The sequence below is a fragment of the Papaver somniferum genome, unplaced genomic scaffold, assembly GCF_003573695.1.
Source record: "Papaver somniferum cultivar HN1 unplaced genomic scaffold, ASM357369v1 unplaced-scaffold_118, whole genome shotgun sequence".
NCBI classification, from domain to species: domain Eukaryota; kingdom Viridiplantae; phylum Streptophyta; class Magnoliopsida; order Ranunculales; family Papaveraceae; genus Papaver; species Papaver somniferum.
Window position 1 is genome coordinate 14,221,994 of NW_020620825.1, and position 72,089 is coordinate 14,294,082.

The window sequence follows — 72,089 nt, forward strand, 5'->3', positions numbered from 1 at the left end:
CGATCTCGGAGCCAGTATCTATCTCGAAGTTGACGAATTTGTGTGCGTTTATGGTTTCTGAGAATATTCTCATGGAATCTTGGATGGAAATTGCTAAAGATTCATCGTTCTTAAGAATTTCCAAACTTATAGCGGTCCGATCCTGGCCAGGTTCCGATCTCGGAGCCAATATCTATCTCGAAGTTGACGAATTTGTGTTCGTTTAGGGTTTCTGAGAATATTCCCATGGAATCTTGATCAGAAACTGCTAAAGATTCATCGTTCTTACGAATTTCCAGACTTATAGTGGTCCGATCCTGGCCAGGTTTCGATCTCGGAGCCAGTATCTATCTCGAAGTTGATGAATTTGTATGCGTTTAGGGTTTCTAAGAATATTCCAATGGAATATTGGCCTGAAACTGCTAAAGATTCATCATTCTGACAAATTTACAGACTTATAGTGGTCCGATCCTGGCCAGGTTTCGATCTCGGAGCCAGTATCTATCTCGAAGTTGACGAATTTGTGTGCGTTTAGGGTTTCTGAGAATATTCCCTTGGAATCTTAGCCGGAAACTGCTAAAGATTCATCGTTCTTACGAATTTCCAGACTTATAGTGGTCTGATCCTGGCCAGGTTTTGATCTCGGAGCCAGTATATATCTCGAAGTTGACGAATTCATGTGCGTTAAGGGTTTATGAGAATATTCCCATGGAATCTTGGCCGGAAACTGCTAAAGATTCATCGTTCTTACGAATTTCCGGACTTATAGTGGTCCGATCCTGGGCAGGTTTCGATCTCGGAGCCAGTATCTATCTCGAAGTTAACGAATTCGTGTGCGTTTAGGGTTTCCGTGAACATTCCCATAGAATCTAACCCGGAAACTGCTAAGGATTCATCGTTCTTACCAATTTCCAGACTTATAGTGGTCCGATCCTGGACAGGTTTCGATCTCGGAGCCAGTATCTGTCTCGAAGTTGACGAATTTGTGTGCGTTTATGGTTTCTGAGAATATTCTCATGGAATCTTGGATGGAAATTGCTAAAGATTCATCGTTCTTACGAATTTCCAAACTTATAGTGGTCCGATCCTGGCCAGGTTTCGATCTCGGAGCTTATATTTATCTCGAAGTTGACGAATTTGTGTTCGTTTAGGGTTTCTGAGAATATTCCCATGGAATCTTGACCAGAAACTGCTAAAGATTCATCGTTCTTACGAATTTCCAGACTTATAGTGGTCCGATCCTGGCCAGGTTTCGATCTCGGAGCCAGTATCTATCTCGAAGTTGATGAATTTGTATGCGTTTAGGGTTTCTAAGAATATTCCAATGGAATATTGGATTGAAACTGCTAAAGATTCATCGTTCTGACGAATTTCCAGACTTATAGTGGTCCGATCCTGGCCAGGTTTCAATCTCGGAGCCAATATCTATCTCGAAGTTGACGAATTCGTGTACGTTTAGGGTTTCCGTGAACATTCCCATGGAATCTATCCCGGAAACTGGTAAAGATTCATCGTTCTTACGAATTTCCAGACTTACAGTGGTCCGGTCCTGGCCAGGTTTCGATCTCGGAGCCATTATCTATCTCGAAGTTGACGAATTCGTGTGCGTTTAGGGTTTCTGAGAATATTCCCATGGAATCTTTGCAGGAAACTGCTAAAGATTCATCGTTCTTACGAATTTCCAGACTTACAGTGGTTCGATCCTGGCCAGGTTTCGATCTCGGAGCCAGTATCAGTCTTGAATTTAACGAATTCGTGTGCGTTTAGGGTTTCCGTGAACATTCCCATGGAATCTAGCCCGGAAACTGCTAAAGATTCATCGTTCTTACGAATTTCCAGACTTATAGTGGTCCGATCCTTGCCATGTTTCGATCTCGGAGCCAGTATCTATCTCGAAGTTGACGAATTCGTGTGCATTTAGGGTTTATATGAATATTCCCATGGAATCTTTGCCGGAAACTGCTAAAGATTCATCGTTCTGACGAATTTCCAGACTGATAGTGGTCCGATCCTGGCCAGGTTTCGATCTCGGAGCCAGTATCTATCTCAAAGTTGACGAATTCATGTGCGTTAACGGTTTCTGAGAATATTCCCATGGAATCTTGGCCGGAAACTACTAAAGATTCATCGTTCTTAAAAATTTCCAGACTTATAGTGGTCTGATCCTGTCCAGGTTTCGATCTCGGAGCCAGTATTTGTCTCGAAGTTAACGAATTCGTGTGCATTTAGGGTTTCCGTGAAATTCCCATTGAAACTAGACCGGAAACTGCTAAAGATTCATCGTTCTTACGAATTTCCAGACTTATAGTGGTCCGATCCTGGAAAGGTTTCGATCTCGGAGCCAGTATTTATCTCGATTTGACGAATTCGTGTGCGTTTAGGGTTTCTGAGAATATTCCCATGGAATCTAGGTGGGAAACTGCTAAAGATTCATCGTTCTTACGAATTTCCACACTTATAGTGGTCCGATCCTGGCCAGGTTTCGATCTCGGAGCCAGTATCTGTCTCGAAGTTAACGAATTCGTGTGCGTTTAGGGTTTCCGTGAACATTCCCATAGAATCTAACCCGGAAACTGCTAAGGATTCATCGTTCTTACCAATTTCCAGACTTATAGTGGTCCGATCCTGGACAGGTTTCGATCTCGGAGCCAGTATCTGTCTCGAAGTTGACGAATTTGTGTGCGTTTATGGTTTCTGAGAATATTCTCATGGAATCTTGGATGGAAATTGCTAAAGATTCATCGTTCTTACGAATTTCCAAACTTATAGTGGTCCGATCCTGGCCAGGTTTCGATCTCGGAGCCAGTATCTATCTCGAAGTTGACGAATTTGTGTGCGTTTAGGGTTTCTGAGAATATTCCCTTGGAATCTTAGCCGGAAACTGCTAAAGATTCATCGTTCTTACGAATTTCCGGACTTATAGTGGTCCGATCCTGGACAGGTTTCGATCTCGGAGCCAGTATCTATCTCGAAGTTAATGAATTCGTGTGCGTTTAGGGTTTCCGTGAACATTCTCATAGAATCTAACCTGGAAACTGCTAAGGATTTATCGTTCTTACCAATTTCCATACTTATAGTGGTCCGATCCTGGACAGGTTTCGATCTTGGAGCCAGTATCTGTCTCGAAGTTGACGAATTTGTGTGCATTTATGGTTTCTGAGAATATTCTCATGGAATCTTGGATGGAAATTGCTAAAGATTCATCGTTCTTACGAATTTCCAAACTTATAGTGGTCCGATCCTGGCCAGGTTCCGATCTCGGAGCCAATATCTATCTCGAAGTTGACGAATTTGTGTTCGTTTAGGGTTTCTGAGAATATTCCCATGGAATCTTGATCAGAAACTGCTAAAGATTCATCGTTCTTACGAATTTCCAGACTTATAGTGGTCCGATCCTGGCCAGGTTTCGATCTCGGAGCCAGTATCTATCTCGAAGTTGATGAACTTGTATGCGTTTAGGGTTTCTAAGAATATTCCAATGGAATATTGGCCCGAAACTGCTAAAGGTTCATCATTCTGACGAATTTACAGACTTATAGTGGTCCGATCCTGGCCAGGTTTCGATCTGGGAGCTAGTATCTATCCCGAAGTTGACGAATTTGTGTGCGTTTAGGGTTTCTGAGAATATTCCCTTGGAATCTTAGCCGGAAACTGCTAAAGATTCATCGTTCTTACGAATTTACAGACTTATAGTGGTCCGATCATGGCCAGGTTTCGATCTTGGAGCCAGTATATATCTTGAAGTTGACGAATTCGTGTGTGTTTAGGGCTTCCGTGAATACTCCCATGGAATCTATCCCGGAAACTGCTAAAAATTCATCGTTCTGACGAATTTCCAGACTTATAGTGGTCTCATCCAGACCAGGTTTCGATCTCGGAGCCAATATCTATCTCGAAGTTGACGAATTTGTGTGCGTTTAGGGTTTCCGTGAAATTCCCATTAAAACTAGCCCGGAACTGCTAAAAATTCATCATTCTTACGAATTTCCAGACTTATAGTGGTCCGATCCTGGAAAGGTTTCGATCTCGGAGCCAGTATCTATCTCGATTTGACGAATTCGTGTGCGTTTAGGGTTTCTGAGAATATTCCCATGGAATCTTGGTAGGAAACTGCTAAAGATTCATCGTTCTTACGAATTTCCACACTTATAGTGTGTTCCGATCCTGGACAGGTTTCGATCTCGGAGCCAGTATCTGTCTCGAAGTTAACGAATTCGTGTGCGTTTAGGGTTTCCGTGAACATTCCCATAGAATCTAACCCGGAAACTGCTAAGGATTCATCGTTCGATCTCTGAGCCAGTATCTGTCTCGAAGTTGACGAATTTGTGTGCGTTTATGGTTTCTGAGAATATTCTCATGAATCTTGGGTGGAAATTGCTAAAGATTCATCGTTCTTACGAATTTCCAAACTTATAGTGGTCCGATCCTGGCCAGGTTTCGATCTCGGAGCTAATATTTATCTCGAAGTTGACGAATTTGTGTTCGTTTAGAGTTTCTGAGAATATTCCCAAGAAATCTTGACCAGAAACTGCTAAAGATTCATCGTTCTTACGAATTTCCGGACTTATAGTGGTCCGATCCTGGCCAGGTTTCGATCTTGGAGCCAGTATCTATCTCGAAGTTGACAATTTCGTGTGCGTTTAGGGTTTGTGAGAATATTCCCATGGAATCTAGCGCGGAAACTGCTAAAGATTCATCGTTCTTACGAATTTCCAGACTTATAGTGGTCCGATCCTGGCCTTGTTTCGATCTCGGAGCCAGTATCTATCTCGAAGTTGACGAATTCGTGTGCGTTTAGGGTTTATATGAATATTCCCATGGAATCTTTGCCGGAAACTGCTAAAGATTCATCGTTCTGACGAATTTCCAGACTTATAGTGGTCTGATCCTGTCCAGGTTTCGATCTCGGAGCCAGTATTTGTCTCGAAGTTAACGAATTCGTGTGCGTTTAGGGTTTCCGTGAAATTCCCATTGAAACTAGCCCGGAAACTGCTAAAAATTCATCATTCTTACGAATTTCCAGACTTATAGTGGTCCGATCCTGGAAAGGTTTCGATCTCGGAGCCAGTATCTATCTCGATTTGACGAATTCGTGTGCGTTTAGGGTTTCTGAGAATATTCCCATGGAATCTTGGTAGGAAACTGCTAAAGATTCATCGTTCTTACGAATTTCCACACTTATAGTGGTCCGATCCTGGCCAGGTTTCGATCTCGGAGCCAGTATCTGTCTCGAAGTTAACGAATTCGTGTGCGTTTAGGGTTTCCGTGAACATTCCCATAGAATCTAACCCGGAAACTGCTAAGGATTCATCGTTCGATCTCGGAGCCAGTATCTGTCTCGAAGTTGACGAATTTGTGTGCGTTTATGGTTTCTGAGAATATTCTCATGGAATCTGGGATGGAAATTGCTAAAGATTCATCGTTCTTACGAATTTCCAAACTTATAGTGGTCCGATCCTGGCCAGGTTTCGATCTCGGAGCTAATATTTATCTCGAAGTTGACGAATTTGTGTTCGTTTAGGGTTTCTGAGAATATTCCCATGAAATCTTGACCAGAAACGGCTAAAGATTCATCGTTCTTACGAATTTCCAGACTTATAGTGGTCCGATCCTGGCCAGGTTTCGATCTCGGAGCCAGTATCTATCTCGAAGTTGATGAATTTGTATGCGTTTAGGGTTTCTAAGAATATTCCAATGGAATATTGGACTGAAACTGCTAAAGATTCATCGTTCTGACGAATTTCCAGACTTATAGTGGTCCGATCCGGGCCAGGTTTCAATCTCGGAGCCAGTATCTATCTCGAAGTTGACGAATTCGTGTACGTTTAGGGTTTCCGTGAACATTCCCATGGAATCTATCCCGGAAACTGGTAAAGATTCATCGTTCTTACGAATTTCCAGACTTACAGTGGTCCAGTCCTGGCCAGGTTTCGATCTCGGGGCCATTATCTTTCTCGAAGTTGACGAATTCGTGTGCGTTTAGGGTTTCTGAGAATATTCCCATGGAATCTTGGCAGGAAACTGCTAAAGATTCATCGTTCTTACGAATTTCCAGACTTACAGTGGTCCGATCCTGGCCAGGTTTCGATCTCGGAGCCAGTATCTATCTCGAAGTTGATGAATTTGTATGCGTTTAGGGTTTCTAAGAATATTCCAATGGAATATTGGCCTGAAACTGCTAAAGATTCATCATTCTGACGAATTTACAGACTTACAGTGGTCCGATCCTGGCCAGGTTTCAATCTCGGAGCCAGTATCTATCTCGAAGTTGACGAATTCGTGTACGTTTAGGGTTTCCGTGAACATTCCATGGAATCTAGCCCGGAAACTCCTAAAGATTCATCGTTCTTACGAATTTCCAGACTTATAGTGGTCTGATCCTGGCCAGGTTTTCGATCTCGGAGCCAGTATATATCTCGAAGTTGACGAATTCATGTGCGTTAAGGGTTTCTGAGAATATTCCCATGGAATCTTGGCCGGAAACTGCTAGAGATTCATCGTTCTTACGAATTTCCGGACTTATAGTGGTCCGATCCTGGACAGGTTTCGATCTCGGAGCAAGTATCTATCTCGAAGTTAACGAATTCGTGTGCGTTTAGGGTTTCCGTGAACATTCACATAGAATCTAACCCGGACACTGCTAAGGATTCATCGTTCTTACCAATTTCCAGACTTATAGTGGTCCGATCCTGGACAGGTTTCGATCTTGGAGCCAGTATCTGTCTCGAAGTTGACGAATTTGTGTGCGTTTATGGTTTCTGAGAATATTCTCATGGAATCTTGGATGGAAGTTGCTAAAGATTCATCGTTCTTACGAATTTCCAAACTTATAGTGGTCCGATCCTGGCCAGGTTCCGATCTCGGAGCCAATATCTATCTCGAAGTTGACGAATTTGTGTTCGTTTAGGGTTTCAGAGAATATTCCCATGGAATCTTGATCAGGAACTGCTAAAGATTCATCGTTCTTACGAATTTCCAGACTTATAGTGGTCCGATCCTGGCCAGGTTTCGATCTCGGAGCCAGTATCTATCTCGAAGTTGATGAACTTGTATGCGTTTAGGGTTTCTAAGAATATTCCAATGGAATATTGGCCCGAAACTGCTAAAGATTCATCATTCTGACGAATTTACAGACTTATAGTGGTCCGATCCTTGCCAGGTTTCGATCTCGGAGCCAGTATCTATCTCGAAGTTGACGAATTTGTGTGCGTTTAGGGTTTCTGAGAATATTCCCTTGGAATCTTAGCCGGAAACTACTAAAGATTCATCGTTCTTACGAATTTCCAGACTTATAGTGGTCTGATACTAGCCAGGTTTCGATCTCGGAGCCAGTATATATCTCGAAGTTGACAAATTCATGTGCGTTAAGGGTTTCTGAGAATATTCCCATGGAATCTTGGCCGGAAACTGCTAAAGATTCATCGTTCTTACGAATTTCCGGACTTATAGTGGTCCGATCCTGGGCAGGTTTCGATCTCGGAGCCAGTATCTATCTCGAAGTTAACGAATTCGTGTGCGTTTAGGGTTTCCGTGAACATTCCCATAGAATCTAACCCGGAAACTGCAAAGGATTCATCGTTCTTACCAATTTCCAGACTTATAGTGGTCTGATACTAGCCAGGTTTCGATCTCGGAGCCAGTATATATCTCGAAGTTGACAAATTCATGTGCGTTAAGGGTTTCTGAGAATATTCCCATGGAATCTTGGCCGGAAACTGCTAAAGGTTCATCGTTCTTACGAATTTACGGACTTATAGTTGTTCGATCCTGGACAGGTTTCGATCTCGGAGCCAGTATCTATCTCGAAGTTAACGAATTCGTGTGCGTTTAGGGTTTCCGTGAACATTCCCATAGAATCTAACCCGGAAACTGCTAAGGATTCATCGTTCTTACCAATTTCCATACTTATAGTGGTCCGATCCTGGACAGGTTTCGATCTCGGAGCCAGTATCTGTCTCGAAGTTGACGAATTTGTGTGCGTTTATGCTTTCTGAGAATATTCTCATGGAATCTTGGATGGAAATTGCTAAAGATTCATCGTTCTTACGAATTTTCAAACTTATAGTGGTCCGATCCTGGCCAGGTTTCGATCTCGGAGCCAATATCTATCTCGAAGTTGACGAATTCATGTGCGTTAAGGGTTTCTGAGAATATTCCCATGGAATCTTGTCCGGAAACTGCTAAAGATTCATCGTTCTTACGAATTTCCGGACTTATAGTGGTCCGATCCTGGACAGGTTTCGATCTCGGAGCCAGTATCTATCTCGAAGTTAACGAATTTGTGTGCGTTTAGGGTTTCCGTGAACATTCCCATAGAATCTAACCTGGAAACTGCTAAGGATTTATCGTTCTTACCAATTTCCGTACTTATAGTGGTCCGTTCCTGGACAGGTTTCGATCTTGGAGCCAGTATCTGTCTCGAAGTTGACGAATTTGTGTGCGTTTATGGTTTCTGAGAATATTCTCATGGAATCTTGGATGGAAATTGCTAAAGATTCATCGTTCTTACGAATTTCCAAACTTATAGTGGTCCGATCCTGGCCAGGTTCCGATCTCGGAGCCAATATCTATCTCGAAGTTGACGAATTTGTGTTCGTTTAGGGTTTCTGAGAATATTCCCATGGAATCTTGATCAGAAACTGCTAAAGATTCATCGTTCTTACGAATTTCCAGACTTATAGTGGTCCGATCCTGGCCAGGTTTCGATCTCGGAGCCAGTATCTATCTCGAAGTTGATGAATTTGTATGCGTTTAGGGTTTCTAAGAATATTCCAATGGAATATTGGCCTGAAAATGCTAAAAATTCATCATTCTGACGAATTTACAGACTTATAGTGGTCCGATCCTGGACAGGTTTCAATCTCGGAGCCATTATCTATCTCGAAGTTGACGAATTCGTGTACGTTTAGGGTTTCCGTGAACATTCCCATGGAATCTAGCCCGGAAACTGCTAAAGATTCATCGTTCTTACGAATTTCCAGACTTACAGTGGTCCGGTCCTGGCCAGGTTTCGATCTCGGAGCCATTATCTATCTCGAAGTTGACGAATTCGTGTGCGTTTAGGTTTTCTGAGAATATTCCCATGGAATCTTGACAGGAAACTGCTAAAGATTCATCGTTCTTACGAATTTCCAGACTTATAATGGTCCGATCCTGGGCAGGTTTCGATCTCGGAGCCAGCATCTATCTCGAAGTGGACGAATTTGTGTGCATTTAGGGTTTCTGATAATATTTTCATGCAATCTAGCCTGGAAACTGCTAAAGATTCATCGTTCTTACGAATTTCCAGATTATAGTGGTCCGATCATGGCCAGGTTTCGATTTTGGAGCCAATATATATCTTGAAGTTGACGAATTCGTGTGTGTTTAGGGTTTCCGTGAATACTCCCATGGAATCTATCCCGGAAACTGCTAAAAATTCATCGTTCTGACGAATTTCCAGACTTATAGTGGTCTGATCCAGGCCAGGTTTCGATCTCGGAGCCAGTATCTATCTCGAAGTTGACGAATTTGTGTGCGTTTAGGGTTTCTGAGAATATTCCCATGGAATCTAGCCCGTAAACTGCTAAAGATTCATCGTTCTTACAAATTTCTAGACTTATAGTGGTCTGATCTTGGCCAGGTTTCGATCTCGGAGCCAGTATCTATCTCGAAATTGACAAATTCGTGTGCGTTTAGGGTTTCTGAGAATATTCCCATGGAATCTTGGACAAAAACTGCTAAAGATTCATCGTTCTTACGAATTTCCAGACTTATAGTGTTATGATCCTGGCCAGGTTTCGATCTCAGAGCCAGTATCTATCTCGAAGTTGATGAATTTGTGTGTGATTAGGGTTTCTGAGAATATTCCAATGGAATCTTGGCCGGAAATTGCTAAAGATTCATCGTTCTTACGAATTTCCGGACTTATAGTGGTCCAATCCTAGCCAGGTTTTGATCTCGGAGCCAGTATCTATCTCGAAGTTGACAAATTCGTGTGCGTTTAGGGTTTGTGAGAATATTCCCATGGAATCTAGCACGGAAACTGCTAAAGATTCATCGTTCTTACGAATTTCCAGACTTATAGTGGTCCGATCCTAGCCTTGTTTCGATCTTGGAGCCAGTATCTATCTCGAAGTTGACGAATTCGTGTGCGTTTAGGGTTTATATGAATATTCCCATGGAATCTTTGCCGGAAACTGCTAAAGATTCATCGTTCTGACGAATTTCCAGACTGATAGTGGTCCGATCCTGGCCAGGTTTCGATCTCGGAGCCAGTATCTATCTCAAAGTTGACGAATTCATGTGCGTTAACGGTTTCTGAGAATATTCCCATGGAATCTTGGCCGGAAACTGCTAAAGATTCATCGTTCTTACGAATTTCCAGACTTATAGTGGTCTGATCCTGTCCAGGTTTCGATCTCGGAGCCAGTATTTGTCTCGAAGTTAACGAATTCGTGTGCGTTTAGGGTTTCCGTGAAATTCCCATTGAAACTAGCCCGGAAACTGCTAAAAATTCATCATTCTTACGAATTTCCAGACTTATAGTGGTCCGATCCTGGAAAGGTTTCGATCTCGGAGCCAGTATTTATCTCGATTTGACGAATTCGTGTGCGTTTAGGGTTTCTGAGAATATTCCCATGGAATCTTGGTAGGAAACTGCTAAAGATTCATCGTTCTTACGAATTTCCACACTTATAGTGGTCCGATCCTGGCCAGGTTTCGATCTCGGAGCCAGTATCTGTCTCGAAGTTAACGAATTCGTGTGCGTTTAGGGTTTCCGTGAACATTCCCATAGAATCTAACCCGGAAACTGCTAAGGATTCATCGTTCTTACCAATTTCCAGACTTATAGTGGTCCGATCCTGGACAGGTTTCGATCTCGGAGCCAGTATCTGTCTCGAAGTTGACGAATTTGTGTGCGTTTATGGTTTCTGAGAATATTCTCATGGAATCTTGGATGGAAATTGCTAAAGATTCATCGTTCTTACGAATTTCCAAACTTATAGTGGTCCGATCCTGGCCAGGTTTCGATCTCGGAGCTTATATTTATCTCGAAGTTGACGAATTTGTGTTCGTTTAGGGTTTCTGAGAATATTCCCATGGAATCTTGACCAGAAACTGCTAAAGATTCATCGTTCTTACGAATTTCCAGACTTATAGTGGTCCGATCCTGGCCAGGTTTCGATCTCGGAGCCAGTATCTATCTCGAAGTTGATGAATTTGTATGCGTTTAGGGTTTCTAAGAATATTCCAATGGAATATTGGATTGAAACTGCTAAAGATTCATCGTTCTGACGAATTTCCAGACTTATAGTGGTCCGATCCTGGCCAGGTTTCAATCTCGGAGCCAATATCTATCTCGAAGTTGACGAATTCGTGTACGTTTAGGGTTTCCGTGAACATTCCCATGGAATCTATCCCGGAAACTGGTAAAGATTCATCGTTCTTACGAATTTCCAGACTTACAGTGGTCCGGTCCTGGCCAGGTTTCGATCTCGGAGCCATTATCTATCTCGAAGTTGACGAATTCGTGTGCGTTTAGGGTTTCTGAGAATATTCCCATGGAATCTTTGCAGGAAACTGCTAAAGATTCATCGTTCTTACGAATTTCCAGACTTACAGTGGTTCGATCCTGGCCAGGTTTCGATCTCGGAGCCAGTATCAGTCTTGAATTTAACGAATTCGTGTGCGTTTAGGGTTTCCGTGAACATTCCCATGGAATCTAGCCCGGAAACTGCTAAAGATTCATCGTTCTTACGAATTTCCAGACTTATAGTGGTCCGATCCTTGCCATGTTTCGATCTCGGAGCCAGTATCTATCTCGAAGTTGACGAATTCGTGTGCATTTAGGGTTTATATGAATATTCCCATGGAATCTTTGCCGGAAACTGCTAAAGATTCATCGTTCTGACGAATTTCCAGACTGATAGTGGTCCGATCCTGGCCAGGTTTCGATCTCGGAGCCAGTATCTATCTCAAAGTTGACGAATTCATGTGCGTTAACGGTTTCTGAGAATATTCCCATGGAATCTTGGCCGGAAACTACTAAAGATTCATCGTTCTTAAAAATTTCCAGACTTATAGTGGTCTGATCCTGTCCAGGTTTCGATCTCGGAGCCAGTATTTGTCTCGAAGTTAACGAATTCGTGTGCATTTAGGGTTTCCGTGAAATTCCCATTGAAACTAGCCCGGAAACTGCTAAAGATTCATCGTTCTTACGAATTTCCAGACTTATAGTGGTCCGATCCTGGAAAGGTTTCGATCTCGGAGCCAGTATTTATCTCGATTTGACGAATTCGTGTGCGTTTAGGGTTTCTGAGAATATTCCCATGGAATCTAGGTGGGAAACTGCTAAAGATTCATCGTTCTTACGAATTTCCACACTTATAGTGGTCCGATCCTGGCCAGGTTTCGATCTCGGAGCCAGTATCTGTCTCGAAGTTAACGAATTCGTGTGCGTTTAGGGTTTCCGTGAACATTCCCATAGAATCTAACCCGGAAACTGCTAAGGATTCATCGTTCTTACCAATTTCCAGACTTATAGTGGTCCGATCCTGGCCAGGTTTCGATCTCGGAGCTAATATTTATCTCGAAGTTGACGAATTTGTGTTCGTTTAGGGTTTCTGAGAATATTCCCATGGAATCTTGACCAGAAACTGCTAAAGATTCATCGTTCTTACGAATTTCCAGACTTATAGTGGTCCGATCCTGGCCCGGTTTTGATCTCGGAGCCAGTATCTATCTCGAAGTTGATGAATTTGTATGCGTTTAGGGTTTCTAAGAATATTCCAATGGAATATTGGACTGAAAATGCTAAAGATTCATCGTTCTGACGAATTTCCAGACTTATAGTGGTCCGATCCTGGCCAGGTTTCAATCTCGGAGCCAATATCTATCTCGAAGTTGACGAATTCGTGTACGTTTAGGGTTTCCGTGAACATTCCCATGGAATCTATCCCGGAAACTGGTAAAGATTCATCGTTCTTACGAATTTCCAGACTTACAGTGGTCCGGTCCTGGCCAGGTTTCGATCTCGGAGCTATTATCTATCTCGAAGTTGACGAATTCGTGTGCGTTTAGGGTTTCTGAGAATATTCCCATGGAATATTTGCAGGAAACTTCTAAAGATTCATCGTTCTTACGAATTTCCAGACTTACAGTGGTTCGATCCTGGCCAGGTTTCGATCTCGGAGCCAGTATCTGTCTTGAATTTAACGAATTCGTGTGCGTTTAGGGTTTCCGAGAACATTCCCATGGAATCTAGCCCGGAAACTGCCAGAGATTCATCGTTCTTACGAATTTCCAGACTTATAGTGGTCCGATCCTGGGCAGGTTTCGAACTCGGAGCCAGCATCTATCTCGAAGTGGACGAATTTGTGTGCGTTTAGGGTTTCTGATAATATTCTCATGGAATCTAGCCTGGAAACTGCTAAAGATTCATCGTTCTTACGAATTTCCAGATTATAGTGGTCCAATCATGGCCAGGTTTCGATCTTGGAGCCAATATATATCTTGAAGTTGACGAATTCGTGTGTGTTTAGGGTTTCCGTGAATACTCCCATGGAATCTATCCCGGAAACTGCTAAAAATTCATCGTTCTGACGAATTTCCAGACTTATAGTAGTCTGATCCAGGCCAGGTTTCGATCTCGGGGCCAGTATCTATCTCGAAGTTGACGAATTTGTGTGCGTTTAGGGTTTCTGAGAATATTCCCATGGAATCTAGCCCGTAAACTGCTAAAGATTCATCGTTCTTACAAATTTCTAGACTTATAGTGGTCTGATCTTGGCCAGGTTTCGATCTCGGAGCCAGTATCTATCTCTAAGTTGACAAATTCGTGTGCATTTAAGGTTTCTGAAAATATTCCCATGGAATCTTGGACAAAAACTGCTAAAGATTCATCGTTCTTACGAATTTCCAGATTTATAGTGTTATGATCCTGTCCAGGTTTCGATCTCGAAGCCAGTATCTATTTCGAAGTTGACGAATTTGTGTGTGATTAGGGTTTCTGAGAATATTCCCATGGAATCTTGACCGGAAATTGCTAAAGATTCATCGTTCTTACGAATTTCCGGACTTATAGTGGTCCAATCCTAGCAGGTTTCGATCTCGGAGCCAGTATCTATCTCGAAGTTGACAAATTCGTGTGCGTTTAGGGTTTGTGAGAATATTCCCATGGAATCTAGCCCGGAAACTGCTAAAGATTCATCGTTCTTACGAATTTCCAGACTTATAGTGGTCCGATCCTTGCCATGTTTCGATCTCAAATCCAGTATCTATCTCGAAGTTGACGAATTCGTGTGCGTTTAGGGTTTATATGAATATTCCCATGGAATCTTTGCCGGAAACTGCTAAAGATTCATCGTTCTGACGAATTTCCAGACTTATAGTGGTCTGATCCTGTCGAGGTTTCGATCTCGGAGCCAGTATTTGTCTCGAAGTTAACGAATTCGTGTGCGTTTAGGGTTTCCGTGAAATTCCCATTGAAACTAGCCCGGAAACTGCTAAAAATTCATCATTCTTACGAATTTCCAGACTTATAGTGGTCCGATCCTGGAAAGGTTTCGATCTCGGAGCCAGTACCTATCTCGATTTGACGAATTCGTGTGCGTTTAGGGTTTCTGAGAATATTCCCATGGAATCTTGGTAGGAAACTGCTAAAGATTCATCGTTCTTACGAATTTCCGCACTTATAGTGGTCCGATCCTGGCCAGGTTTCGATCTCGGAGCCAATATCTGTCTCGAATTAACGAATTCGTGTGCGTTTAGGGTTTCCGTGAACATTCCCATAGAATCTAACCCGGAAACTTCTAAGGATTCATCGTTCGATGTCGGAGCCAGTATCTGTCTCGAAGTTGACGAATTTGTGTGCGTTTATGGTTTCTGAGAATATTTTCATGGAATCTTGGATGGAAATTGCTAAAGATTCATCGTTCTTACGAATTTCCAAACTTATAGTGGTCCGATCCTGGCCAGGTTTCGATCTCGGAGCTAATATTTATCTCGAAGTTGACGAATTTGTGTTCGTTTAGGGTTTCTGAGAATATTCCCATGAAATCTTGACCAGAAACTGCTAAAGATTCATCGTTCTTACGAATTTCCAGACTTATAGTGGTCCGATCCTGGCCAGGTTTCGATCTCGGAGCCAGTATCTATCTCGAAGTTGATGAATTTGTATACGTTTAGGGTTTCTAAGAATATTCCAATGGAATATTGGACTGAAACTGCTAAAGATTCATCGTTCTGACGAATTTACAAACTTACAGTGGTCCGATCCTGGCCAGGTTTCAATCTCGGAGCCAGTATCTATCTCGAAGTTGATGAATTCGTGTACGTTTAGGGTTTCCGTGAACATTCCCATGGAATCTTGCCCGGAAACTCCTAAAGATTCATCGTTCTGACGAATTTCCAGACTTATAGTGGTCCGATCCTGGCCAGGTTTCGATCTCGGAGCCAGTATCTATCTCGAAGTTGACGAATTTGTGTGCGTTTAGGGTTTCTGAGAATATTCCCTTGGAATCTTAGCCAGAAACAACTAAAGATTCATCGTTCTTACGAATTTCCAGACTTATAGTGGTCTGATCCTGGCCAGGTTTTCGATCTCGGAGCCAGTATATATCTCGAAGTTGACGAATTCATGTGCGTTAAGGGTTTCTGAGAATATTCCCATGGAATCTTGGCCGGAAACTGCTAGAGATTCATCGTTCTTACGAATTTCCGGACTTATAGTGGTCCGATCCTGGGCAGGTTTCGATCTCGGAGCCAGTATGTATCTCTAAGTTAACGAATTCGTGTGCGTTTAGGGTTTCCGTGAACATTCCCATAGAATCTAACCCGGAAACTGCTAAGGATTCATCGTTCTTACCAATTTCCAGACTTATAGTGGTCCGATCCTGGACAGGTTTCGATCTCGGAGCCAGTATCTGTCTCGAAGTTGACGAATTTGTGTGCGTTTATGGTTTCTGGGAATATTCTCATGGAATCTTGGATGGAAATTGCTAAAGATTCATCGTTCTTACGAATTTCCAAACTTATAGTGGTCCGATCCTGGCCAGGCTTCGATCTCGGAGCCAATATCTATCTCGAAGTTGACGAATTCATGTGCGTTAAGGGTTTCTGAGAATATTCCCATGGAATGTTGGCCAGAAACTGCTAAAGATTCATCGTTCTTACGAATTTCCGGACTTATAGTGGTCCGATCCTGGACAGGTTTCGATCTCGGAGCCAGTATATATCTCGAAGTTAACGAATTCGTGTGCGTTTAGGGTTTCCGTGAACATTCCCATAGAATCTAACCTGGAAACTGCTAAGGATTTATCGTTCTTACCAATTTCCATACTTATAGTGGTCCGATCCTGGACAGGTTTCGATCTTGGAGCCAGTATCTGTCTCGAAGTTGACGAATTTGTGTGCGTTTATGGTTTCTGAGAATATTCTCATGGAATCTTGGATGGAAATTGCTAAAGATTCATCGTTCTTACGAATTTCCAAACTTATAATGGTCCGATCCTGGCCAGGTTTCGATCTCGGAGCCAATATCTATCTCGAAGTTGACGAATTCATGTGCGTTAAGGGTTTCTGAGAATATTCCCATGGAATCTTGGCCGGAAACTGCTAAAGATTCATCGTTCTTACGAATTTCCGGACTTATAGTGGTCCGATCCTGGACAGGTTTCGATCTCGGAGCCAGTATCTATCTCGAAGTTAACGAATTCGTGTGCGTTTAGGGTTTCCGTGAACATTCCCATAGAATCTAACCTGGAAACTGCTAAGGATTTATCGTTCTTACCAATTTCCATACTTATAGTGGTCCGTTCCTGGACAGGTTTCGATCTTGGAGCCAGTATCTGTCTCGAAGTTGACGAATTTGTGTGCGTTTATGGTTTCTGAGAATATTCTCATGGAATCTTGGATGGAAATTGCTAAAGGTTCATCGTTCTTACGAATTTCCAAACTTATAGTGGTCCGATCCTGGCCAGGTTTCGATCTCGGAGCCAATATCTATCTCGAAGTTGACGAATTCATGTGCGTTAAGGGTTTCTGAGAATATTCCCATGGAATCTTGGCCGGAAACTGCTAAAGATTCATCGTTCTGACGAATTTCCGGACTTATAGTGGTCCGATCCTGGGCAGGTTTCGATCTCGGAGCCAGTATCTATCTCGAAGTTAACGAATTCGTGTGCGTTTAGGGTTTCCGTGAACATTCCCATAGAATCTAACCCGGAAACTGCTAAGGATTCATAGTTCTTACCAATTTCCAGACTTATAGTGGTCCGATCCTGGACAGGTTTCGATCTCGGAGCCAGTATCTGTCTCGAAGTTGACGAATTTGTGTGCGTTTATGGTTTCTGAGAATATTCTCATGGAATCTTGGATGGAAATTGCTAAAGATTCATCGTTCTTACGAATTTCCAAACTTATAGTGGTCCGATCCTTGCCAGGCTTCGATCTCGGAGCCAATATCTATCTCGAAGTTGACGAATTCATGTGCGTTAAGGGTTTCTGAGAATATTCCCATGGAATCTTGGACGGAAACTGCTAAAGATTCATCGTTCTTACAAATTTCCGGACTTATAGTGGTCCGATCCTGGACAGGTTTCGATCTCGGAGCCAGTATCTATCTCGAAGTTAACGAATTCGTGTGCGTTTAGGGTTTCCGTGAACATTCCCATAGAATCTAACCTGGAAACTGCTAAGGATTTATCGTTCTTACCAATTTCCATACTTATAGTGGTCCGATCCTGGACAGGTTTCGATCTTGGAGCCAGTATCTGTCTCGAAGTTGACGAATTTGTGTGCGTTTATGGTTTCTGAGAATATTCTCATGGAATCTTGGATGGAAATTGCTAAAGAATCATCGTTCTTACGAATTTCCAAACTTATAGTGGTCCGATCCTGGCCAGGTTCCGATCTCGGAGCCAATATCTATCTCGAAGTTGACGAATTTGTGTTCGTTTAGGGTTTCTGAGAATATTCCCATGGAATCTTGATCAGGAACTGCTAAAGATTCATCGTTCTTACGAATTTCCAGACTTATAGTGGTCCGATCCTGGCCAGGTTTCGATCTCGGAGCCAGTATCTATCTCGAAGTTGATGAACTTGTATGCGTTTAGGGTTTCTAAGAATATTCCAATGGAATATTGGCCCGAAACTGCTAAAGATTCATCATTCTGACGAATTTACAGACTTATAGTGGTCTGATCCTGGCCAGGTTTCGATCTCGGAGCCAGTATCTATCTCGAAGTTGACGAATTTGTGTGCGTTTAGGGTTTCTGAGAATATTCCCTTGGAATCTTAGCCGGAAACTGCTAAAGATTCATCGTTCTTACGAATTTCCAGACTTACAGTGGTCTGATCCTGGCCAGGTTTCGATCTCGGAGCCAGTATATATCTCGAAGTTGACGAATTCATGTGCGTTAAGGGTTTCTGAGAATATTCCCATGGAATCTTGGCCGGAAACTGCTAAAGATTCATCGTTCTTACGAATTTCCGGACTTATAGTGGTCCGATCCTGGGCAGGTTTCGATCTCGGAGCCAGTATCTATCTCGAAGTTAACGAATTCGTGTGCGTTTAGGGTTTCCGTGAACATTCCCATAGAATCTAACCCGGAAACTGCTAAGGATTCATAGTTCTTACCAATTTCCAGACTTATAGTGGTCCGATCCTGGACAGGTTTCGATCTCGGAGCCAGTATCTGTCTCGAAGTTGACGAATTTGTGTGCGTTTATGGTTTCTGAGAATATTCTCATGGAATCTTGGATGGAAATTGCTAAAGATTCATCGTTCTTACGAATTTCCAAACTTATAGTGGTCCGATCCTGGCCAGGTTTCGATCTCGGAGCCAGTATCTATCTCGAAGTTGACGAATTTGTGTGCGTTTAGGGTTTCTGAGAATATTCCCTTGGAATCTTAGCCGGAAACTGCTAAAGATTCATCGTTCTTACGAATTTCCAGACTTATAGTGGTCTGATCCTGGCCAGGTTTTGATCTCGGAGCCAGTATATATCTCGAAGTTGACGAATTCATGTGCGTTAAGGGTTTATGAGAATATTCCCATGGAATCTTGGCCGGAAACTGCTAAAGATTCATCGTTCTTACGAATTTCCGGACTTATAGTGGTCCGATCCTGGGCAGGTTTCGATCTCGGAGCCAGTATCTATCTCGAAGTTAACGAATTCGTGTGCGTTTAGGGTTTCCGTGAACATTCCCATAGAATCTAACCCGGAAACTGCTAAGGATTCATCGTTCTTACCAATTTCCAGACTTATAGTGGTCCGATCCTGGACAGGTTTCGATCTCGGAGCCAGTATCTGTCTCGAAGTTGACGAATTTGTGTGCGTTTATGGTTTCTGAGAATATTCTCATGGAATCTTGGATGGAAATTGCTAAAGATTCATCGTTCTTACGAATTTCCAAACTTATAGTGGTCCGATCCTGGCCAGGTTTCGATCTCGGAGCTTATATTTATCTCGAAGTTGACGAATTTGTGTTCGTTTAGGGTTTCTGAGAATATTCCCATGGAATCTTGACCAGAAACTGCTAAAGATTCATCGTTCTTACGAATTTCCAGACTTATAGTGGTCCGATCCTGGCCAGGTTTCGATCTCGGAGCCAGTATCTATCTCGAAGTTGATGAATTTGTATGCGTTTAGGGTTTCTAAGAATATTCCAATGGAATATTGGACTGAAACTGCTAAAGATTCATCGTTCTGACGAATTTCCAGACTTATAGTGGTCCGATCCTGGCCAGGTTTCAATCTCGGAGCCAGTATCTATCTCAAAGTTGACGAATTCGTGGACGTTTAGGGTTTCCGTGAACATTCCCATGGAATCTATCCCGGAAATTGGTAAAGATTCATCGTTCTTACGAATTTCCAGACTTACAGTGGTCCGGTCCTGGCCAGGTTTCGATCTCGGAGCCATTATCTTTATCGAAGTTGACGAATTCGTGTGCGTTTAGGGTTTCTAAGAATATTCCAATGAAATATTGGCCTGAAACTGCTAAAGATTCATCATTCTGACGAATTTACAGACTTATAGTGGTCCGATCCTGGCCAGTTTTCAATCTCGAAGCCAGTATCTATCTCGAAGTTGACGAATTCGTGTACGTTTAGGGTTTCCGTGAACATTCCCATGGAATCTAGCCCGGAAACTCCAAAAGATTCATCGTTCTGACGAATTTCCAGACTTATAGTGGTCCGATCCTGGCCAGGTTTCGATCTCAGAGCCAGTATCTTTCTCGAATTTAACGAATTCGTGTGCGTTTAGGGTTTCCGTGAACATTCCCATGGAATCTAGCCCGGAAACTGCTAAAGATTCATCGTTCTTACGAATTTCCAGACTTATAGTGGTCCGATCCTGGCCAGGTTTCAATCTCGGAGCCAGTATCTATCTCGAAGTTGACGAATTCGTGTGCGTTTAGGGTTTCTGAGAATATTCCCATGGAATCTTGGCAGGAAACTGCTAAAGATTCATCGTTCTTACGAATTTCCAGACTTACAGTGGTCCGATCCTGGCCAGGTTTCGATCTCGGAGCCAGTATCTATCTCGAAGTTGATGAATTTGTATGCGTTTAGGGTTTCTAAGAATATTCCAATGGAATATTAGCCTGAAACTGCTAAAGATTCATCATTCTGACGAATTTACAGACTTATAGTGGTCCGATCCTGGCCAGGTTTCAATCTCGGAGCCAGTATCTATCTCGAAGTTGACGAATTCGAGTACGTTTAGGGTTTCCGTGAACATTCCCATGGAATCTAGCCCGGAAACTCCTAAAGATTCATCGTTCTGACGAATTTCCAGACTTATAGTGGTCCGATCCTGGCCAGGTTTCGATCTCGGAGCCAGTATCTATCTCGAAGTTGACGAATTTGTGTGCGTTTAGGGTTTCTGAGAATATTCCCTTGGAATCTTAGCCGGAAACTGCTAAAGATTCATCGTTCTTACGAATTTCCAGACTTATAGTGGTCTGATACTGGCCAGGTTTCGATCTCGGAGCCAGTATATATCTCGAAGTTGACAAATTCATGTACGTTAAGGGTTTCTGAGAATATTCCCATGGAATCTTGGCCGGAAACTGCTAAAGATTCATCGTTCTTACGAATTTTCGGACTTATAGTGGTCCGATCCTGGGCAGGTTTCGATCTCGGAGCCAGTATCTATCTCGAAGTTAACGAATTTGTGTGCGTTTAGGGTTTCCGTGAACATTCCCATAGAATCTAACCCGGAAACTGCTAAGGATTCATCGTTCTTACCAATTTCCATACTTATAGTGGTCCGATCCTGGACAGGTTTCGATCTCGGAGCCAGTATCTGTCTCGAAGTTGACGAATTTGTGTGCGTTTATGCTTTCTGAGAATATTCTCATGGAATCTTGGATGGAAATTGCTAAAGATTCATCGTTCTTACGAATTTCCAAACTTATAGTGGTCCGATCCTGGCCAGGTTTCGATCTCGGAGCCAATATCTATCTCGAAGTTGACGAATTCATGTGCGTTAAGGGTTTCTGAGAATATTCCCATGGAATCTTGTCCGGAAACTGCTAAAGATTCATCGTTCTTACGAATTTCCGGACTTATAGTGGTCCGATCCTGGACAGGTTTCGATCTCGGAGCCAGTATCTATCTCGAAGTTAACGAATTCGTGTGCGTTTAGGGTTTCCGTGAACATTCCCATAGAATCTAACCTGGAAACTGCTAAGGATTTATCGTTCTTACCAATTTCCATACTTATAGTGGTCCGTTCCTGGACAGGTTTCGATCTTGGAGCCAGTATCTGTCTCGAAGTTGACGAATTTGTGTGCGTTTATGGTTTCTGAGAATATTCTCATGGAATCTTGGATGGAAATTGCTAAAGATTCATCGTTCTTACGAATTTCCAAACTTATAGTGGTCCGATCCTGGCCAGGTTCCGATCTCGGAGCCAATATCTATCTCGAAGTTGACGAATTTGTGTTCGTTTAGGGTTTCTGAGATTATTCCCATGGAATCTTGATCAGAAACTGCTAAAGATTCATCGTTCTTACGAATTTCCAGACTTATAGTGGTCCGATCCTGGCCAGGTTTCGATCTCGGAGCCAGTATCTATCTCGAAGTTGATGAATTTGTATGCGTTTAGGGTTTCTAAGAATATTCCAATGGAATATTGGCCTGAAAATGCTAAAAATTCATCATTCTGACGAATTTACAGACTTATAGTGGTCCGATCCTGGTCAGGTTTCAATCTCGGAGCCAGTATCTATCTCGAAGTTGACGAATTCGTGTACGTTTAGGGTTTCTGTGAACATTCCCATGGAATCTAGCCCGGAAACTGCTAAAGATTCATCGTTCTTACGAATTTCCAGACTTACAGTGGTCCGGTCCTGGCCAGGTTTCGATTTCGGAGCCATTATCTATCTCGAAGTTGACGAATTCGTGTGCGTTTAGGTTTTCTGAGAATATTCCCATGGAATCTTGACAGGAAACTGCTAAAGATTCATCGTTCTTACGAATTTCCAGACTTAAAATGGTCCGATCCTGGGCAGGTTTCGATCTCGGAGCCAGCATCTATCTCGAAGTGGACGAATTTGTGTGCATTTAGGGTTTCTGATAATATTCTCATGCAATCTAGCCTGGAAACTGCTAAAGATTCATCGTTCTTACGAATTTCCAGATTATAGTGGTCCGATCATGGCCAGGTTTCGATTTTGGAGCCAATATATATCTTGAAGTTGACGAATTCGTGTGTGTTTAGGGTTTCCGTGAATACTCCCATGGAATCTACCCCTGAAACTGCTAAAAATTCATGGTTCTGACGAATTTTCAGACTTATAGTGGTCTGATCCAGGCCAGGTTTCGATCTCGGAGCCAGTATCTATCTCGAAGTTGACGAATTTGTGTGCGTTTAGGGTTTCTGAGAATATTCCCATGGAATCTAGCCCGTAAACTGCTAAAGATTCATCGTTCTTACAAATTTCTAGACTTATAGTGGTCTGATCTTGGCCAGGTTTCGATCTCGGAGCCAGTATCTATCTCGAAGTTGACAAATTCGTGTGCGTTTAGGGTTTCTGAGAATATTCCCATGGAATCTTGGACAAAAACTGCTAAAGATTCATCGTTCTTAAGAATTTCCAGACTTATAGTGCTCCGATCCTGGACATGTTTCGATCTCGGAGCCAGTATCTATCTCGAAGTTGACGAATTCGTGTGCGTTTAGAATTTCTGAGAATATGCCCATGGAATCTTGACCGGAAATTGCTAAAGATTCATCGTTCTTACGAATTTCCGGACTTATAGTGGTCCGATGCTGGCCAGGTTTCGATCTCGGAGCTAGTATCTATCTCGAAGTTGACGAATTTGTGTGCGTTAGGGTTTCTGAGAATATTCCCATGGAATCTTGGCTGGAAACTGCTAAAGATTTATTGTTCTTATGAATTTCCAGACTTATAGTGGTCCGACTCTTGCCAGGTTTCGATCTCGGAGCCAGTATTTACCTCGAAGTTGACGAATTCGTGTGCGTTTATAATTTCTATGAATATTCCCATGGAATCTTGGCCGAAAATTGCTAAAGATTCATCGTTCTTACAAATTTCCAGACTTATAGTGGTCCGATCCTGGCCAGGTTTTGATCTCGGAGCCAATATATATCTCGAAGTTGACGAATTTGTGTGCGTTTAGGGTTTCTGAGAATATTCCCATGGAATATTGGCCGGAAACTCCTAAAGATTCATCGTTCTTACGAATTTCCAGACTTATAGTGGTCTGATCCAAGCTAGGTTTCGATCTCGGAGCCAGTATCTATCTCGAAGTTGACGAATTCGTGTGCGTTTTGGGTTTCTCAAAATATTCCCATGGAATCTTGGCCGAAAACTGCTAAAGATTCATCGTACTGACGAATTTCCAGCCTTATAGTGATCCGATCCTGGCCAGGTTTCGATATCGGAGCTAGTATCTATCTCGAAGTTGACGAATTCATGTTCGTTTAGGGTTTCTGAGAATCTAGCCCGGAAACTGCTAAAGATTCATCGTTCTGACGAATTTCCAGACTTATAGTGGTCCGATCCTGGCTAGGTTTCGATCTCGGATCCATTATTTATCTCTAAGTTGACGAATTCATGTGCGTTTAGGGTTTCTGAGAATATTCCCATGGAATCTATCCCGGAAACTGCTAAAGATTCATCGTTTTGACGAATTTCCAAACTTATAGTGGTCCGATCCTGGCCAGATTTCGATCTCGGAGCCAGTATATCTATCTCGAAGTTGACGAATTCGTATGCGTTTAGGGTTTCTGAGAATATTCCCATGGAATTTTTGCAGGAATCTGCTAAAGATTCATCGTTCTTACGAATTTCCAGACTTATAGTGGTCCGATCCTGGCCAGGTTTCGATCTCGGAGCTAGTATCTGTCTCGAATTTAACGAATTCGTGTGCATTTAGGGTTTCCGTGAACATTCCCATGGAATCTAGCCCGGAAACTGCTAAAGATTCATCGTTTTTACGAATTTTCAGACTTATAGTGGTCCGATCCTGGGCAGGTTTCGATCTCGGAGCCAGCATCTATCTCGAAGTTGACGAATTTGTGTGCGTTTAGGGTTTCTGAGAATATTATCATGGAACCTTGGCAGGAAACTGCTAAAGATTCATAGTTCTTACGAATTTCCAGACTTATAGTGGTCCGATCCTGGCTAGGTTTCGATCTCAGAGCCAGTATCTTTCTCGAATTTAACGAATTCGTGTGCTTTTAGGGTTTCCGTGAACATTCCCATGGAATCTATCCAGGAAACTGCTAAAGATTCATCGTTCTTACGAATTTCCAGACTTATAGTGGTCCGATCCTGGCCAGGTTTCGATCTCGGAGCCAGCATCTATCTCGAAGTTGACGAATTTGTGTGCGTTTAGGGTTTCTGATAATATTCCCATGGAATCTAGCCTGGAAACTGCTAAAGATTCATCGTTCTTACGAAGTTCCATATTATAGTGGTCCGATCATGGCCAGGTTTCGATCTCGGAGCCAATATATATCTTGAAGTTGACGAATTTCCAGACTTATAGTGGTCTGATCCTGGCCAGGTTTCGATCTCGGAGCCAGTATCTATCTCGAAGTTGACGAATTCGTATGCGTTTAGGGTTTCTAAGAATATTCCAATGGAATATTGGCATGAAACGCTAAAGATTCATTGTTCTGACGAATTTCCAGACTTATAGTGGTCCGATCCTGGCCAGGTTTCAAACTCGGAGCCAGTATCTATCTCGAAGTTGACGAATTCGTGTGCGTTTAGGGTTTCTAAGAATATTCCCATGGTATCTAGCCCGGAAACTGCTAAAGATTCATCGTTCTTACGAATTTCCAGACTTACAGTGGTCCGATCCTGGCCAGGTTTCGATCTCGGAGCCATTATCTATCTTGAAGTTGACGAATTCGTGTGTGTTTAGGGTTTCTGAGAATATTCCCATGGAATTTTGGCAGGAAACTGCTAAAGATTCATCGTTCTTACGAATTTCCAGACTTATAGTGGTCCGATCCTGACCAGGTTTAGATCTCGGAGCCAGTATCTGTCTCGAATTTAACGAATTCGTGTGCATTTAGGGTTTCCGTGAACATTCCCATGGAATCTAGCCCGGAAACTGCTAAAGATTCATCGTTTTTACGAATTTCCAGACTTATAGTGGTCCGATCCTGGGCAGGTTTCGATCTCGGAGCCAGCATCTATCTCGAAGTTAACGAATTTGTGTGCGTTTAGGGTTTCTGAGAATATTACCATGGAATCTTGGCAGGAAACTGCTAAAGATTCATAGTTCTTACGAATTTCCAGACTTATAGTGGTCCGATCCTGGCCAGGTTTCGATCTCAGAGCCAGTATCTTTCTCGAATTTAACGAATTCGTGTGCGTTTAGGGTTTCCGTGAACATTCCCATGGAATCTAGCCCGGAAACTGCTAAAGATTCATCGTTCTTACGAATTTCCAGACTTATAGTGGTCCGATCCTGGCCAGGTTTCAATCTCGGAGCCAGTATCTATCTCGAAGTTGACGAATTCGTGTGCGTTTAGGGCTTCTGAGAATATTCCCATGGAATCTTAGCCGGAAACTACTAAAGATTCATCGTTCTTATGAATTTCCAGATTTATAGTGGTCCGATCCTGGCCAGGGTTCGCTCTCAGAGCCAGTATCTGTCTCGAAGTTAACGAATTCGTGTACGTTTAGGGTTTCCCTGAACATTCCCATGGAATCTAGCCCGGAAACTGCTAAAGATTCATCGTTCTTACGAATTTCCAGACTTACAGTGGTCCGATCCTGGCCAGGTTTCGATCTCAGAGCCATTATCTATCTCGAAGTTGACGAATTCGTGTGCGTTTAGGGTTTCTGAGAATATTCCCATGGAAACTTGGCAGGAAACTGCTAAAGATTCATCGTTCTTACGAATTTCCAGACTTATAGTGGTCCGCTCTTGGCCAGGTTTCGATCTCGGAGCCAGTATCTGTCTCGAATTTAACGAATTCGTGTGCGTTTAGGGTTTCCGTGAACATTCCCATGGAATCTAGCCCGGAAACTGCTAAAGATTCATCGTTCTTACGAATTTCCAGACTTATAGTGGTCCGATCCTGGGCAGGTTTCGATCTCGGAGCCAGCATCTATCTCGACGTGGACGAATTTGTGTGCGTTTAGGGTTTCTGATAATATTCTCATTGAATCTAGCCTGGAAACTGCTAAAGATTCATCGTTCTTACGAATATCCAGATTATAGTGGTCCGATCATGGCCAGGTTTCGATCTTGGAGCCAATATATATCTTGAAGTTGACGAATTCGTGTGTGTTTAGGGTTTCCGTGAATACTCCCATGGAATCTATCCCGGAAACTGCTAAAAATTCATCGTTCTGACGAATTTCCAGACTTATAGTGGTCTGATCCAGGCCAGGTTTCGATCTCGGAGCCAGTATCTATCTCGAAGTTGACGAATTTGTGTGCGTTTAGGGTTTCTGAGAATATTCCCATGGAATCTAGCCCGTAAACTGCTAAAGATTCATCGTTCTTACAAATTTCTAGACTTATAGTGGTCTGATCTTGGCCAGGTTTCGATCTCGGAGCCAGTATCTATCTCGAAATTGACAAATTCGTGTGCGTTTAGGGTTTCTGAGAATATTCCCATGGAATCTTGGACAAAAACTGCTAAAGATTCATCGTTCTTACGAATTTCCAGACTTATAGTGTTATGATCCTGGCCAGGTTTCGATCTCAGAGCCAGTATCTATCTCGAAGTTGACGAATTTGTGTGTGATTAGGGTTTCTGAGAATATTCCCATGGAATCTTGGCCGGAAATTGCTAAAGATTCATCGTTCTTACGAATTTCCGGACTTATAGTGGTCCAATCCTAGCCAGGTTTTGATCTCGGAGCCAGTATCTATCTCGAAGTTGACAAATTAGTGTGCGTTTAGGGTTTGTGAGAATATTCCCATGGAATCTATCGCGGAAACTGCTAAAGATTCCTCGTTCTTACGAATTTCCAGACTTATAGTGGTCCGATCCTAGCCTTGTTTCGATCTCGGAGCCAGTATCTATCTCGAAGTTGACGAATTCGTGTGCGTTTAGGGTTTATATGAATATTCCCATGGAATCTTTGCCGGAAACTGCTAAAGATTCATCGTTCTGACGAATTTCCAGACTGATAGTGGTCCGATCCTGGCCAGGTTTCGATCTCGGAGCCAGTATCTATCTCAAAGTTGACGAATTCATGTGCGTTAACGGTTTTTGAGAATATTCCCATGGAATCTTGGCCGGAAACTGCTAAAGATTCATCGTTCTTACGAATTTCCAGACTTATAGTGGTCTGATCCTGTCCAGGTTTCGATCTCGGAGCCAGTATTTGTCTCGAAGTTAACGAATTCGTGTGCGTTTAGGGTTTCCGTGAAATTCCCATTGAAACTAGCCCGGAAACTGCTAAAAATTCATCATTCTTACGAATTTCCAGACTTATAGTGGTCCGATCCTGGAAAGGTTTCGATCTCGGAGCCAGTATTTATCTCGATTTGACGAATTCGTGTGCGTTTAGGGTTTCTGAGAATATTCCCATGGAATCTTGGTAGGAAACTGCTAAAGATTCATCGTTCTTACGAATTTCCACACTTATAGTGGTCCGATCCTGGCCAGGTTTCGATCTCGGAGCCAGTATCTGTCTCGAATTAACGAATTCGTGTGCGTTTAGGGTTTCCGTGAACATTCCCATAGAATCTAACCCGGAAACTGCTAAGGATTCATCGTTCGATCTCGGAGCCAGTATCTGTCTCGAAGTTGACGAATTTGTGTGCGTTTATGGTTTCTGAGAATATTCTCATGGAATCTTGGATGGAAATTGCTAAAGATTCATCGTTCTTACGAATTTCCAAACTTATAGTAGTCCGATCCTGGCCAGGTTTCGATCTCGGAGCTTATATTTATCTCGAAGTTGACGAATTTGTGTTCGTTTAGGGTTTCTTAGAATATTCCCATGAAATCTTGACCAGAAACTGCTAAAGATTCATCGTTCTTACGAATTTCCAGACTTATAGTGGTCCGATCCTGGCCAGGTTTCGATCTCGGAGCCAGTATCTATCTCGAAGTTGATGAATTTGTATGCGTTTAGGGTTTCTAAGAATATTCCAATGGAATATTGGACTGAAACTGCTAAAGATTCATCGTTCTGACGAATTTCCAGACTTATAGTGGTCCGATCCGGGCCAGGTTTCAATCTCGGAGCCAGTATCTATCTCGAAGTTGACGAATTCGTGTACGTTTAGGGTTTCCGTGAACATTCCCATGGAATCTATCCCGGAAACTGGTAAAGATTCATCGTTCTTACGAATTTCCAGACTTACAGTGGTCCAGTCCTGGCCAGGTTTCGATCTCGGGGCCATTATCTTTCTCGAAGTTGACGAATTCGTGTGCGTTTAGGGTTTCTGAGAATATTCCCATGGAATCTTGGCAGGAAACTGCTAAAGATTCATCGTTCTTACGAATTTCCAGACTTACAGTGGTCCGATCCTGGCCAGGTTTCGATCTCGGAGCCAGTATCTATCTCGAAGTTGATGAATTTGTATGCGTTTAGGGTTTCTAAGAATATTCCAATGGAATATTAGCCTGAAACTGCTAAAGATTCATCATTCTGACGAATTTACAGACTTATAGTGGTCCGATCCTGGCCAGGTTTCAATCTCGGAGCCAGTATCTATCTCGAAGTTGACGAATTCGAGTACGTTTAGGGTTTCCGTGAACATTCCCATGGAATCTAGCCCGGAAACTCCTAAAGATTCATCGTTCTGACGAATTTCCAGACTTATAGTGGTCCGATCCTGGCCAGGTTTCGATCTCGGAGCCAGTATCTATCTCGAAGTTGACGAATTTGTGTGCGTTTAGGGTTTCTGAGAATATTCCCTTGGAATCTTAGCCAGAAACTGCTAAAGATTCATCGTTCTTACGAATTTCCAGACTTATAGTGGTCTGATCCTGGCCAGGTTTCGATCTCGGAGCCAGTATATATCTCGATGTTGACGAATTCATGTGCGTTAAGGTTTTCTGAGAATATTCCCATGGAATCTTGGCCGGAAACTGCTAGAGATTCATCGTTCTTACGAATTTCCGGACTTATAGTTGTCTGATCCTGGGCAGGTTTCGATCTCGGAGCCAGTATGTATCTCTAAGTTAACGAATTCGTGTGCGTTTAGGGTTTCCTTGAACATTCCCATAGAATCTAACCCGGAAACTGCTAAGGATTAATCGTTCTTACCAATTTCCAGACTTATAGTGGTCCGATCCTGGACAGGTTTCGATCTCGGAGCCAGTATATGTCTCGAAGTTGACGAATTTGTGTGCGTTTATGGTTTCTGAGAATATTCTCATGGAATCTTGGATGGAAATTGCTAAAGATTCATCGTTCTTACGAATTTCCAAACTTATAGTGGTCCGATCCTGGCCAGGCTTCGATCTCGGAGCCAATATCTATCTCGAAGTTGACGAACTCATGTGCGTTAAGGGTTTCTGAGAATATTCCCATGGAATCTTGGCCAGAAACTGCTAAAGATTCATCGTTCTTACGAATTTCCAGATTATAGTGGTCCGATCCTGGACAGGTTTCGATCTCGGAGCCAGTATCTATCTCGAAGTTAACGAATTCGTGTGCGTTTAGGGTTTCCGTGAACATTCCCATAGAATCTAACCTGGAAACTGCTAAGGATTTATCGTTCTTACCAATTTCCATACTTATAGTGGTCCGATCCTGGACAGGTTTCGATCTTGGAGCCAGTATCTGTCTCGAAGTTGACGAATTTGTGTGCGTTTATGGTTTCTGAGAATATTCTCATGGAATCTTGGATGGAAATTGCTAAAGATTCATCGTTCTTACGAATTTCCAAACTTATAGTGGTCCGATCCTGGCCAGGTTCCGATCTCGGAGCCAATATCTATCTCGAAGTTGACGAATTTGTGTTCGTTCAGGGTTTCTGAGAATATTCCCATGGAATCTTGATCAGAAACTGCTAAAGATTCATCGTTCTTACGAATTTCCAGACTTATAGTGGTCCGATCTTGGCCAGGTTTCGATCTCGGAGCCAGTATCTATCTCGAAGTTGATGAATTTGTATGCGTTTAGGGTTTCTAAGAATATTCCAATGGAATATTGGCCTGAAACTGCTAAAGATTCATCATTCTGACGAATTTACAGACTTATAGTGGTCCGATCCTGGACAGGTTTCGATCTCGGAGCCAGTATCTATCTCGAAGTTGACGAATTTGTGTGCGTTTAGGGTTTCTGAGAATATTCCCTTGGAATCTTAGCCGGAAACTGCTAAAGTTTCATCGTTCTTACGAATTTCCAGACTTATAGTGGTCTGATACTGGCCAGGTTTCGATCTCGGAGCCAGTATATATCTCGAAGTTGACGAATTCATGTGCGTTAAGGGTTTCTGAGAATATTCCCATGGAATCTTGGCCGGAAACTGCTAAAGATTCATCGTTCTTACGAATTTCCGGACTTATAGTGGTCCGATCCTGGGCAGGTTTCGATCTCGGAGCCAGTATCTATCTCGAAGTTAACGAATTCGTGTGCGTTTAGGGTTTCCGTGAACATTCCCATAGAATCTAACCCGGAAACTGCTAAGGATTAATCGTTCTTACCAATTTCCAGACTTATAGTGGTCCGATCCTGGACAGGTTTCGATCTCGGAGCCAGTATCTGTCTCGAAGTTGACGAATTTGTGTGCGTTTATGGTTTCTGAGAATATTCTCATGGAATCTTGGATGGAAATTGCTAAAGATTCATCGTTCTTACGAATTTCCAAACTTATAGTGGTCCGATCCTTGCCAGGCTTCGATCTCGGAGCCAATATCTATCTCGAAGTTGACGAATTCATGTGCGTTAAGGGTTTCTGAGAATATTCCCATGGAATCTTGGACGGAAACTGCTAAAGATTCATCGTTCTTACAAATTTCCGGACTTATAGTGGTCCGATCCTGGACAGGTTTCGATCTCGGAGCCAGTATCTATCTCGAAGTTAACGAATTCGTGTGCGTTTAGGGTTTCCGTGAACATTCCCATAGAATCTAACCTGGAAACTGCTAAGGATTTATCGTTCTTACCAATTTCCATACTTATAGTGGTCCGATCCTGGACAGGTTTCGATCTTGGAGCCAGTATCTATCTCGAAGTTGACGAATTTGTCTGCGTTTATGGTTTCTGAGAATATTCTCATGGAATCTTGGATGGAAATTGCTAAAGATTCATCGTTCTTACGAATTTCCAAACTTATAGTGGTCCGATCCTGGTCAGGTTCCGATCTCGGAGCCAATATCTATCTCGAAGTTGACGAATTTGTGTTCGTTTAGGGTTTCTGAGAATATTCCCATGGAATCTTGATCAGAAACTGCTAAAGATTCATCGTTCTTACGAATTTCCAGACTTATAGTGGTCCGATCCTGGCCAGGTTTCGATCTCGGAGCCAGTATCTATCTCGAAGTTGATGAAATTGTATGCGTTTAGGGTTTCTAAGAATATTCCAATGGAATATTGGCCTGAAACTGCTAAAGATTCATCATTCTGACGAATTTACAGACTTATAGTGGTCCGATCCTGGACAGGTTTCGATCTCGGAGCCAGTATCTATCTCGAAGTTGACGAATTTGTGTGCGTTTAGGGTTTCTGAGAATATTCCCTTGGAATCTTAGCCGGAAACTGCTAAAGATTCATCGTTCTTACGAATTTCCTGACTTATAGTGGTCTGATACTGGCCAGGTTTCGATCTCGGAGCCAGTATATATCTCGAAGTTGACGAATTCATGTGCGTTAAGGGTTTCTGAGAATATTCCCATGGAATCTTGGCCGGAAACTGCTAAAGATTCATCGTTCTTACGAATTTCCGGACTTATAGTGGTCCGATCCTGGGCAGGTTTCGATCTCGGAGCCAGTATCTATCTCGAAGTTAACGAATTCGTGTGCGTTTAGGGTTTCCGTGAACATTCCCATAGAATCTAACCCGGAAACTGCTAAGGATTCATAGTTCTTACCAATTTCCAGACTTATAGTGGTCCGATCCTGGACAGGTTTCGATCTCGGAGCCAGTATCTGTCTCGAAGTTGACGAATTTGTGTGCGTTTATGGTTTCTGAGAATATTCTCATGGAATCTTGGATGGAAATTGCTAAAGATTCATCGTTCTTACGAATTTCCAAACTTATAGTGGTCCGATCCTTGCCAGGCTTCGATCTCGGAGCCAATATCTATCTCGAAGTTGACGAATTCATGTGCGTTAAGGGTTTCTGAGAATATTCCCATGGAATCTTGGACGGAAACTGCTAAAGATTCATCGTTCTTACAAATTTCCGGACTTATAGTGGTCCGATCCTGGACAGGTTTCGATCTCGGAGCCAGTATCTATCTCGAAGTTAACGAATTCGTGTGCGTTTAGGGTTTCCGTGAACATTCCCATAGAATCTAACCTGGAAACTGCTAAGGATTTATCGTTCTTACCAATTTCCATACTTATAGTGGTCCGATCCTGGACAGGTTTCGATCTTGGAGCCAGTATCTGTCTCGAAGTTGACGAATTTGTGTGCGTTTATGGTTTCTGAGAATATTCTCATGGAATCTTGGATGGAAATTGCTAAAGATTCATCGTTCTTACGAATTTCCAAACTTATAATGGTCCGATCCTGGCCAGGTTTCGATCTCGGAGCCAATATCTATCTCGAAGTTGACGAATTCATGTGCGTTAAGGGTTTCTGAGAATATTCCCATGGAATCTTGGCCGGAAACTGCTAAAGATTCATCGTTCTTACGAATTTCCGGACTTATAGTGGTCCGATCCTGGACAGGTTTCGATCTTGGAGCCAGTATCTGTCTCGAAGTTGACGAATTTGTGTGCGTTTATGGTTTCTGAGAATATTCTCATGGAATCTTGGATGGAAATTGCTAAAGATTCATCGTTCTTACGAATTTCCAAACTTATAGTGGTCCGATCCTGGCCAGGTTTCGATCTCGGAGCCAGTATCTATCTCGAAGTTGACGAATTTGTGTGCGTTTAGGGTTTCTGAGAATATTCCCTTGGAATCTTAGCCGGAAACTGCTAAAGATTCATCGTTCTTACGAATTTCCAGACTTACAGTGGTCTGATCCTGGCCAGGTTTCGATCTCGGAGCCAGTATATATCTCGAAGTTGACGAATTCATGTGCGTTAAGGGTTTCTGAGAATATTCCCATGGAATCTTGGCCGGAAACTGCTAAAGATTCATCGTTCTTACGAATTTCCGGACTTATAGTGGTCCGATCCTGGGCAGGTTTCGATCTCGGAGCCAGTATCTATCTCGAAGTTAACGAATTCGTGTGCGTTTAGGGTTTCCGTGAACATTCCCATAGAATCTAACCCGGAAACTGCAAAGGATTCATCGTTCTTACCAATTTCCATACTTATAGTGGTCCGATCCTGGACAGGTTTCGATCTCGGAGCCAGTATCTGTCTCGAAGTTGACGAATTTGTGTGCGTTTATGGTTTCTGAGAATATTCTCATGGAATCTTGGATGGAAATTGCTAAAGATTCATCGTTCTTACGAATTTCCAAACTTATAGTGGTCCGATCCTAGCCAGGTTTCGATCTCGGAGCCAATATCTATCTCGATGTTGACGAATTCATGTGCGTTAAGGGTTTCTGAGAATATTCCCATGGAATCTTGGCCGGAAACTGCTAAAGGTTCATCGTTCTTACGAATTTCCGGACTTATAGTGGTCCGATCCTGGACAGGTTTCGATCTCGGAGCCAGTATCTATCTCGAAGTTAACGAATTCGTGTGCGTTTAGGGTTTCCGTGAACATTCCCATAGAATCTAACCTGGAAACTGCTAAGGATTTATCGTTCTTACCAATTTCCATACTTATAGTGGTCCGATCCTGGACAGGTTTCGATCTTGGAGCCAGTATCTGTCTCGAAGTTGACGAATTTGTGTGCGTTTATGGTTTCTAAGAATATTCTCATGGAATCTTGGATGGAAATTGCTAAAGATTCATCGTTCTTACGAATTTCCAAACTTATAGTGGTCCGATCCTGGCCAGGTTCCGATCTCGGAGCCAATATCTATCTCGAAGTTGACGAATTTGTGTTCGTTTAGGGTTTCTGAGAATATTCCCATGGAATCTTGATCAGAAACTGCTAAAGATTCATCGTTCTTACGAATTTCCAGACTTATAGTGGTCCGATCCTGGCCAGGTTTCGATCTCGGAGCCAGTATCTATCTCGAAGTTGATGAATTTGTATGCGTTTAGGGTTTCAAAGAATATTCCAATGGAATATTGGCCTGAAACTGCTAAAGATTCATCATTCTGACGAATTTACAGACTTATAGTGGTCCGATCCTGGACAGGTTTCGATATCGGAGCCAGTATCTATCTCGAAGTTGACGAATTTGTGTGCGTTTAGGGTTTCTGAGAATATTCCCTTGAAATCTTAGCCGGAAACTCCTAAAGATTCATCGTTCTTACGCATTTCCTGACTTATAGTGGTCTGATACTGGCCAGGTTTCGATCTCGGAGCCAGTATATATCTCGAAGTTGACGAATTCATGTGCGTTAAGGGTTTCTGAGAATATTCCCATGGAATCTTGGCCGAAAACTGCTAAAGATTCATCGTTCTTACGAATTTCCGGACTTATAGTGGTCCGATCCTGGGCAGGTTTCGATCTCGGAGCCAGTATCTATCTCGAAGTTAACGAATTCGTGTGCGTTTAGGGTTTCCGTGAACATTCCCATAGAATCTAACCCGGAAACTGCAAAGGATTCATCGTTCTTACCAATTTCCATACTTATAGTGGTCCGATCCTGGACAGGTTTCGATCTCGGAGCCAGTATCTATCTCGAAGTTTACGAATTTGTGTGCGTTTATGGTTTCTGAGAATATTCTCATGGAATCTTGGATGGAAATTGCTAAAGATTCATCGTTCTTACGAATTTCCAAACTTAAAGTGGTCCGATCCTAGCCAGGTTTCGATCTCGGAGCCAATATCTATCTCGATGTTGACGAATTCATGTGCGTTAAGGGTTTCTGAGAATATTCCCATGGAATCTTGGCCGGAAACTGCTAAAGGTTCATCGTTCTTACGAATTTACGGACTTATAGTTGTTCGATCCTGGACAGGTTTCGATCTCGGAGCCAGTATCTATCTCGAAGTTAACGAATTCGTGTGCGTTTAGGGTTTCCGTGAACATTCCCATAGAATCTAACCTGGAAACTGCTAAGGATTTATCGTTCTTACCAATTTCCATACTTATAGTGGTCCGATCCTGGACAGGTTTCGATCTTGGAGCCAGTATCTGTCTCGAAGTTGACGAATTTGTGTGCGTTTATGGTTTCTGAGAATATTCTCATGGAATCTTGGATGGAAATTGCTAAAGATTCATCGTTCTTACGAATTTCCAAACTTATAGTGGTCCGATCCTGGCCAGGTTCCGATCTCGGAGCCAATATATATCTCGAAGTCGACGAATTTGTGTTCGTTTAGGGTTTCTGAGAATATTCCCATGGAATCTTGATCAGAAACTGCTAAAGATTCATCGTTCTTACGAATTTCCAGACTTATAGTGGTCCGATCCTGGCCAGGTTTCGATCTCGGAGCCAGTATCTATCTCGAAGTTGATGAATTTGTTTGCGTTTAGGGTTTCTAAGAATATTCCAATGGAATATTGGCCTGAAACTGCTAAAGATTCATCATTCTGACGAATTTGTAGACTTATAGTGGTCCGATCCTGGACAGGTTTCAATCTCAGAGCCAGTATCTATCTCGAAGTTGACGAATTCGTGTACGTTTAGGGTTTCCGTGAACATTCCCATGGAATCTAGCCCGGAAACTGCTAAAGATTCATCGTTCTTACGAATTTCCAGACTTACAGTGGTCCGGTCCTGGCCAGGTTTCGATCTCGGAGCCATTATCTATCTCGAAGTTGACGAATTCGTGTGGGTTTAGGTTTTCTGAGAATATTCCCATGGAATCTTGACAGGAAACTGCTAAAGATTCATCGTTCTTACGAATTTCCAGACTTATAGTGGTCCGATCCTGGGCAGGTTTCGATCTCGGAGCCAGCATCTATCTCGAAGTGGACGAATTTGTGTGCATTTAGGGTTTCTGATAATATTCTCAAGCAATCTAGCCTGGAAACTGCTAAAGATTCATCGTTCTTACGAATTTCCAGATTATAGTGGTCCGATCATGGCCAGGTTTCGATCTTGGAGCCAATATATATCTTGAAGTTGACGAATTCGTGTGTGTTTAGGGTTTCCGTGAATACTCCCATGGAATCTATCCCGGAAACTGCTAAAAATTCATCGTTCTGACGAATTTCCAGACTTATAGTGGTCTGATCCAGGCCAGGTCTCGATCTCGGAGCCAGTATCTATCTCGAAGTTGACGAATTTATGTGCGTTTAGGGTTTCTGAGAATATTCCCATGGAATCTAGCCCGTAAACTGCTAAAGATTCATCGTTCTTACAAATTTCTAGACTTATAGTGGTCTGATCTTGGCCAGGTTTTGATCTCGGAGCCAGTATCTATCTCGAAATTGACAAATTCGTGTGCGTTTAGGGTTTCTGAGAATATTCCCATGGAATCTTGGACAAAAACTGCTAAAGATTCATCGTTCTTACGAATTTCCAGACTTATAGTGTTATGATCCTGGCCAGGTTTCGATCTCGGAGCCAGTATCTATCTCGAAGTTGACGAATTTGTGTGTGATTAGGGTTTCTGAGAATATTCCCATGGAATCTTGGCCGAAAATTGCTAAAGATTCATCGTTCTTACGAATTTCCGGACTTATAGTGGTCCAATCCTAGCCAGGTTTCGATCTCGGAGCCAGTATCTATCTCGAAGTTGACAAATTCGTGTGCGTTTAGGGTTTGTGAGAATATTCCCATGGAATCTAGCGCGGAAACTGCTAAAGATTCATCGTTCTTACGAATTTCCAGACTTATAGTGGTCCGATCCTAGCCTTGTTTCGATCTCAGAGCCAGTATCTATCTCGAAGTTGACGAATTCGTGTGCGTTTAGGGTTTATATGAATATTCCCATGGAATCTTTGCCGGAAACTGCTAAAGATTCATCGTTCTGACGAATTTCCAGACTGATAGTGGTCCGATCCTGTCCAGGTTTCGATCTCGGATCCAGTATCTATCTCAAAGTTGACGAATTCATGTGCGTTAACAGTTTCTGAGAATATTCCCATGGAATCTTGGCCGGAAACTGCTAAAGATTCATCGTTCTTACGAATTTCCAGACTTATAGTGGTCTGATCCTGTCCAGGTTTCGATCTCGGAGCCAGTATTTGTCTCGAAGTTAACGAATTCGTGTGCGTTTAGGGTTTCCGTGAAATTCCCATTAAAACTAGCCCGGAAACTGCTAAAAATTCATCATTCTTACGAATTTCCAGACTTATAGTGGTCCGATCCTGGAAAGGTTTCGATCTCGGAGCCTGTATCTATCTCGATTTGACGAATTCGTGTGCGTTTAGGGTTTATGAGAATATTACCATGGAATCTTGGTAGGAAACTGCTAAAGATTCAACGTTCTTACGAATTTCCACACTTATAGTGGTCCGATCCTGGCCAGGTTTTGATCTCGGAGCCAGTATCTGTCTCGAAGTTAACGAATTCGTGTGCGTTTAGGGTTTCCGTGAACATTCCCATAGAATCTAACCCGGAAACTGCTAAGGATTCATCGTTCGATCTCGGAGCCAGTATCTGTCTCGAAGTTGACGAATTTGTGTGCGTTTATGGTTTCTGAGAATATTCTCATGGAATCTTGGATGGAAATTGCTAAAGATTCATCGTTCTTACGAATTTCCAAACTTATAGTGGTCCGATCCTGGCCAGGTTTCGATCTCGGAGCTTATATTTATCTCGAAGTTGACGAATTTGTGTTCGTTTAGGGTTTCTTAGAATATTCCCATGAAATCTTGACCAGAAACTGCTAAAGATTCATCGTTCTTACGAATTTCCAGACTTATAGTGGTCCGATCCTGGCCAGGTTTCGATCTCGGAGCCAGTATCTATCTCGAAGTTGATGAATTTGTATGCGTTTAGGGTTTCTAAGAATATTCCAATGGAATATTGGACTGAAACTGCTAAAGATTCATCGTTCTGACGAATTTCCAGACTTATAGTGGTCCGATCCTGGCCAGGTTTCAATCTCGGAGCCAATATCTATCTCGAAGTTGACGAATTCGTGTACGTTTAGGGTTTCCGTGAACATTCCCATGGAATCTATCCCGGAAACTGGTAAAGATTCATCGTTCTTACGAATTTCCAGACTTACAGTGGTCCGGTCCTGGCCAGGTTTCGATCTCGGAGCCATTATCTTTCTCGAAGTTGACGAATTCGTGTGCGTTTAGGGTTTCTGAGAATATTCCCATGGAATCTTGGCAGGAAACTGCTAAAGATCATCGTTCTTACGAATTTCCAGACTTACAGTGGTCCGATCCTGGCCAGGTTTCGATCTCGAAGCCAGTATCTGTCTTGAATTTAACGAATTCGTGTGCGTTTAGGGTTTCCGTGAACATTCCCATGGAATCTAGCCCGGAAACTGCTAAAGATTCATCGTTCTTACGAATTTCCAGACTTATAGTGGTCCGATCCTGGGCAGGTTTCGATCTCGGAGCCAGCATATATCTCGAAGTGGACGAATTTGTGTGCGTTTAGGTTTTCTGATAATATTCTCATGGAATCTAGCCTGGAAACTGCTAAAGATTCATCGTTCTTACGAATTTCCAGACTATAGTAGTCCGATCATGGCCAGGTTTCGATCTTGGAGCCAATATATATCTTGAAATTGACGAATTCGTGTGTGTTTAGGGTTTCCGTGAATACTCCCATGGAATCTATCCCGGAAACTGCTAAAAATTCATCGTTCTGACGAATTTCCAAACTTATAGTAGTCTGATCCAGGCCAGGTTTCGATCTCAGAGCCAGTATCTATCTCGAAGTTGACGAATTTGTGTGCGTTTAGGGTTTCTGAGAATATTCCCATGGAATCTTGCCCGTAAACTGCTAAAGATTCTTCGTTCTTACAAATTTCTAGACTTATAGTGGTCTGATCTTGGCCAGGTTTCGATCTCGGAGCCAATATCTATCTCGAATTTGACAAATTCGTGTGCGTTTAGGGTTTCTGAAAATATTCCCATGGAATCTTGGACAAAAACTGCTAAAGATTCATCGTTCTTACGAATGTCTAGACTTATAGTGTTATGATCCTGGTCAGGTTTCGATCTCGGAGCCAGTATCTATCTCGAAGTTGACGAATTTGTGTGTGATTAGGGTTTCTGAGAATATTCCCATGGAATCTTGGCCGGAAATTGCTAAAGATTCATCGTTCTTACGAATTTCCGGACTTATAGTGGTCCAATCCTAGCCAGGTTTCGATCTCGGAGCCAGTATCTATCTCGAAGTTGACAAATTCGTGTGCGTTTAGGGTTTGTGAGAATATTCCCATGGAATCTAGCCCGGAAACTGCTAAAGATTCATCGTTCTTACGAATTTCCAGACATATAGTGGTCCGATCCTTGCCATGTTTCGATCTCGGAGCCAGTATCTATCTCGAAGTTGACGAATTCGTGTGCGTTTAGGGTTTATATGAATATTCCCATGAAATCTTTGCCGGAAACTACTAAAGATTCATCGTTCTGACGAATTTCCAGACTGATAGTGTTCCGATCCTGGCTTGGTTTCGATCTCGGAGCCAGTATCTATCTCAAAGTTGACGAATTCATGTGCGTTAAGGGTTAATGAGAATATTCCCATGGAATCTTGGCCGGAAACTGCTAAAGATTTATTGTTCTTATGAATTTCCAGACTTATAGTGGTCCGACTCTGGCCAGGTTTCGATCTCGGAGCCAGTATTTATCTCGAAGTTGACGAATTCATGTGCGTTTAGAATTTCTGTAAATATTCCCATGGAATCTTGGCCGAAAATTGCTAAAGATTGATCGTTCTTACGAATTTCCAGACTTATAGTGGTCCGATCCTGGCCAGGTTTTGATCTCGGAGCCAATATCTATCTCGAAGTTGACGTACTTGTGTGCGTTTAGGGTTTCTGAGAATATTCCCATGGAATCTAGCCCGGAAACTGCTAAAGATTCATCGTTCTTACGAATTTCTATACATATAGTTGTTCCATCCTGGCCAGGTTTCTATCTCGGAGCCAGTATCTATCTCGAAGTTGACGAATTTGTGTGCGTTTAGGGTTTCTGAGTATATTCCCATGGAATCTTGGCCGGAAATTGCTAAAGATTCAACATTCTTACGAATTTCCAGAATTATAGTGGTCCGATCCTGGACAGGTTTCGATCTCGGAGTCAGTATCTATCTCGAAGTTGACGAATTTGTGTGCGTTTAGGGTTTCTGAGAATATTCCCATGAAATCTTAGCCGGAAACTGCTAAAGATTCGTCGTTCTTACGAATTTCCAGACTTATAGTGGTCTGATCCTGTCCAGGTTTCGATCTCAGAGCCAGTATCTTTCTCGAAGTTGACGAATTCGTGTGCGTTTAGGGTTTCTAAGAATATTCCCATGGAATCTTTGCCGGAAAATGCTAAAGATTCGTCGTTCTAACGAATTTCCAGACTTATAGTGGTCTGATCCTGGCCAGGTTTCGATCTCGGAGCCAGTATCTGTCTCGAAGTTAATGAATTCGTGTGCGTTTAGGGTTTCCGTGAACATTCCCATTGAATCTAGCCCGGAAACTGCTAAAGATCCATCGTTCTTACGAATTTCCAGACATATAGTGGTTCCATCCCGGACAGGTTTTGATCTCGGAGCCAGTATCTATCTCGAAGATGACGAATTTGTGTGCGTTTAGGGTTTCTGAGTATATTCCCATGGAATCTTGGCCGGAAATGGCTAAAGATTCAACATTCTTACGAATTTCCAGAATTATAGTGGTCCGATCCTGGCCAGGTTTCGATCTTGGAGTCAGTATCTGTATCGAAGTTAACGAATTCGTGTGCATTTAGGGTTTCCGTGAACATTCCCATAGAATCTAACCCGGAAACTCCTAAGGATTCATCGTTCTTACGAATTTCCAGACTTATAGTGGTCAGATCCTGGACAGGTTTCGATCTCGGAGCCAGTATCTATCTCGGAGCCAGTATATATATTTCGATCTAGGCAGGAAACTGCTAAAGATTCATCGTTCTTACGAATTTCCAGTCTTATAGTGGTCCGATCCTGGCCAGGTTTCGATCTCGGAGCCAGTATCTATCTCGAAGTTGACGAATTTGTGTGCGTTTATGTTTTCTGAGAATATTCTCATGGAATCTTGGACGGAAATTACTAAAGATTCATCGTTCTTACGAATTTCCACACTTGTAGTGGTCTGATCCTGTCCAGGTTTTGATCTCGGAGCCAGTATCTATCTCGAAGTTGACGAATTTGTGTGCGTTTAGGGTTTCTGAGAAGATTCACATGGAATCTTGGCCGGAAACTGCTAAAGATTCATCGTTCTTACGAATTTCCAGACTTATAGTGGTCCGATCCTGGCCAGGTTTCGATCTCGGAACCAGTATCTATCTCGAAGTTGACGAATTCGTATGCGTTTACGGTTTCTAAGAATATTCCAATGGAATATTGGCCGGAAACTGCTAAAGATTCATCCTTCTGACGAATTTCCAGACTTATAGTGGTCCGATCCTGGCCAGGTTTCGATCTCGGAGCCAGTATCTATCTCGAAGTTGAGGAAATCGTGTGCGTTTAGGGTTTCTGAGAATATTCCTATAGAATCTTGGCAGGAAACTACTAAAGATTCATCGTTCTTACGAATTTCCAGACTTATAGTGTTCCGATCCTGGCCAGGTTTCGATCCCGGAGCCAGTATCTATCTCAAAGTTGACGAATTCATGTGCGTTAAGGGTTTCTGAGAATATTCCCATGGAATCTTGGCCAGAAACTGCTAAAGATTCATCGTTCTTACGAATTTCCAGACTTATAGTGGTCTGATCCTGTCCAGGTTTCGATCTCGGAGCCAGTATTTGTCTCGAAGTTAACGAATTCGTGTGCATTTAGGGTTTCCGTAAAATTCCCATTGAAACTAGCCTGGAAACTGCTAAAGATTCATCGTTCTTACGAATTTCCAGACTTATAGTGGTCCGATCCTGGAAAGGTTTCGATCTCGGAGCCAATATCTATCTCGATTTGACGAATTCGTGTGCGTTTAGGGTTTCTGAGAATATTCCCATGGAATCTTGGCAGGAAACTGCAAAAGATTCATCGTTCTTACGAATTTCCACACTTATAGTGGTTCGATCCTTCCCAGGTTTCGATCTCGGAGCCAGTATTTGTCTCGAAGTTAACGAATTCGTGTGTGTTTAGGGTTTCCGTGAACATTCCCATTGAATCTAGCCCGGAAACTGCTAAAGATTCATCGTTCTTACGAATTTCCAGACATATAGTGGTTCCATCCTGGCCAGGTTTTGATCTCGGAGCCAGTATCTATCTCGAAGTTGACGAATTTGTGTGCGTTTAGGGTTTCTGAGTATATTCCCATGGAATCTTGGCCGGAAATTGCTAAAGATTCAACATTCTTACGAATTTCCAGAATTATAGTGGTCCGATCCTGGCCAGGTTTCGATCTCGGAGTCAGTATCTATCTCGAAGTTGACGAATTTGTGTGTGTTTAGGGTTTCTGAGAATATTCCCATGAAATCTTAGCCGGAAACTGCTAAAGATTTGTCGTTCTTACGAATTTCCAGACTTATAGTGGTCTGATCCTGTCCAGGTTTCGATCTCAGAGCCAGTATCTTTCTCGAAGTTGACGAATTCGTGTGCGTTTAGGGTTTCTAAGAATATTCCCATGGAATCTTTGTCGGAAAATGCTAAAGATTCGTCGTTCTGACGAATTTCCAGACTTATAGTGGTCTGATCCTGGCCAGGTTTCGATCTTGGAGACAGTATCTATCTCGAAGTTGACGAATTCATGTGCGTTAAGGGTTTCTGAGAATATTCACATGGAATGTTGGGCGGAAACTGCTAAAGATTCATCGTTCTTACGAATTTCCAGACTTATAGTGGTCCGATCCTGGGTAGGTTTCGATCTCGGAGCCATTATATGTCTCGAAGTTAACGAATTCGTGTGCATTTAGGGTTTCCGTGAACATTCCCATAGAATCTAACCCGGAAACTGCTAAGGATTCATCGTTCTTACGAATTTCCAGACTTATAGTGGTCAGATCCTGGACAGGTTTCGATCTCGGAGCCAGTATCTCTCTCGGAGCCAGTATCTATTTCGATCTAGGCAGGAAACTGCTAAAGATTCATCGTTCTTACGAATTTCCAGACTTATAGTGGTCCGATCCTGGCTAGGTTTCGATCTCGGAGCTAGTATCTATCTCGAAGTTGACGAATTTGTGTGCGTTTATGGTTTCTGAGAATATTCTCATGGAATCTTGGACGGAAATTGCTAAAGATTCATCGTTCTTACGAATTTTTACACTTATAGTGGTCTGATCCTATCCAGGTTTCGATCTCGGAGCCAGTATCTATCTCGAAGTTGACGAATTTGTGTGCGTTTAGGGTTTTTGAGAATATTCACATGAAATCTTGGCCGGAAACTGCTAAAGATTCATCGTTCTTACAAATTTCCAGACTTATAGTGGTCCGATCCTGGCCAGGTTTCGATCTCGGAACCAGTATCTATCTCGAAGTTGACGAATTCGTATGCGTTTACGGTTTCTAAGAATATTCCTATAGAATCTTGGCAGGAAACTGCTAAAGATTCATCTTCCTTACGAATTTCCAGACTTATAGTGTTCCGATCCTGGCCAGGTTTCGATCTCAGAGCCAGTATCAATCTCAAAGTTGACGAATTCATGTGCGTTAAGGGTTTCTGAGAATATTCCCATGGAATCTTGGCCAGAAACTGCTAAAGATTCATCGTTCTTACGAATTTCCAGACTTATAGTGGTCTGATCCTGTCCAGGTTTCGATCTCGGAGCCAGTATTTGTCTCGAAGTTAACGAATTCGTGTGCATTTAGGGTTTCCGTGAAATTCCCATTGAAACTAGCCCGAAAACTGCTAAAGATTCATCGTTCTTACGAATTTCCAGACTTATAGTGGTCCGATCCTTGCCAGGTTTCGATCTCGGAGCCAGTATCTGTCTCGAAGTTAACGAATTCGTGTGCGTTTAGGGTTTCCGTGAACATTCCCATTGAATCTAGCCCGGAAACTGCTAAAGATTCATCGTTCTTACGAATTTCCAGACATATAGTGGTTCCATCCTGGACAGGTTTTGATCTCGGAGCCAGTATTTATCTCGAAGTTGACGAATTTGTGTGCGTTTAGGGTTTCTGAGTATATTCCCATGGAATCTTGGCCGGAAATTGCTAAAGATTCAACATTCTTACGAATTTCCAGAATTATAGTGGTCCGATCCTGGCCAGGTTTGGATCTCGGAGTCAGTATCTATCTCGAAGTTGACGAATTTGTGTGCGTTTAGGGTTTCTGAGAATATTCCCATGAAATCTTAGCCGGAAACTGCTAAAGATTCATCGTTCTGACGAATTTCCAGACTTATAGTGGTCCGATCCTGGACAAGTTTCGATCTCGGAGCCAGTATCTATCTCGAAGTTGACGAAATCGTGTGCGTTTAGGGTTTCCGAGAATATTCTTATAGAATCATGGCAGGAAACTGCTAAAGATTCATTGTTCTTACGAATTTCCAGACTTATAGTGGTCTGATCCTGGCCAGGTTTCGATCTCGGAGCCAGTATCTATCTCGAAGTTGACGAATTCATGTGCGTTAAGGGTTTCTGAGAATATTCACTTGGAATCTTGGGCGGAAACTGCTAATGATTCATCGTTCTTACAAATTTCCAGACTTATAGTGGTCTGATCCTAGCCAGGTTTCGTTCTCGGAGCCAGTATCTATCTCGAAGTTGACGAATTCGTATGCGCTTAGGGTTTCTGAGAATATTCCCATGGAATCTTGCGGGAAACTGCTAAAGATTCATCGTTCTTACGAATTTCCACACTTATAGTGGTCCGATCCTGGACATGTTTCGATTTCGGAGCCAGTATCTATCTCGAAGTTGAAGAATTTGTGTGCGTTTAGGGTTTCTAAGAATATTCCCATGGAATCTTAGCCGGAAACTGCTAAAGATTCATCGTTCTTACGAATTTCCAGACTTAATGTGGTCTGATCCTGGCCAGGTTTCGATCTCGGAACCAGTATCTATCTCGAAGTTGACGAATTTGTGTGCGTTTAGGGTTTCTAAGAATATTCCCATTGAATCTTTGCCGGAAACTGCTAAAGATTCATCGTTCTGACGAATTTCCAGACTTATAGTGGTCTGATCCTGGCCAGGTTTCGATCTCGGAGCCAGTATCTATCTTGAAGTTGACAAATTCATGTGCGATAAGGGTTTCTGAAAATATTCCCATGGAATCTTGGCCGGAAATTGCTAAAGATTCAACATTCTTACGAATTTCCAGAATTATAGTGGTCCGATCCTGGCCAGGTTTCGATCTCGGAGTCAGTATCTATCTCGAAGTTGACGAATTTGTGTGCGTTTAGGGTTTCTGAGTATATTCCCATGGAATCTTGGCCGGAAATTGCTAAAGATTCAACATTCTTACGAATTTCCAGAATTATAGTGGTCCGATCCTGGCCAGGTTTCGATCTCGGAGTCAGTATCTGTATCGAAGTTAACGAATTCGTGTGCATTTAGGGTTTCCGTGAACATTCCCATAGAATCTAACCCGGAAACTGCTAAGGATTCATCGTTCTTACGAATTTCCAGACTTATAGTGGTCAGATCCTGGACAGGTTTTGATCTCGGAGCCAATATCTATCTCGGAGCCAGTATATATATTTCGATCTAGGCAGGAAACTGCTAAAGATTCATCGTTCTTACGAATTTCCAGTCTTATAGTGGTCCGATCCTGGCCAGGTTTCGATCTCGGAGCCAATATCTATCTCGAAGTTGACGAATTTGTGTGCGTTTATGGTTTCTGAGAATATTCTCATGGAATCTTGGACGGAAATTGCTAAAGATTCATCGTTTTTACGAAATTCCACACTTATAGTGGTCTGATCCTGTCCAGGTTTCGATCTCGGAGCAAGTATGTATCTCGATGTTGACGAATTTGTGTGCGTTTAGGGTTTCTGAGAAGATTCACATGGAATATTGGCCGGAAACTGCTAAAGATTCATCGTTCTTACGAATTTCCAGACTTATAATGGTCCGATCCTGGCCCGGTTTCGATCTCGGAACCAGTATCTATCTCGAAGTTGACGAATTCGTATGCGTTTACGGTTTCTAAGAATATTCCCATGGAATATTGGCCGGAACCTGATAAAGATTCATCGTTCTGACGAATTTCCAGACTTATAGTGGTCCGATCCTGTCCAGGTTTCGATCTCGGAGCCAGTATCTATCTCGAAGTTGACGAAATCGTGTGCGTTTAGGGTTTCTGAGAATATTCCTACAAAATCTTGGCAGGAAACTGCTAAAGATTCATCGTTCTTACGAATTTCCAGACTTATAGTGTTCCGATCCTGGCCAGGTTTCGATCTCGGAGCCAGTATCTATCTCAAAGTTGACGAATTCATGTGCGTTAAGGGTTTCTGAGAATATTCCCATGGAATCTTGGCCGGAAACTGCTAAAGATTCATCGTTCTTACGAATTTCCAGACTTATAGTGGTCTGATCCTGTCCAGGTTTCGATCTCGGAGCCAGTATTTGTTTCGAAGTTAACGAATTCGTGTGCGTTTAGGGTTTCCTTGAAATTCCCATTGAAACTAGCCCGGAAACTGCTAAAGATTCATCGTTCTTACGAATTTCCACACTTATAGTGGTTCGATCCTTGCCAGGTTTCGATCTCGGAGCCAGTATCTGTCTCGAAGTTAACGAATTCGTGTGCGTTTAGGGTTTCCGTGAACATTCCCATTGAATCTAGCCCGGAAACTGCTAAAGATTCATCGTTCTTACGAATTTCCAGACATATAGTGGTTCCATCCTGGACAGGTTTTGATCTCGGAGCCAGTATCTATCTCGAAGTTGACGAATTTGTGTGCGTTTAGGGTTTCTGAATATATTCCCATGGAATTTTGGCCGGAAATTGCTAAGATTCAACATTCTTACGAATTTCCAGAATTATAGTGGTCCGATCCAGGCCAGGTTTCGATCTCGGAGTCAGTATCTATCTCGAAGTTGACGACTTTGTGTGCGTTTAGGGTTTCTGAGAATATTCCCATGAAATCTTAGCCGGAAACTGCTAAAGATTCATCGTTCTGACGAATTTCCAGACTTATAGTGGTCCGATCCTGGCCAGGTTTCGATCTCGGAGCCAGTATCTATCTCGAAGTTGACGAAATCGTGTGCGTTTAGGGTTTCTGAGAATATTCCTATAGAATCATGGCAGGAAACTGCTAAAGATTCATCGTTCTTACGAATTTCCAGACTTATAGTGGTCTGATCCTGTCCAGGTTTCGATCTCGGAGCCAGTATCTATCTCGAAGTTGACGAATATATGTGCGTTAAGGGTTTCTGAGAATATTCACATGGAATCTTGGGCGGAAACTGCTAAAGATTCATCGTTCTTACAAATTTCCAGACTTATAGTGGGCCGATCCTGGGCAGGTTTCAATCTCGGAGCCATTATCTGTCTCGAAGTTAACGAATTCGTGTGCATTTAGGGTTTCCGTGAACATTCCCATAGAATCTAACGCGAAAACTGCTAAGGATTCATCGTTCTTACGAATTTCCAGACTTATAGTGGTCAGATCCTGGACAGGTTTCGATCTCGGAGCCAGTATCTATCTCGGAGCCAGTATCTATTTCGATCTTGGCAGGAAACTGCTAAAGATTCATCGTTCTTACGAATTTCCAGACTTATAGTGGTCTGATCCTGGCCAGGTTTCGATCTCGGAGCCAATATCTATCTCGAAGTTGACGAATTTGTGTGTGTTTAGGGTTTTTGAGAATATTCCCATGGAATCTTGGCCGGAAACTGCTAAAGATTCATCGTTCTTACGAATTTCCAGACTTATAGTGGTCCGATCCTGGCCAGGTTTCGATCTCGGAACCTTTATCTATCTCGAAGTTGAAGAATTCGTATGCGTTTACGGTTTCTAAGAATATTCCCATGGAATATTGGCTGGAAACTGCTAAAGATTCATCGTTCTTACGAATTTCCAGACTTATAGTGGTCCGATCCTGGCCAGGTTTCGATCTCGGAGCCAGTATCTATCTCGAAGTTGACGAAATCGTGTGCGTTTAGGGTTTCAGAGAATATTCCTATATAATCTTGGCAGGAAACTGCTAAAGATTCATCGTTCTTACGAATTTCCAGACTTATAGTGGTCCGATCCTGGCCAGGTTTCGAAACCGGAGCCAGTATCTGGCTCGAAGCTAACGAATTCGTGTGCGTTTAGGGTTTCCGTTAACATTCCCATGGAATCTAGCCCGGAAACTGCTAAAAATTCATCGTTCTTACGAATTTCCAGACTTACAGTGGTCCGATCCTGCCCAGGTTTCGATCTCGAAGCCAGTATCTATCTCGAAGTTGACGAATTTGTGTGCGTTTAGGGTTTTTGATAATATTCCCATGGAATATAGCCTGGAAACTGCTAAAGATTCATCGTTCTTACGAATTTCCAGACTTATAGTGGTCCGATCCTGGCCAGGTTTCGATCTCGAAAACAGTATCTATCTCGAAGTTGACGAATTCGTGTGCGTTTAGGGTTTCTGAGAATATTCCCATGGAATCTTGGCCGGAAATTGCTAAAGATTCATCGTTCTTACGAATTTCCACACTTATAGTGGTCTGATCCTGGCCAGGTTTCGATCTCGGAGCCAGTATCTATCTCGAAGTTGACGAATTTGTGTGCGTTTAGGGTTTTTGAGAAGATTCACATGGAATCTTGGCCGGAAACTGCTAAAGATTCATCGTTCTTACGAATTTCCAGACTTATAGTGGTCCGATCCTGGCCAGGTTTCGATCTCGGAACCAGTATCTATCTCGAAGTTGACGAATTTGTGTGCGTTTAGGGTTTTTGAGAATATTCCCATGGAATCTTGGCCGGAAACTGCTAAAGATTCATCGTTCTTACGAATTTCCAGACTTATAGTGGTCCGATCCTGGCCAGGTTTCGATCTCGGAACCAATATCTATCTCGAAGTTGACGAATTCGTATGCGTTTACGGTTTCTAAGAATATTCCCATGGAATATTGGCCGGAAACTGCTAAAGATTCATCGTTCTGACGAATTTCCAGACTTATAGTGGTCCGATCCTGGCTAGGTTTCGATCTCGGAGACAGTATCTATCTCGAAGTTGACGAATTTGTGTGCGTTTAGGGTTTTTGAGAATATTCCCATGGAATCTTGGCCGGAAACTGCTAAAGATTCATCGTTCTTACAAATTTCCAGACTTATAGTGGTCCGATCCTGGCCAGGTTTCGATCTCGGAGCCAGTATCTATCTCGAAGTTGACGAAATCGTGTGCGTTTAGGGTTTCTGAGAATATTCCTATAGAATCATGGCAGGAAACTGCTAAAGATTCATCGTTCTTACAAATTTCCAGACTTATAGTGGTCTGATCCTGTCCAGGTTTCGATCTCGGAGCCAGTATCTATCTCGAAGTTGACGAATATATGTGCGTTAAGGGTTTCTGAGAATATTCACATGGAATCTTGGGCGGAAACTGCTAAAGATTCATCGTTCTTACAAATTTCCAGACTTATAGTGGTCCGATCCTGGGCAGGTTTCAATCTCGGAGCCAGTATCTGTCTCGAAGTTAACGAATTCGTGTGCATTTAGGGTTTCCGTGAACATTCCCATAGAATCTAACGCGGAAACTGCTAAGGATTCATCGTTCTTACGAATTTCCAGACTTATAGTGGTCAGATCCTGGACAGGTTTCGATCTCGGAGCCAGTATCTATTTCGATCTTGGCAGGAAACTGCTAAAGATTCATCGTTCTTACGAATTTCCAGACTTATAGTGGTCCGATCCTGGCCAGGTTTCGATCTCGGAGCCAGTATCTATCTCGAAGTTGACGAATTTGTGTGCGTTTAGGGTTTTTGAGAATATTCCCATGGAATCTTGGCCGGAAACTGCTAAAGATTCATCGTTCTTACGAATTTCCAGACTTATAGTGGTCCGATCCTGGCCAGGTTTCGATCTCGGAACCTTTATCTATCTCGAAGTTGACGAATTCGTATGCGTTTACGGTTTCTAAGAATATTCCCATGGAATATTGGCTGGAAACTGCTAAAGATTCATCGTTCTGACGAATTTCCAGACTTATAGTGGTTCGATCCTGGCCAGGTTTCGATCTCGGAGCCAGTATCTATCTCGAAGTTGACGAAATCGTGTGCGTTTAGGGTTTCAGAGAATATTCCTATATAATCTTGGCAGGAAACTGCTAAAAATTCATCGTTCTTACGAATTTCCAGACTTATAGTGGTCCGATCCTGGCCAGGTTTCGAAACCGGAGCCAGTATCTGGCTCGAAGCTAACGAATTCGTGTGTGTTTAGGGTTTCCGTTAACATTCCCATGGAATCTAGCCCGGAAACTGCTAAAAATTCATCGTTCTTACGAATTTCCAGACTTACAGTGGTCTGATCCTGCCCAGGTTTCGATCTCGGAGCCAGTATCTATCTCGAAGTTGACGAATTTGTGTGTGTTTAGGGTTTTTGATAATATTCCCATGGAATATAGCCTGGAAACTGCTAAAGATTCATCGTTCTTACGAATTTCCAGACTTATAGTGGTCCGATCCTGGCCAGGTTTCGATCTCGAAAACAGTATCTATCTCGAAGTTGACGAATTCGTGTGCGTTTAGGGTTTCTGAGAATATTCCCATGGAATCTTGGTCGGAAATTGCTAAAGATTCATCGTTCTTACGAATTTCCACACTTATAGTGGTCTGATCCTGGCCAGGTTTCGATCTCGGAGCCAGTATCTATCTCGAAGTTGACGAATTTGTGTGCGTTTAGGGTTTTTGAGAATATTCCCATGGAATCTTGTCCGGAAACTGCTAAAGATTCGTCGTTCTTACGAATTTCAAGACTTATAGTGGTCTGATCCTGGCCAGGTTTCGATCTCGGAACCAATATCTATCTCGAAGTTGACGAATTCGTATGCGTTTACGGTTTCTAAGAATATTCCTATGGAATATTGGTCGGAAACTGCTAAAGATTCATCGTTCTGACGAATTTCCAGACTTATAGTGGTCCGATCCTGGCTAGGTTTCGATCTCGGAGCCAGTATCTATCTCGAAGTTGACGAATTTGTGTGCGTTTAGGGTTTTTGAGAATATTCCCATGGAATCTTGGCCGGAAACTGCTAAAGATTCATCGTTCTTACGAATTTCCAGACTTATAGTGGTCCGATCCTGGCCAGGTTTCGATCTCGGAACCAATATCTATCTCGAAGTTGACGAATTCGTATGCGTTTACGGTTTCTAAGAATATTCCCATGGAATATTGGCCGGAAACTGCTAAAGATTCATCGTTCTGACGAATTTCCAGACTTATAGTGGTCCGATCCTGGCTAGGTTTCGATCTCGGAGCCAGTATCTATCTCGAAGTTGACGAATTTGTGTGCGTTTAGGGTTTTTGAGAATATTCCCATGGAATCTTGGCCGGAAACTGCTAAAGATTCATCGTTCTTACGAATTTCCAGACTTATAGTGGTCCGATCCTGGCCAGGTTTCGATCTCGGAGCCAGTATCTATCTCGAAGTTGACGAAATCGTGTTCGTTTAGGGTTTCTGAGAATATTCCTATAGAATCATGGCAGGAAACTGCTAAAGATTCATCGTTCTTACGAATTTCCAGACTTATAGTGGTCTGATCCTGTCCAGGTTTCGATCTCAGAGCCAGTATCTATCTCGAAGTTGACGAATATATGTGCGTTAAGGGTTTCTGAGAATATTCACATGGAATCTTGGGCGGAAACTGCTAAAGATTCATCGTTCTTACAAATTTCCAGACTTATAGTGGTCCGATCCTGGGCAGGTTTCAATCTCGGAGCCATTATATGTCTCGAAGTTAACGAATTCGTGTGCATTTAGGGTTTCCGTGAACATTCCCATAGAATCTAACGCGGAAACTGGTAAGGATTCATCGTTCTTACGAATTTCCAGACTTATAGTGGTCAGATCCTGGACAGGTTTCGATCTCGGAGCCAGTATCTATCTCGGAGCCAGTATCTATTTCGATCTTGGCAGGAAACTGCTAAAGATTCATCGTTCTTACGAATTTCCAGACTTATAGTGGTCCGATCCTGGCCAGGTTTCGATCTCGGAGCCAGTATCTATCTCGAAGTTGACGAATATGTGTGCGTTTAGGGTTTCTGAGAATATTCACATGGAATCTTGGGCGGAAACTGCTAAAGATTCATCGTTCTTACAAATTTCCAGACTTATAGTGGTCCGATCCTGGGCAGGTTTCAATCTCGGAGCCAGTATCTGTCTCGAAGTTAACGAATTCGTGTGCATTTAGGGTTTCCGTGAACATTCCCATAGAATCTAACGCGGAAACTGCTAAGGATTCATCGTTCTTACGAATTTCCAGACTTATAGTGGTCAGATCCTGGACAGGTTTCGATCTCGGAGCCAGTATCTATTTCGATCTTGGCAGGAAACTGCTAAAGATTCATCGTTCTTACGAATTTCCAGACTTATAGTGGTCCGATCCTGGCCAGGTTTCGATCTCGGAGCCAGTATCTATCTCGAAGTTGACGAATTTGTGTGCGTTTAGGGTTTTTGAGAATATTCCCATGGAATCTTGGCCGGAAACTGCTAAAGATTCATCGTTCTTACGAATTTCCAGACTTATAGTGGTCCGATCCTGGCCAGGTTTCGATCTCGGAACCTTTATCTATCTCGAAGTTGACGATTTCGTATGCGTTTACGGTTTCTAAGAATATTCCCATGGAATATTGGCTGGAAACTGCTAAAGATTCATCGTTCTGACGAATTTCCAGACTTATAGTGGTCCGATCCTGGCCAGGTTTCGATCTCGGAGCCAGTATCTATCTCGAAGTTGAAGAAATCGTGTGCGTTTAGGGTTTCAGAGAATATTCCTATATAATCTTGGCAGGAAACTAATAAAGATTCATCGTTCTTACGAATTTCCAGACTTATAGTGGTCCGATCCTGGCCAGGTTTCGAAACCGGAGCCAGTATCTGGCTCGAAGCTAACGAATTCGTGTGCGTTTAGGGTTTCCGTTAACATTCCCATGGAATCTAGCCCGGAAACTGCTAAAAATTCATCGTTCTTACGAATTTCCAGACTTACAGTGGTCCGATCCTGCCCAGGTTTCGATCTCGGAACCAGTATCTATCTCGAAGTTGACGAATTTGTGTGCGTTTAGGGTTTTTGATAATATTCCCCTGGAATATAGCCTGGAAACTGCTAAAGATTCATCGTTCTTACGAATTTCCAGACTTATAGTGGTCCGATCCTGGCCAGGTTTCGATCTCGAAAACAGTATCTATCTCGAAGTTGACGAATTCGTGTGCGTTTAGGGTTTCTGAGAATATTCCCATGGAATCTTGGCCGGAAATTGCTAAAGATTCATCGTTCTTACGAATTTCCACACTTATAGTGGTCTGATCCTGGCCAGGTTTCGATCTCGGAGCCAGTATCTATCTCGAAGTTGACGAATTTGTGTGCGTTTAGGGTTTTTGAGAAGATTCACATGGAATCTTGGCCGGAAACTGCTAAAGATTCATCGTTCTTACGAATTTCCAGACTTATAGTGGTCCGATCCTGGCCAGGTTTCGATCTCGGAACCAGTATCTATCTCGAAGTTGACGAATTTGTGTGCGTTTAGGGTTTTTGAGAATATTCCCATGGAATCTTGGCCGGAAACTGCTAAAGATTCATCGTTCTTACGAATTTCCAGACTTATAGTGGTCCGATCCTGGCCAGGTTTCGATCTCGGAACCAGTATCTATCTCGAATTTGACGAATTCGTATGCGTTTACGGTTTCTAAGAATATTCCTATAGAATATTGGCTGGAAACTGCTAAAGATTCATCGTTCTTACGAATTTCCAGACTTATAGTGGTCCGATCCTGGCCAGAATTCGATCTCGGAGCCAGTATCTGGCTCGAAGCTAACGAATTCGTGTGTGTTTAGGGTTTCCGTTAACATTCCCATGGAATCTAGCCCGCAAACTGCTAAAGATTCTTCGTTCTTACGAATTTCCAGACTTACAGTGGTCCGATCCTGGCCAGGTTTCGATCTCGGAGCCAGTATCTATCTCGAAGTTGACGAATTTGTGTGCGTTTAGGGTTTTTGATAATATTCCCATGGAATCTAGCCTTGAAACTACTAAAGATTCATCGTTCTTACGAATTTCCAGACCTATAGTGGTCCGATCCTAGCCAGGTTTCGATCTCGAAAACAGTATCTATCTCGAAGTTGACGAATTCGTGTGCGTTTAGGGTTTCTGAGAATATTCCCATGGAATCTTGGCCGGACACTGCTAAAGATTCATCGTTCTTACGAATTTCCAGACTTATAGTGGTCCGATCCTGGCCAGGTTTCCATCTCGGAGCCAGTATCTATCTCGAAGTTGACGAATTCGTGTGCGTTTAGGGTTTCTAAGAATATTCCCATGGAATCTTTGCCGGAAACTGCTAAAGATTCATCGTTCTGAATAATTTCCAGACTTATAGTGGGCCGATCCTGGCCAGGTTTCGATCTCGGAGCCAGTATCTATCTCGAAGTTGACGAATTCATGTGCGTTTAGCGTTTCTCAGAATATTCTCATGGAATCTTGGCCGAAAACTGCTAAAGATTCATCGTTCTTACTAATTTCCAGACTTATAGTGGTCCGGTCCTGCACAGGTTTCGATCTCGGAGCCAGTATTTGTCTCGAAGTTAACGAATCCATGTGCGTTAAGGGTTTCCGTGAACATTCCCATGGAATCTAGCCCTGAAACTGCTAAAGAATCATCGTTCTTACGAATTTCCAAACTTATAGTGGTCCGATTCTGGCCAGGTTTCGATCTCGGAGCCAGTATCTATCTCGAAGTTGACGAATTCGTGTGCGTTTAGGGTTTCTGAGAATATTCCCATGGAATCTAGCCCGGAAACTGCTAAAGATTCATCGTTCTTACGAATTTCTAGACTTATAGTTGTCCGATCTTTGCCAGGTTTCGATCTCGGAGCCAGTATCTATCTCGAAGTTGACAAATTCGTGTGTGTTTAGGGTTTCTGAGAATATTCCCATGGAATCTTGGACAGAAAATGCTAACGATTCATCGTTCTTACGAATTTCCAGACTTATAATGGTCCGATCCTGGCAAGGTTTCGATCTCGGAGCCAGTATCTATCTCGAAGTTGACGAATTCTGTGCCTTTAGAATTTCTGAGAATATTCCCATGGAATCTTAGCCGGAAATTGCTTAAGATTCATCGTTCTTACGAATTTCCGGACTTATAGTGGTCCGATCCTGGCCAGGTTTCGATCTTGGAGCTAGTATCTATCTCGAAGTTGACGAATTTGTGTGCGTTAGGGTTTCTGAGAATATTCCCATGGAATCTTGGTCGGAAACTGCTAAATATTTGTCGTTCTTATGAATTTCCAGACTTATAGTGGTCCGATCCTGGCCAGGTTTCGATCTCGGAGCCAGTATTTATCTCGAAGTTGACGAATTCGTGTGCGTTTAGAATTTCTGAGAATATTCCCATGGAATCTTGGCCGGAAATTGCTAAAGATTCATCGTTCTTACGAATTTCCAGACTTATAGAGGTCCGATCCTGGCCAGGTTTCGATCTCGGAGCCAATATCTATGTCGAAGTTGACGAATTTGTGTGCGTTTAGGGTTTCTGAGAATATTCCCATGGAATCTTGGACGGAAACTGCTAAAGATTCATCGTTCTTACTAATTTCCAGACTTATAGTGGTATGATCCTAGCCAGGTTTCGATCTCGGAACCAGTATCTATCTCGAAGTTGACGAATTCGTGTGCGCTTAGAGTTTCTGAGAATATTCCCATGGAATCTTGGCCGGAAACTGCTAAAAGATTCATCGTTCTTACGAATTTCTAGACTTACAGTGGTCCGATCCTGGCCAGGTTTCGATCTCGGAGCCATTATCTATCTCGAAGTTGACGAATTCGTGTGCATTTAGGGTTTTTGAGAATATTCCCATGGAATCTAGCCACGAAACTGCTAAAGTTTCATCGTTCTTACGAATTTCTAGACTTATAGTTGTCCGATCTTGGCCAGGTTTCGATCTCGGAGCCAGTATCTATCTCGAAGTTGACGAATTCGTGTGCGTTTAAGGTTTCTGAGAATATTCCCATGGAATCTATCTCGGAAACTGCTAAAGATACATCGTTTTGATGAATTTCCAAACTTAAAGTGGTCCGATCCTGGCTAGATTTCGATCTCGGAGCCAGTATCTATCTCGAAGTTGACGAATTTGTGTGCATTTAAGATTTCTGAGAATATTCCCATGGAATCTTAGCCGGAAACTGCTAAAGATTCATCGTTCTTACGAATTTCCAGACTTATAGTGGTCTGATCTTGGCCAGGTTTCGATCTCGGATCCAGTATCTATCTCAAAGTTGACGAATTCGTGTGCGTTTAGGGTTTTTCAGAATATTCCCATGGAATCTTTGCCGGAAACTACTAAAGATTCGTCGTTCTGACGAATTTCCAGACTTATAGTGGTCCGATCCTAACCATGTTTCGATCTAGGAGCCAGTATCTATCTCGAAGTTGACGAATTCATGTGCGTTAAGGGTTTCTGAGAATATTCCCATGGAATCTTAGCCGGAAACTGCTGATGATTCATCGTTCTTACGAACTTCCGGACTTATAGTGGTCCGATCCTGGGCAGGTTTCGATCTCGGAGCCAGTATTTATCTCGAAGTTGACGAATTCGTGTGCGTTTTAAGGTTTCTGAGAATATTCCCATGGAATCTTGGCCAGAAATTGCTAATGATTCATCGTTCTTACGAATTTCCAGGCTTATAGTGGTCCGATCCTGGCCAGGTTTCGATCTCGGAGCCAGTATCTATCTCGAAGTTGACGAATTCATGTTCGTTTAGGGTTTATGAGAATCTAACCTGGAAACTGCTAAAGATTCATCGTTCTGACGAATTTCCAGACTTATAGTGGTCCGATCCTGGCCAGGTTTCGATCTCGGAGCCAGTATCTATCTCGAAGTTGACGAATTCGCGTGCGTTTATGGTTTCTGAAAATATTCCCATGGAATCTATCCCGGAAACTGCTAAAGATTCATCCTTTTGACGAATTTCCAAACTTATAGTGGTCCGATCCTGGACAGATTTCGATCCCGGAGCCAGTATCTATCTCGAAGTTGACGAATTCGTATGCGTTTAGGGTTTCTGAGAATATTCCCATGGAATCTTGGACAGAAACTGCTAAAATTCATCGTTCTTACGAATTTCAAGACTTATAATGGTTCGATCCTGGCCAGGTTTCGATCTGGGAGCCAGTATCTATCTCGAAGTTGACGAATTCATGTTCGTTTAGGGTTTCTGAGAATCTAGCCCGGAAACTGCTAAAGATTCATCGTTCTGACGAATTTCCAGACTTATAGTGGTCCGATCCTGGCTAGGTTTCAATCTCGGAGCCAATATCTATCTCGAAGTTGACGAATTTATGTGCGTTTAGGGTTTCTGAGAATATTCCCATGGAATCTATCCCGGAAACTGCTAAAGATTCATCGTTTTGACGAATTTCCAAACTTATAGTGGTCCGATCTTGGCCAGATTTCGATCTCGGAGCCAGTATCTATCTCGAAGTTGACGAATTCGTATGCGTTTAGGGTTTCTGAGAATATTCCCATGGAATCTTGGACAGAAACTGCTAAAGATTCATCGTTCTTACGAATTTCCAGACTTATAGTGGTCCGATCCTGGCCAGGTTTCGATCTCGGAGCCAGTATCTATTTCGAAGGTCACGAATTTGTGTGCGTTTAGGGTTTCTGAGAATATTCCAAAGGAATCTTGGCCAGAAATTGCTAAAGATTCATCGTTCTTACGAATTTTCAGGCTTATAGTGGTCCGATCCTGGACAGGTTTCGATCTCGGAGCCAGTATCTATCTCGAAGTTGACGAATTCATGTTCGTTTAGGGTTTCTGAGAATCTAGCCCGAAAACTGCTAAAGATTCATCGTTCTGACGAATTTCCAGACTTATAGTGGTCCGATCCTGGCCAGGTTTCGATCTCGGAGCCAGTATCTATCTCGAAGTTGACGAATTCGTGTGCGTTTAGGGTTTCTGAGAATATTCCCATGGAATCTATCCCGGAAACTGCTAAAGATTCATCGTTTTGACGAATTTCCAAACTTATAGTGGTCCGATCCTGGCCAGATTTCGATCTCGGAGCCAGTATCTATCTCGAAATTGACGACTTCGTATGCGTTTAGGGTTTCTGAGAATATTCCCATGGAATCTTGGACAGAAACTGCTAAAGATTCATCGTTCTTACGAATTTCAAGACTTATAGTGGTTCGATCCTGGCCAGGTTTCGATCTCGGAGCCAGTATCTATCTCGAAGTTGACGAATTCATGTTCGTTTAGGGTTTCTGAGAATCTAGCCCGGAAACTGCTAAAGATTCATCGTTCTGACGAATTTCCAGACTTATAGTGGTCCGATCCTAGCTAGGTTTCGATCTCGGAGCCAGTATCTATCTCGAAGTTGACGAATTCATGTGCGTTTAGGGTTTCTGAGAATATTCCCATGGAATCTATCCCGGAAACTGCTAAAGATTCATCGTTTTGACGAATTTCCAAACTTATAGTGGTCCGATCCTGGCAAGATTTCGATCTCGGAGCCAGTATCTATCTCGAAGTTGACGAATTCGTATGCGTTTAGGGTTTCTGAGAATATTCCCATGGAATCTTGGACAGAAACTGCTAAAGATTCATCGTTCTTACGAATTTCCAGACTTATAGTGGTTCGATCCTAGCCAGGTTTCGATCTCGGGAGCCAGTATCTATCTCGAAGTTGACGAATTCATGTTCGTTTAGGGTTTCTGAGAATCTAGCCCGGAAACTGCTAAAGATTCATCGTTCTGAAGAATTTCCAGACTTATAGTGGTCCGATCCTGGCCAGGTTTCAATCTCGGAGCCAGTATCTATCTCGAAGTTGACGAATTCGTGTGTGTTTAGGGTTTCTGAGAATATTCCCATGGAATCTTGGACGGAAACTGCTAAAGATTCATCGTTCTTACGAATTTCCAGACTTATAGTGGTCTGATCCTAGCCAGGTTTCGATCTCGGAGCCAGTATCTATCTCGAAGTTGACGAATTCGTGTGCGCTTAGAGTTTCTGAGAATATTCCCATGGAATCTTGCCCGGAAACTGCTAAAGATTCATCGTTTTGACGAATTTCCAAACTTATAGTGGTCCGATCCTGGCCAGATTTTGATCTCGGAGCCAGTATCTATCTCGAAGTTGACGAATTCGTATGCGTTTAGGGTGTCTGAGAATATTCCCATGGAATCTTGGACAGAAACTCCTAAAGATTCATCGTTCTTACGAATTTCCAGACTTATAGTGGTTCGATCCTGGCCAGGTTTCGATCTCGGAGCCAGTATCTATTTCAAAGTTGACGAATTTGTGTGCGTTTAGGGTTTCTGAGAATATTACAATGGAATCTTGGCCGGAAATTGCTAAAGATTCATCTTTCTTACGAATTTCCAGACTTATAGTGGTCCGATCCTGGACAGGTTTCGATCTCGGAGCCAGTATCTATCTCGAAGTTGACGAATTTGTGTGCGTTTAGGGTTTCTGAGAATATTCCCATGGAATCTTAGCCGGAAACTGCTAAAGATTCATCGTTCTTACGAATTTCCAGACTTAAAGTGGTCTGATCCTGGCCAGGTTTCGATCTCGGAGCCAGTATCTATCTCGAAGTTGACGAATTTGTGTGCGTATAGGGTTTCTAAGAATATTCCCATGGAATCTTTGTCGGAAACTGCTAAAGATTCCTCGTTCTGACGAATTTACAGACTTATAGTGGTCCGATCCTGGCCAGGTTTCGATCTCGGAGCCAGTATCTATCTCGAAGTTGACGAATTCATGTGCGTTTAGGGTTTCTGAGAATATTCCCATGGAATCTATCACGGAAACTGCTAAAGATTCATCGTTTTGACGAATTTCCAAACTTATAGTGGTCCGATCCTGGCCAGATTTCGATCTCGGAGCCAGTATCTATCTCGAAGTTGACGAATTCGTATGCGTTTAGGGTTTCTGAGAATATTCCCATGGAATCTTGGACAGAAACTTCTAAAGATTCATCGTTCTTACGAATTTCCAGACTTATAGTGGTTCGATCCTTGCCAGATTTCGATCTCGGAGCCAGTATCTATCTCGAAGTTGACGAATTCGTATGCGTTTAGGGTTTCTGAGAATATTCCCATGGAATCTTGGACAGAAACTGCTAAAGATTCATCGTTCTTACGAATTTCCAGACTTATAGTGGTTCGATCCTGGCCAGGTTTCGATCTCGGAGCCAATATCTATCTCGAAGTTGACGAATTCATGTTCGTTTAGGGTTTCTGAGAATCTAGCCCGGAAACTGCTAAAGATTCATCGCTCTGACGAATTTCCAGACTTATAGTGGTCCGATCCTGGCCAGGTTTCGACCTCGGAGCCAGTATCTATCTCGAAGTTGACGAATTCGTGTGTGTTTAGGGTTTCTGAGAATATTCCCATGGAATCTTGGACGGAAACTGCTAAAGATTCATCGTTCTTACAAATTTCCAGACTTATAGTGGTCTGATCCTAGCCAGGTTTCGATCTCGGAGCCAGTATCTATCTCGAAGTTGACGAATTCGTGTGCGCTTAGAGTTTCTGAGAATATTCCCATGGAATCTTGCCCGGAAACTGCTAAAGATTCATCGTTTTGACGAATTTCCAAACTTATAGTGGTCCGATCCTGACAAGATTTTGATCTCGGAGCCAGTATCTATCTCGAAGTTGACGAATTCGTATGCGTTTAGGGTGTCTGAGAATATTCCCATGGAATCTTGGACAGAAACTGCTAAAGATTCATCGTTCTTACGAATTTCCAGACTTATAGTGGTTCGATCCTGGCCAGGTTTCGATCTCGGAGCCAGTATCTATTTCAAAGTTGACGAATTTGTGTGCGTTTAGGGTTTCTGAGAATATTACAATGGAATCTTGGCCGGAAATTGCTAAAGATTCATCGTTCTTACGAATTTCCAGACTTATAGTGGTCCGATCCTGGACAGGTTTCGATCTCGGAGCCAGTATCTATCTCGAAGTTGACGAATTTGTGCGCGTTTAGGGTTTCTGAGAATATTCCCATGGAATCTTAGCCGGAAACTGCTAAAGATTCATCGTTCTTACGAATTTCCAGACTTAAAGTGGTCTGATCCTGGCCAGGTTTCGATCTCGGAGCCAGTATTTATCTCGAAGTTGACGAATTCATGTGCGTTAAGGGTTTCTGAGAATATTCCCATGGAATCTTAGCCGGAAACTGCTAAATATTCATCGTTCTTACAAATTTCCAGACTTATAGTGGTCCGATCCTGGCCAGGTTTCGATCTCGGAGCCAGTATCTATTTCGAAGTTGACGAATTTGTGTGCGTTTAGGGTTTCTGAGAATATTCCAATGGAATCTTGGCCAGAAATTGCTAAAGATTCATCGTTCTTACGAATTTTCAGGCTTATAGTGGTCCGATCCTGGCCAGGTTTCGATCTCGGAGCCAGTATCTATCTCGAAGTTGACGAATTCATGTTCGTTTTGGGTTTCTGAGAATCTAGCCCGAAAACTGCTAAAGATTCATCGTTTTGACGAATTTCCAGACTTATAGTGGTCCGATCCTGGCCAGGTATCGATCTCGGAGCCAGTATCTATCTCGAAGTTGACGAATCCGTGTGCGTTTAGGGTTTCTGAGTATTCCCATGGAATCTATCCCGGAAACTGCTAAAGATTCATCGTTTTGACGAAATTCCAAACTTATAGTGGTCCGATCCTGGCAAGATTTCGATCTCGGAGCCAGTATCTATCTCGAAGTTGATGAATTCGTATGCGTTTAGGGTTTCTGAGAATATTCCCATGGAATCTTGGACAGAAACTGCTAAAGATTCATCGTTCTTACGAATTTCCAGACTTATAGTGGTTCGATCCTGGACAGGTTTCGATCTCGGAGCCAGTATCTATCTCGAAGTTGACGAATTCATGTTCGTTTAGGGTTTCTGAGAAACTAGCCCGGAAACTGCTAAAGATTCATCGTTCTGACGAATTTCCAGACTTATAGTGGTCCGATCCTGGCCAGGTTTCGATCTCGGAGCCAGTATCTATCTCGAAGTTGACGAATTCGTGTGTGTTTAGGGTTTCTGAGAATATTCCCATGGAATCTTGGACGAAAACTGCTAAAGATTCATCGTTCTTACAAATTTCCAGACTTATAGTGGTCTGATCCTAGCCAGGTTTCGATCTCGGAGCCAGTATCTATCTCGAAGTTGACGAATTCGTGTGCGCTTAGAGTTTCTGAGAATATTCCCATGGAATCTTGCCCGGAAACTGCTAAAGATTCATCGTTTTGACGAATTTCCAAACTTATAGTGGTCCGATCCTGGCCAGATTTTGATCTCGGAGCCAGTATCTATCTCGAAGTTGACGAATTCGTATGCGTTTAGGGTGTCTGAGAATATTCCCATGGAATCTTGGACAGAAACTGCTAAAGATTCATCGTTCTTAGGAATTTTCAGACTTATAGTGGTTCGATCCTGGCCAGGTTTCGATCTCGGAGCCAGTATCTATTTCGAAGTTGACGAATTTGTGTGCGTTTAGGGTTTCTGAAAATATTACAATGGAATCTTGGCCGGAAATTGCTAAAGATTCATCGTTCTTACGAATTTCCAGACTTATAGTGGTCCGATCCTGGACAGGTTTCGATCTCGGAGCCAGTATCTATCTCGAAGTTGACGAATTTGTGTGCGCTTAGGGTTTCTAAGAATATTCCCATGGAATCTTTGCCGGAAACTGCTAAGGATTCGTCATTCTGACGAATTTCCAGACTTATAGTTGTCTGATCCTGGCCAGGTTTCGATCTCGGAGCCAGTATCTATCTCGAAGTTGACAAATTCATGTGCGATAAGGGTTTCTGAGAATATTCCCATGGAATCTTGGCCTGAAATTGCTAAAGATTCAACATTCTTACGAATTTCCAGACTTATAGTGGTCCGATCCTGGCCAGGTTTCGATCTCAGAGCCAGTATATATCTCGAAGTTGACGAATTCGTGTGCGTTTAGGGTTTCTGAGAATATTCCCATGGAATCTATCCCGGAAACTGCTAAGGATTCATCGTTTTGACGAATTTCCAAACTTATGGTGTTCCGATCCTGGCCAGATTTCGATCTCGGAGCTAGTATCTATCTCGAAGTTGACGAATTCGTATGCGTTTAGGGTTTCTGAGAATATTCCCATGGAATCTTGGACAGAAACTGCTAAAGATTCATCGTTCTTACGAATTTCAAGACTTATAGTGGTTCGATCCTGGACAGGTTTCGATCTCGGAGCCAGTATCTATCTCGAAGTTGACGAATTCATGTTCGTTTAGGGTTTCTTACAATATTCCCATGGAATCTATCCCGGAAACTGCTAAAGATTCATCGTTTTGACGAATTTCCAGACTTATAGTGGTCCGATCCTGGCTAGGTTTCGATCACGGAGCCAGTATCTATCTCGAAGTTGACGAATTCATGTGCGTTTAGGGTTTCTGAGAATATTCCCATGGAATCTATCCCAGAAACTGCTAAAGATTCATCGTTTTGACGAATTTCCAAACTTATAGTAGTCCGATCCCGGCCAGATTTCGATCTCGGAGCCATTATCTATCTCGAAGTTGACGAATTCGTATGCGTTTAGGGTTTCTGAGAATATTCCCATGGAATCTTGGACAAAAACTGCTAAAGATTCATCGTTCTTACGAATTTCCAGACTTATAGTGGTCCGATCCTTGCCAAGTTTCGATCTCGGAGCCAGTATCTATCTCGAAGTTGACGAATTCATGTTCGTTTAGGGTTTCTGAGAATATTCCCATGGAATCTATCCCGGAAACTACTAAAGATTCATCGTTTTGACGAATTTCCAGACTTATAGTGGTCCGATCCTGGCTAGGTTTCGATCACGGAGCCAGTATTTATCTCGAAGTTGACGAATTCATGTGCGTTTAGGGTTTCTGAGAATATTCCCATGGGATCTATCCCAGAAACTGCTAAAGATTCATCGTTTTGACGAATGTCCAAACTTATAGTAGTACGATCCTGGCCAGATTTCGATCTCGGAGCTATTATCTATCTCGAAGTTGACGAATTCGTATGCGTTTAGGGTTTCTGAGAATATTCCCATGGAATCTTGGACAAAAACTGCTAAAGATTCATCGTTCTTACGAATTTCCAGACTTATAGTGGTCCGATCCTGGCCAGGTTTCGATCTCGGAGCCAGTATCTATTTCGAAGTTGACGAATTCGTGTGCGTTTAGGGTTTCTGAGAATATTCCAATGGAATCTTGGCCAGAAATTGCTAAAGATTCATCGTTCTTACGAATTTTCAGACTTATAGTTGTCCGATCCTGGCAAGGTTTCGATCTCGGAGCCAGTATCTATCTCGAAGTTGACGAATTCATATTCGTTTAGGGTTTCTGAGAATATTCCCATGGAATCTATCCCAGAAACTGCTAAAGATTCATCGTTTTGACGAATTTCCAAACTTATAGTAGTCCGATCCCGGCCAGATTTCGATCTCGGAGCCATTATCTATCTCGAAGTTGACGAATTCGTATGCGTTTAGGGTTTCTGAGAATATTCTCATGGAATCTTGGACAGAAACTGCTAAAGATTCATCGTTCTTATGAATTTCCAGACTTATAGTGGTTCGATCCTGGCCAGGTTTCGATCTCGGAGCCAGTATCTATCTCGAAGTTTACGAATTCATGTACGTTTAGGGTTTCTGAGAATATTCCCATGGAATCTATCCCAGAAACTGCTAAAGATTCATCGTTTTGACGAATTTCCAAACTTGTAGCAGTCCGATCCTGGCCAGATTTCGATCTCGGAGCCATTATCTATCTCGAAGTTGACGAATTCGTATGCGTTTAGGGTTTCTAAGAATATTTCCATGGAACCTTGGACAAAAATTGCTAAAGATTCATCGTTCTTACGAATTTCCAGACTTATAGTGGTCCGATCCTGGCCAGGTTTCGATCTCGGAGCCAGTATCTATCTCGAAGTTGACGAATTCATGCTTGTTTAGGGTTTCTGAGAATCTAGCCCGGAAACTGCTAAAGATTCATTGTTTTGACGAATTTCCAGACTTATAGTGGTTCGATCCTGGCCAGGTTTCGATCTCGGAGCCAGTATATATATCTCGAAGTTGACGAATTCATGTTCGTTTAGGGTTTCTGAGAATCTAGCCCGGAAACTGCTAAAGATTCATCGTTCTGACGAATTTCCAGACTTATAGTGGTCCTATCCTGGCCAGGTTTCGATCTCTGAGCCAGTATCTATCTCGAATTTTGACGAATTCGTGTGTGTTTAGGGTGTCTAAGAATATTCCCATAGAATCTTTGCCGGAAACTGCTAAAGATTCGTCGTTCTGACGAATTTCCAGACTTATAGTGGTCTGATCCTGGCCAGGTTTCAGTCTCGGAGCCAGTATCTATCTCGAAGTTGACGAATTCGTATGCGTTTAGGGTGTCTGAGAATATTCCCATGGAATCTTGGACAGAAACTGCTAAAGATTCATCATTCTTACGAATTTTCAGACTTATAGTGGTTCGATCCTGTCCAGGTTTCGATCTCGGAGCCAGTATCTATTTCATAGTTGACGAATTTGTGTGCGTTTAGGGTTTCTGAGAATATTACAATGGAATCTTGGCCGGAAATTGCTAAAGATTCATTGTTCTTACGAATTTCCAGACTTATAGTGGTCCGATCCTGGACAGGTTTCGATCTCGGAGCCAGTATCTATCTCGAAGTTGACAAATTTGTGTGCGTTTAGGGTTTCTGAGAGTATTCCAATGGAATCTTGGCCAGATATTGCTAAAGATTCATCGTTCTTACGAATTTCCAGGCTTATAGTGGTCCGATCCTTGCCATGTTTCGATCTCTGAGCCAGTATCTATCTCGAAGTTGACGAATTCATGTTCGTTTAGGGTTTCTGAGAATCTAGCCCGGAAACTGCTAAAGATTCATCGTTCTGACGAATTTCCAGACTTATAGTGGTCCGATCCTGGCCAGGTTTCGATCTCGAAGCCAGTATCTATCTCGAAGTTGACGAAGTCGTGTGCGTTTAGGGTTTCTCAGAATATTCCCATGGAATCTATCCCGGAAACTGCTAAAGATTCATCGTTTTGACGAATTTTCAAACTTATAGTGGTCCGATCCTGGCCAGATTTCGATCTCGGAGCCAGTATCTATCTCGAAGTTGATGAATTCGTATGCGTTTAGGGTTTCTTAGAATATTCCCATGGAATCTTGGACAGAACTGCTAAAGATTCATCGTTCTTATGAATTTCCAGACTTATAGTGGTTCGATCCTGGCCAGGTTTCGATCTCGGAGCCAGTATATATCTCGAAGTTGACGAATTCATGTTTGTTTAGGGTTTCTGAGAATCTAGCCCGGAAACTGCTAAAGATTCATCGTTCTGACGAATTTCCAAACTTATAGTGGTCCGATCCTGGCCAGGTTTCGATCTCGGAGCCAGTATCTATCTCGAAGTTGACGAATTCGTGTGTGTTTAGGGTTTCTAAGAATATTACCATGGAATCTTTGCCGGAAACTGCTAAAGATTCGTCGTTCTGACGAATTTCCAGACTTATAGTGGTCTGATCCTGGCCAGGTTTCGATCTCGGAGCCAGTATCTATCTCGAAGTTGACGAATTAGTATGCGTTTAGGGTTTCTAAGAATATTCCAATGTAATATTGGCCTGAAACTGCTAAAGATTCATCGTTCTTACGAATTTCCAGACTTATAGTGGTCCGATCCTGGCTAGGTTTCAATCTCGGAGCAAGTATCTATCTCGAAGTTGACGAATTCGTGTGCGTTTAGGGTTTCTGAGAATATTCCAATGGAATCTTAGCCGGAAACTGCTAAAGATTCATCGTTCTTATGAATTTCCAGATTTATAGTGGTCCGATCCTGGCCAGGTTTCGATCTCAGAGCCAGTATCTGTCTCGAAGTTAACGAATTCGTGTACGTTTAGGGTTTCCGTGAAGATTCCCATGGAATCTAGCCCGGAAACTTCTAAAGATTCATCGTTCTTACGAATTTCCAGACTTACAGTGGTCCGATCCTGGCCAGGTCTCGGAGCCATTATCTATCTCGAAGTTGACGAATTCGTGTGCGTTTAGGGTTTCTGAGAATATTCCCATGGAATCTTGGCAGGAAACTGCTAAAGACTCATCGTTCTTACGAATTTCCAGACTTATAGTGGTCCGATCCTGGCCAGGTTTCGATCTCGGAGCCAGTATCTGTCTCGAATTTAACGAATTCGTGTGCGTTTAGGGTTTCCGTGAACATTCGCATGGAAGCTAGCCCGAAAAATGCTAAAGATTCATCGTTCTTACGAATTTCCAGACTTATTGTGGTCCGATCTTGGGAAGGTTTCGATCTCGGAGCCAGCATCAATCTCGAAGTTGACGAATTTGTGTGTTTAGGGTTTTTGAGAATATTCCCATGGAATCTTGGCAGGAAACTGCTAAAGATTCATCGTTCTTACGAATTTCCAGACTTATAGTGGTCCGATCCTGGCAAGGTTTCGATCTCAGAGCCAATATCTTTCTCGAATTTAACGAATTCGTGTGCGTTTAGGGTTTCCGTGAACATTCCCATGGAATCTAGCCCGGAAACTGCTAAATATTCATCGTTCTTACGAATTTCCAGACTTATAGTGGTCCGATCCTGGCCAGGTTTCGATCTCGGAGCCAGCATCTATCTCGAAGTTGACGAATTTGTGTGCGTTTAGGGTTTCTGATAATATTCCCATGGAATCTATCCTGGAAACTGCTAAAGATTCATCGTTCTTACGAATTTCCATATTATAGTGGTCCGATCATGGCCAGATTTAGACCACGGAGCCAGTATATGTCTCGAAGTTGACGAATTTGTGTGCGTTTAGGGTTTCTGAGAATATTCGCATGGAATCTTGGACGGAAATTGCTAAAGATTCATCGTTCTTATGAATTTCCAGACTTATAGTGATCCGATCCTGTCCAGGTTTTGATATCGGAGCCAGTATCTATCTCGAAGTTGACGAATTTGTGTTCGTTTAGGGTTTCTGAGAATATTCCCATGGAATCTTGATCGGAAACTGCTAAAGATTCATCGTTCTTACGAATTTCCAGACTTATAGTTGTCCGATCCTGGCCAGGTTTCGATCTCGTAGCCAGTATCTATCTCGAAGTTGACGACTTCGTATGCGTTTAGGGTTTCTAAGAATATTCCCATGGAATATTGGCCTGAAACTCCTAAAGATTCATCGTTCTGACGAATTTCCAAACTTATAGTGGTCCGATCCTGGCCAGGTTTCGATCTCGTAGCCAGTATCTATCTCGAAGTAGTCGAATTTGTGTGCGTTTAGGGTTTCTGAGAATATTCCCATGGAATCTTAGCCGGAAACTGCTAAAGATTCATCGTTCTTACGAATTTTCAAACTTATAGTGGTCTGATCCTGGCCAGGTTTCGATCTCGGAGCCAGTATCTATCTCGAAGTTGACGAATTCGTGTGCGTTTAGGGTTTCTCAGAATATTCCCATGGAATCTTTGCCGGAAACTGCTAAAGATTCGTCGTTCTGACGAATTTCCAGACTTATAGTGGTCCGATCCTGGCCAGGTTTCGGTCTAGGAGCTAGTATCTATCTCGAAGTTGACGAATTCATGTGCGTTAAGGGTTTCTGAGAATATTCCCATGGAATCTTGGCCGGAAACTGCTAAAGATTCATCGTTCTTACGAATTTCCGGACTTATAGTAGTCCGATCCTGGCAGGTTTCGATCTCGGAGCCAGTATCTATCTCGAAGTTAACGAATTCGTGTGCGTTTAGGGTTTCCGTGAACATTCCCATAGAATCTAACCCAGAAACTGCTAAGGATTCATCGTTCTTACCAATTTCCAGACTTATAGTGGTCCGATCCTGGCCAGGTTTCAATCTCGGAGACAGTATCTATCTCGAAGTTGACGAATTCGTGTACGTTTAGGGTTTCCGTGAACATTCCCATGGAATCTTGGACGGAAATTGCTAAAGATTCATCGTTCTTACGAATTTCCTAACTTATAGTGGTCCGATCCTGGCCAGTTTTCGATCTCGGAGCCAGTATCTATCTCGAAGTTGACGAATTTGTGTTAATTTAGGGTTTCTGAGAATATTCCCATGAAATCTTGATCGGAAACTGCTAAAGATTCATCGATCTTACGAATTTCCAGACTTATCCAGGCTAGGTTTCGATCTCGGAGCCAGTATCTATCTCGAAGTTGACGAATTCGTATGCGTTTAGGGTTTCTAAGAAAATTCCAATGGAATATTGGCCTGAAAATGCTAAAGATTCATCGTACTGACGAATTTCCAGACTTATAGTGGTCCGATCCTGGGCAGGTTTCAATCTCGGGGCCAGTATCTATCTCGAAGTTGACGAATTCGTGTGCGTTTATGGTTTCTTAGAATATTCCCATGGAATCTTAGCCGGAAACTGCTAAAGATTCATCGTTCTTATGAATTTCCAGATTTATAGTGGTCCGATCCTGGCCGGGTTTCGATCTCAGATCCAGTATCTGTCTCGAAGTTAACGAATTCGTGTACGTTTAGGGTTTCCGTGAACATTCCCATGGAATCTAGCCCGGAAACTGCTAAAGATTCATCGTTCTTACGAATTTCCAGACTTACAGTGGTCCGATCCTGGCCAGGTTTCGATCTCGGAGCCATTATCTATCTCGAAGTTGACGAATTCGTGTTCGTTTAGGGTTTCTGAGAATATTCACATGGAATCTTGGCAGGAAACTGCTAAAGATTCATCGTTCTTACGAATTTCCAGACTTATAGTGGTCCGATCTTGGCCAGGTTTCGATCTCGGAGCCAGTATCTGTCTCGAATTTAACGAATTCGTGTGTGTTTAGGGTTTCCGTGAACATTCCCATGGAATCTAGCCCGGAAACTGCTAAAGATTCATCGTTCTTAAGAATTTCCAGACTTATAGTGGTCCGATCCTGGGCAGGTTTCGATCTCGGAGCCAGCATCTATCTCGAAGTTGACGAATTTGTGTGCGTTTAGGGTTTCTGAGAATATTCCCATGGAATCTTGGCAGGAAATTGCTAAAGATTCATCGTTCTTACGAATTTCCAGACTTATAGTTGTCCGATCCTGGCCAGGTTTCGATCTCGGATCCAGTATCTGTCTCGAATTTAACGAATTCGTGTGCGTTTAGGGTTTCCGTGAACATTCCCATGGAATCTAGCCCGGAAACTGCTAAAGATTCATCGTTCTTACGAATTTCCAGACTTATAGTGGTCCGATCCTGGCCAGGTTTCGATCTCGGAGCCAGCATCTATCTCGAAGTTGACGAATTTGTGTGCGTTTAGGGTTTCTGATAATATTCCCATGGAATCTATCCTGGAAACTGCTAAAGATTCATCGTTCTTACGAATTTCCATATTATAGTGGTCCGATCATGGCCAGGTTTCGATCTCGGAGCCAATATATATCTTGAAGTTGACGAATTTCCAGACTTATAGTGGTCTGATCCTGGCCAGGTTTCGATCTCGGAGCCAGTATCTATCTCGAAGTTGACGAATTCGTATGCGTTTAGGGTTTCTAAGAATATTCCAATGGAATATTGGCATGAAACGCTAAAGATTCATTGTTCTGACGAATTTCCAGACTTATAGTGGTCCGATCCTGGCCAGGTTTCAAACTCGGAGCCAGTATCTATCTCGAAGTTGACGAATTCGTGTGCGTTTAGGGTTTCTAAGAATATTCCCATGGTATCTAGCCCGGAAACTGCTAAAGATTCATCGTTCTTACGAATTTCCAGACTTACAGTGGTCCGATCCTGGCCAGGTTTCGATCTCGGAGCCATTATCTATCTTGAAGTTGACGAATTCGTGTGTGTTTAGGGTTTCTGAGAATATTCCCATGGAATTTTGGCAGGAAACTGCTAAAGATTCATCGTTCTTACGAATTTCCAGACTTATAGTGGTCCGATCCTGACCAGGTTTAGATCTCGGAGCCAGTATCTGTCTCGAATTTAACGAATTCGTGTGCATTTAGGGTTTCCGTGAACATTCCCATGGAATCTAGCCCGGAAACTGCTAAAGATTCATCGTTTTTACGAATTTCCAGACTTATAGTGGTCCGATCCTGGGCAGGTTTCGATCTCGGAGCCAGCATCTATCTCGAAGTTAACGAATTTGTGTGCGTTTAGGGTTTCTGAGAATATTACCATGGAATCTTGGCAGGAAACTGCTAAAGATTCATAGTTCTTACGAATTTCCAGACTTATAGTGGTCCGATCCTGGCCAGGTTTCGATCTCAGAGCCAGTATCTGTCTCGAATTTAACGAATTCGTGTGCGTTTAGGGTTTCCGTGAACATTCCCATGGAATCTAGCCCGGAAACTGCTAAAGATTCATCGTTCTTA